We start from the raw sequence: 72,089 nt of genomic DNA, 5'->3' as shown, positions 1-72,089 counted from the left end.
GTGGAGATAAGAAAAGAACTCTGCCCCCAACCTATATGTTTTTCTTACCATCAGTATGATCATCATCCTTGTGTATGAATTGTTATTTTTCTTTTCTGAGGGGCTTCTCCTCTTCAAACCAAACCTTTATTAATTTTGACGGTATCCACAATTTTTCCTCTCCTGTGGAGACGAGCAAAACCCCTTCCCCAACGCAGCACATCTCCTGGCTTCCATTGCAAGGTCAGCACATCCTTGAAATAAACTGGTTGACTTAATTCAGCAGACTTTTCCATTATCCAATGTCTTTCTGCAGCCATTGTCCCCTTCTCATTAGCGTTGAGAAAATTCAAGGTTAATAAAGCATTATGTAACCTATTTCTGGGGGTATTTTCCACCCCTTTCTGTTTGTTTAACATATCCTTTATAGTTCGATTTGATCTTTCTATGACTGCTTGACCTGTAGGATGGTATGGTATACCTATAACATGCTTAATATTGTAATAAGCAAAAAACCATTTCATGGGGCTGGAGAGATGGCTCAGAGGTTAAGAGCATTGCCTGCTCTTCCAAAGGTCCTGAGTTCGATTCCCAGCAACCACATGGTGGCTCACAACCATCTCTAATGGGGTCTGGTGCCCTCTTCTGGCATGCAGGCATACACACAGACAGAATATTGTATACATAATAAATAAATAAATAAATAAATATTAAAAAAAACCATTTCATTTTCCTAGAGACATAAGCTGGACCATTATCTGTCTTTATTTGTGTAGGTATACCCATGATGGCCATAACTTCTAATAAATGAGTGATTACTGAATTAGCTTTTTCTGAGCTTAAAGCAGTTGCCCATTGAAAATTTGAATAAGTGTCAATGGTGTGGTGTACATATTTTAATTTGCCAAATTCTGCAAAGTGGAACACATCCATCTGCCAGATTTCATTTCTTTGAGTGCCCTTTGGATTAGCCTCTGCAGACAGTGGTGTTTGGTTATAGAAAGAGCAAGTAGGGCATTTCTTTTCAATCTCCTTAGCTTGTTGCCATGTAATAGAAAACTCTTTCTTCAAGCCTTTGCTATTGACATGATGTTCCTGCAGCACACTACCAATCAATAATTGATCAATATCTGCATTACCTTGTGCTAGAGGACCTGGCAGACCCGTATGGGATCGGATGTGTGTTATATACATAGGGCAAAACCTGTTCCTGATTATGTCTTGTACCTGGATAAAGACTGAGGTTAGTTCTGTATCATCAGGTATAAATTCAGCAGTTTCAATATGTAAGATAACTCTTTCTGCATATTGTGAGTCAGTAACTATATTAAGAGGTTCTTTAAAATCCCTTAGCACCATAAGAATGGCATATAATTCTGCCTTCTGGACAGAATCATAAGGACTTTGTTCCACCTTACTCAAGTCTTCTGATTTGTAACCTGCCTTCCCTGATTTATTAGCATCAGTATAAAATGTACAGGCTCCAGTTATTGGAGCATCACAGATGATTTAAGGAAGAATCCAAGAAGTTCTCTTTATAAAGTTAAGCCTCCTGCTTTTTGGATAGTTGTTATTAATTTCTCCCAAAAAGTTAGCACAAGCTCTTTGCCATGGTTCATTGTCTTCCCATAATTTTTTTAGTTCATCAGCAGTGAAAGGCATTATAATTTCTGCTGGGTCTATGCCTGCTAGTTGACGAAGTCTCAATTTGCCTTTTATAATTAATTCAGAGACTTTTTCCATATAAGTTTTTAATTTCTTACTTGGTTTATGTGGTAAAAAGATCCATTCTAAGATAATATCATCTCTCTGCATTAAAATTCTTGTAGGAGAAATTTTGGAAGGCAATATGATGAGGATACAACTGAGCTTTGGATTCACCCTATCCACCTGTGCCTCCTGTAATTTTTCTTCAACCATTGTCAGTTCTTTTTCTGCTTCAGCTGTTAATTCTCTGGGACTGTTTAAGTCTTTTTCACCATCCAAGGTTTTATTTAAATGAATTATTATATCAGGTGTTATCCCAACAGCCGGTTGTAGGCTGGAAATGTCTCCTAACAACCTTTGAAAGTCATTAAGAGTCTGCAATCAGTCTCTCCTAATTTGTGTCTTTTGTGTCTTAATTTTTTGTAAACCTATTTTATAACCTAGATAATTAACAGAATCTCCTCTCTGTATTTTTTCAGGAACAATCTGCAATCCCCATTTAGGTAAAACTATCTTTACTTCTTCAAACAGCCTTTCCAAGGTTTCCATGTTTGAATCAGACAACAGAATATCATCCATGTAATGATAAATTATAGACTTGGAAAATTGCTTGCGTATTATTTGCAATGGTTGATTTACAAAATATTGGCACAGGGTGGGAGAGTTCAACATGCCCTGTGGGAGGATGGTCCACTGGTATCTCCTTGTAGGTTGAGAGTTATTATAAGTAGGCACTGTGAAGGCAAACTTTTCTTTTTCTTGTAAAGGTATAGTGAAAAAACAATCCTTTAAATCAATAACTATGAAAGACCATCCTTTTGGTAATAAAGAGGGCAGAGGAATTCCAGATTGCAGAGAGCCCATAGGTTGAATAACCTTATTGATAGCCCTGAGATCTGTCATCATTCTCCATTTACCAGATTTTTTCTTAACAACAAATACAGGAGAATTCCAAGGGCTGGTAGATTCTTCTATATGTTGAGCATCTAATTGCTTTCGTACCAGCTGTTCTAAATCCTGCAACTTTTCCTCAGCTAAAGGCCATTGCTTTGTCCATATTGGTTTCTCAGTCGATCATTTTAGAGGCAGGGATGTTGGTATCTCTGAAGGGCCATCAGTTGCTTTGCATTCTTGTACAGCCTGAACAACCGGTTTCCGCTGTCTGTAATATCTTTTAATATTTTCCTCGGAAATATAGGCTCTAGAAGCAGCAGGAATGTTAATTTGGGTATTCGATTGCTGCAGTAGGTTATAGCCCCATAAATTCACTGCAATATTGGTTACATATGGCCTTAATTTTCCTATTTTTCCTTCTGTCCCTATGCATTCAACCCATCTCGTGCTCTGCCTTACTTGAGATAGGGTTCAAATCCCCAGGAACTGAACATTTACATCCTGAAGAGGCCAATACGGATGTCAAGATTCTGGAGTAATGATACTTACATCCGCACCTCTGTCCAGTAGGCCAGTAATAAAAATGCCATTTACACAATTCTTAACTTTGGTCTTTGTTCATTTATAGAAGTCTGCCAAAATACACGTAACTCATCCTTCAGGCCATTTTTGCTTTTAACAGCAGGCATGGGGCTTTCTAATTTTCCTGATGAGGCATGTTCTCTACAGTAACTGGAAATGACTGGACCACATTTGCCATGGGGGCCTGAGAGAGCCCCCCCCATTGCATTTCTTGATGGTAATGGGTTGCCTTGTCTATCTCTTGTTGACCTACACTAATTCGTCTAATGCCTGCCTTTTCCACATCTCTTACATAAACCTGAAGGCTGAGTCCTCTTCTGTTATTCCTAGAAGAGGCATTATTATTATTATTTCTGGAAATCCATTGTCTACAATTCCTTTTCATATGTCCCATTTTGCCACAATTAAAACATTTGGTATCTTGATGCCTTCTTTTAGCATTAGAAATTGCTTCTTCTACCCATGCTTCAGTGCCATAGTCAAATGTATCAACATTTATTGTATGCAAGACCCATTTGTCCAAGGGCGCTGATCTGATCTTTAAAGGCCCAGGATCCTTTTGTACTCCACATTGGCATTCTCATAAGCCAAAGACTCAATTATTATACGTCTTGCTTCTGGGTCAGATATCCCTATTTGTACGGCTTTAGTTAGTCTTTGTAAAAAGTCACTAAAGGGTTCTCTCTGACCCTGTTTAACTCTGATATATGATTCCATTCTCTGTCCTGGGTCTTGAGCCCTGTCCCAAGCCTTTAAGGCTGCTGTAGTACATATGGATAAGGTGTGTTCATAATAATTAGCTTGTTCTAGAGGCTCAGAGAAAAGTCCTTCACCTAGAATTTGATCTAGGGAAATCTCAATTCCCTTCGCTCTTTCCTGCTGTTCTAAAAGTCTAGCCTCTTGTCTGAACACGCATTTCCAATTCAATTGCGATCTGCTCTCTAGAACAGTTGATACCAATTGTACCCAATTGTGGGGTGTGGTCTTGTTACTTATAGACCAAGTTTTGAACATCTCTCTAACAAAGGATGAATGTAGCCCAAAATTCATAACAGCTTGTTTAATTTCTTTCAGATCATTCATATGGATGGGTTCCCATGTATGTTCCTTGATGACCCTAGGGTTTTTGGAACCAGTTACCTTCTCTGATGTTATTACTGGAAAGGCAGGTAGAACTTTATGGAAATTATCCTGGAGAGTTTTACTCATTGATGGAGTTAAATTTCGCCTTTCTATCGTTTGCTCCTGTTCATCAGAGTCTATAATTTCCTCAATCTTTTCAAATCTGCTTACCATTGCCTTCTGTAAGGCCTGGATCTCCTGTCCAGAATTATGCTCCAAGGCCTTCATGGAGGATTCTAAGGTATGAAGTTTGTCCAGTATAAATAATATCTCATCCTTGGATAGAATTTTCATGGCATGAATTGTGCCTTCTTATATTGAAATTCTGTCAGACAATCTGTCATATCCTTTTGACAAAGTCTGATTGACACATTCAGGAGTTTTATTCTCTCAGATAATGTCTCAGCACCTACAGACAGGAACTGAAATTTACGATCCAAATCAGCTGTTCCCTCCTCCACAGCAGTGAATCTCTCCTTAATATCAGACCGTACCTTTTCTAAATTTTGCTCAGTTAACAGAGTCATATTAGACAAAGATCTATTCCCTTCCTTGAGAACTTTAAACTCTTTCTTGAGGAGGTTGGTGTCAGTCTGAATTGTTTTTGAAATTACCTCAACCGTCTGAAAGTTGTCACTCAAAACAATTGTGCCCTTTCTTAATTTTTCAACTTCTTTCCTAAGAATCCTGGATTCAGTCTGTAAAGACTGTATTATTTTTCTGTTGTCAAGCCATATTATGAAGAAAGAACCAAAAACGAGAACCATGGTGAATCCTATAAATATCCAAGTGAGGGAAGCCTCATATGTGTCTTGCAACATCTCAGCCATAGTGCAGTTAAAGAGGCCGTAGAAGCCTTGCATGGTGATATTGTCAGACATTTTCAATCAAATCTGTATTTTATTTATTTATTTATTTATTTATTTATTTAATCGAAAGAAATTTACCTGTAATGACCGTTGCCTGCCAGTAGGTGTCAGGGTGCATCTGGATCCACGTGGCCAGGAAAATCAGAACCGGAAAAAAAATCTGAAATAAATACTCAAAACCGGAGGTTAAACCACAGACTGTGTGCTGTGTGAATTGGGGTATGACTGTAGAATGCAGGCACCAGGTAAAAGGTGGTGACAGGCTGATAGGCAGCCAGGAAACCAGGCGGGGCCAAGGTCGGACTCAGCTGCCCACTGTGAGGGGACGCAGAGCAGTCGCATGCATGGAGTGGCGTTGTGCACTGGCCATGCTGCTGTTGCTGCTAGGCGCTCAGAGAGGGGCCCTGGGAACAACAGTGCTGTATGTGTGGGCTGCGTTGCTGTTGCTGCTAGGCGCAGGCAAGTCTGGCAGTTGGTCGTGCCTATGGCGGGCTGGGTGGGGAGCTTGAGCTCTGTTTGCTCTCTCACTTGCTTTTTCCACAGCAGCAGCAGCGGTGGCGCTGGCAGCTGCTGCTCCCTGAGAGTGGCTCTGGGCTACACAGAGAGGGGAAGAAGGTCCTGGCAGAGAGGTTGCCGGCTTCTGGCAGCCGCCAGTGACCTGGGTAGCCAAAAAGCCCCACATTGGGCACCAAACTGTTGGTGGGTGGTCTATAGAATTAACCAGGCTAGCTCAAATATAAAATATTCTTTAATAAAGGAAAGAAGGAGAACTTACAAAAGCCAAGGTTCCAGCAAAGAGCGCAGGAGAAACAAAGAGGAAGCGGGAAGCACACCTGCAAGTTTTATAAATAAATCTTAGCCTAAGGGGAACACACTCCACAAACAAGGTGATTGGCTGAGGTTCCCCTTCACTCAAGGTCACCCACCTTCAGTGGTCCCTTCCTGCATCCTCATACCCATCTGTATTGCATCCTTCTGATGATTCTTCCACAGTCATTTCCTCTCTCTCATCTAAGAAAGGTCCCCTACTTCTCAAGATCCATAAAATCATGGTGGTCAGCCTTATACCTATAGTCAAAGACAATGCCCCCCAAATGGCCCTAGCTTAATTATGTGTGTAGAATGTCTTAGTTATTAAGATTATAGATTCCAAGGACAAGGAGGAACTCAGGGAGGTCACCACAGTCTACCCCATTGTTACACACAATAACAATAATAATTCTAGCACTAAATAACTTATCAGCAACACCAAAGGCACACAAACTCTCATCCGTTTCCTTACATCTCTTCCCCTTGGATTTCTCTACAGTAGTGTTGTTCCCAGTTTCCATGGTATCTAGAAAACAATAAATGGCAATGAGGGAAGAAATAATGAAGAGAAATTGCAAATCTTAAGACACTGCAAAGGCCTTGCTTCCATCCGTGTTCGAACTGTCATTCCTTTCCTCCTTCTAGAAGAACCCAAGGCTGCTGAACTGAGAACTAAGAATCCAGAGAGTGCGCTGGCCATTTTGACCCCCTCCCCAATGGAACAATTTATATATATTTGCACAGCTAAAATACTAATTTTGTGGGGAAATTTCTGGACAAGCCCTGATTAGTTCTTTGACACACTTGAGGACTCTGGTTGGAAATGCACACTGGGTTGAGAAGAGTTGGCTTGAACTCTTTCCTCCTCACCAGCAGCGGGCTCATACTAGATCAGGTCCTTCCTAAGGCCCTGACAGAGCAACTGCATTATCTAGATGCAGATATTTAACTGCTGTCTTGATAGAGCTGGTCACAGGGCACACAGTATTGGGAACAGCGAGTAGTTAATGCAGGCAGGCTTGCTCAACTCACTCCCCCTTTCTCAGTTCGGGGCTCAGCCTATAAAATAGTGCTACTCAGGGTTTATCATTCTATCTCAACCCAGTTAAGAAAATCAGTAATACCCAGAAGCCAGAAGGAATTGACCTACGTAATTCCTCATTGATACTCTCCATCAGATTATATATGATGTCAAATTGACAATTAAACCAAGTATCACACCTTTTCTGTGTTTTTCCTCTCTTGTTCCTTTGTTAGAACTTTATCTGTTTTGATTATTTTAGAGTATAGTCATATGAGTCCTCTCTGTCATAGAATAGGAGGATAGAAGCAAGCTCTCCTGACCTCTTTCTTTATGCTTGGTGATCTAGCATCTTGAGTACTAATCTTAACCAAGAAATTTGCTGTCCATGGATCCTAAGACAGAGTCAGAAAGGAACCCCTACTGTGAACTAAGACAAAATGTTTTCTGGGGAAAAAAACAAACTAAAATAAATCAAAACCCAAAATCAAAACACACCAAAACGAAAAACCATATAACCCCTTCAAAACCATGCCTTTCAATAATCCCATTTCAGATCCAACAAAGCCATTCTCTTCCCGCTTTTCACAGTCTTTTCTTTTTATCTACATGAAGTTCTAAGAAAAAAAAAGAGAAAGAAATTTTATTTGAAAATTATGGGGCGAGGGCCTGGGGAGATGACTCAGCTGCTAAGAGCACTGACTGCTCCCATAGAGAACCTGGGGACACATGACCGCTCACACCTGTCTGTAACTTTAGTACTAAGGGATTCAAATCTCTCTTCTGGCCTCTGTGGACACTGGGTATACATAGACAACATTCAGACACGCAGACAGTCATATATATAAAAATAAATCTTAAAAAAGAAAAATATGGGGTAAAGACAGCTAAAACTAAAGGCCATTTGAGGGGTAGTATGGAATCCCTAATACAATAGAAGCTTACGTGTGTGTGTGTGTGTGTGTGTGTGTGTGCGTGTGTGTATGAAGGTGATCTAAATGAAATCACCAAATAATGTGAGAGACAGAGCCCCAGCTGGCCATCTCTTGTTATCAAATAAAACTTCCAGTGCCAGAACTAATAACTCTAATTAAGCTCTTGGCCAATGGGGTCCCATGGGAATTCCCAAAGAAACCAGGCTGTTACTAAGACTATGGGTTGCTCTCCACTCACCAACAGCAAGGTCTCATTGTTAAAGACACCTATGCGACTTATTGAATGTGGAGATGTCAAGCTGGTGCCTACGTAAAACCTTCATTCCTATGTGCTATCATCTTGATAAAGAAGCTGCTTTGGTTCCGGGACAGGCACCAAACCTACAGAGAAAACTTGTCTCAAAAAAACAACAACAAAAAAAAAAGAAGCTGATTTGGGTCCTTTGGCAGGGTAGAATAAAGCCAGGAGGGAAATCCAAACAGACATATAAAGAGAAAGTAGGGGAATGGAAAGTCTGGGGAGTCCAGGAGATGCCATATAGCTGCTGGAGGAGAAAGACAGCAGCCGCCAGTCAGAACCTTACCAGTAGGCCACAACCTCATGGCAATATACAGATTAATAGAAATGGGTTAATTTAAGATGTAAGAGTTAATTAATAAGAAGCCTGAGCTAATAGGCTGAGCAGTGTTTTAGTTAATATAGTTAATATAGTGATTTCAGGTCTGGGTGACTGAGAAATGAACTACTGGCCTCCATCTACATAGGGATGGTACCTTTTACTGTGGGTTAGGGTCTCCTGCATCAAATAATCAAGGCAACCCCCTACAGACATGTCCATAAAACCTTCTATTATAAGAAATTCTTCCAACAAGGCTTTTCTCAGATGACTTTAGTCTGTGTCAAGCTGACAATTAAAGCTATCCAGGACAACTACATAAGTCATTAACCATATTTTGAAATTCAGTCAACTGAAGCCGGGCGGTGGTGGCGCACACCTTTAATTCCAGCACTCGGGAGGCAGAGGCAGGCAGATCTCTGAGTTCGAGGCCAGCCTGGTCTACAAGAGCTAGATCCAGGACAGGCTCTAGAAACTACAGGGAAACCCTGTCTCAAAAAACCAAAAAAAAAAAAAAAAAAAAAAAAAAAAAAAAAAAAAAATCAGTCAACTGAAGGCAGTCCTCCAATTTTGAAAAAAAAAAAAAAAAACCAGCAACAGCAACCCTCCAAAAATCCCGTCTGTTGGCTCCACAGCAGCCTGTGCATAAGCACTTCTGTCTGAAAAGTCTGCAGTCCCTGGGATCTGTTTCTCAAAACTCTAGGTGAGATGAGTTGTGGCCTTTTTTAGGAGCCACATGCTTTAAGTGCAATGTCTCCTCCCACCAGGGCCTCCTCTCTCAACTTCAGACATGGGATTGATAACCTCTAGCTTCTAAGGATGGTGTGTCCACCAAGATCACCTGAAGGCTTGCTGGGAATGTCCTGTGGATGTGAATTTCAGACCACTTGGGTTCAGAGAGGATTCCTCATACACTGCCAAGTGACTCAGTCCACCTCAGACTTGTTTCACTGGACTTTTATTTCTGAGTTTATTTTATTTAAAGATATATGTGAAATTAGATGTCAAGTAATTGCAACTCTGATTTGTAAGTACAGTATTAAGCCAACATTCTCTTCTTGTGCTCACTCTACCACTGATTTCTCCTTTTTTTTTCTGAACATTAGAAAATAATGACCCAAAACAAATAGATGGAAAACAGAGGTCTAACAAGTCCCCCAAGCCAGCCTCAAAAGCTAATGAATGTGGATCCACCAGTCAGGGGCCAAACTGTGCAAAGATTCTTGGTTCTACTCTATCTTGGGACATTCACAGACACATGGGGCTTGTCAGTCTGTGAAATAAGTCATCTTTCTCACTGTGTATGCAATCTTGAGTCAACTACTGTCATGGAATCAATCACGTTTCCCTTTTTTTAAGCCTTGGCTTCTCTTAAGAACCCCAGTAGTGTTATGCACATGTACATTACACCATCCACACTTAGAACCAAACTGAATAAAGCATCTGTTCCTATTTGTTATGGGGTTGCGTTCTCAAAGCCACATTTCTAACAGCAGAACTTGCATTTCCTCCTGTGCTCTCACAGTGATTTTAACTCTTACATTTAATAAAGGGCAGGATTGCAAGCCTGGCATAGTGGTGCATGCCTTTATTCTCAGCAGTTCAGAGATGGAGGCAGGTGGATTTCTGTGAGTTCGAAACCAGTCTGGTGTCCATAGAGAGTTACAGGACAGCCAGAGCTACGTAGTGAGACCCTGTCTCAAATTCCCTTGCCCCCCCCCCCCCAAATAAAATAATGACAGGATTTCACTAATGATGATTCCAGTTTGCAGTGGGGGAATGTCATACACTTGTCAAATAGCTCTATAAAATAAGAGAGAAAGTTTCTAATGTTCCCATGTCCATACCAGTAGCTGTCATTTCAGATCATTCTCTGAAGGACATTGTATTCTTTGGGAAATCCCCTTAACCTTGACATTGAGATCTTTCTGCAAAAGGAACTTCTAGGTTAAGTGAACAGAGACATCTTTCAGAGGTCCTGAAAAATTTGCCTGTGCATGTATCTGTATAATCTGTCTGAGACACTAGGCCCTGACTGGGTATAACGCAGGCCCTCATCCCTTCCCAAAGTGCCTAATCACGGTAGTCTCTCTCAGTCTCCCAAAGGCCATTCTTATCTTAGCACATTCATGGTTTACTTTTGTTGGCTGACCACCATCATGTCACTTGCTTGAGAAGATCAGTGGCTCATCCAGACATTTATTTTCTATGAGGTGTCTCGAGCTCTCTGGTGATAAGAAGTCTCCACTCATGACCTCAGTATATAACCAAGGGGTAGTCATAGTGAAGGAAGCAACAGTGGAGGCAGGAGAAACTCAAAACATGCTGTGGGGGACTGTCCCCTCCCCAGGCCCTGCTGATCTGTTCTTCAAGTACATCCTGGGAGGCACTGAGTTGGCTTCCCTTTGTAATTTCTCCCCTTTTTGGAGAAGAAAGTTGAGGCAGGACTCTACTGAATGCTGACATTTTTAATACAAGGAAAAATTTTTAAAATCATTGCACATGTCTTCTAGTATCTGAGAAAGTCCTCCTTCCTAAGGAGACTCATTACCCATATTTTCTTCCCATCCCAGCAAACAAAGTAAAGAGTAAAGCCTTATGTTTTACAGCATAAAAATCAGGTCCTGATTGGGAAATTATTTCTGAGTTACTTGGCTTGTGTGTAAGTTCCTGGTCACGTGGGCCATGTATGATTTCTTTATCTAGTAATCTTTATGTGCTTAGTATGTCATAGTTCTGCAGTAAAGTATATGTCAACTATCAATGAAAAATCAATTAATGCATGAAGGGATTCATGAATGAAATTCATCTTGAATTCCTGAAACATGTGAGAGATATAGTTACCATCTAGGAAGCGTCTTACAGTCTCCTTCAAGTCTGGGTAGGCCTTCAGATGCATTGTGCTGAATATTAATTCCAGAAGTGAGAGTCTAAATGTCTTCTGCAGGTCACTGAGGATGTCATACACCACATTTTTTACTGCACCCAGGTTTAGAACTCTTAAAAATATTGAATGGAACTATGTAATGATGGTCTTATGGCTAATAAGAGAAGCTTAGAGTGGTTCAAATGCCATTCGATTTCTTGTGAAGTGCCTGAGTTCTGCATTGATCAGGTGACAACTTACATATCCTCTCTGTAATGACAGTCCTGTGCTTTCTGAGAGCAGCTCTGGTGCTGACACACAGTTGACAGGAAGGAGTAGCTCTGAAGAATAATCAAAGGATATGTCTGTATGAGCCAGGCCAAGAAGCTCCACTGTGAACCTAACAGGCCATGAGAGGCTGGGACCAGACAGGAACTCCCCAGAGACTGACCTGGTCTGCAGGGCTCAAGGCAACCATGTGAGCATCCTGGCTATAGGGCAAAGGCTTGTTGTCATTGTCTCCAGGGGACACCATCACCAACCTTTACTACATTCTAGGGCCTCAGTAGTGCCTGAACAACAAGGAAGCAATTTGGAGAGAGAGAAGCAAGTATGACATCTGGTTCTATTCTCACGTGACCCAACTGCCTCTGATTTTCAAAACCTCAGATTCTAGGATTAGGAATAAGTAGACTTTGTTTTGTTTTGCTTCTTTCTTTCTTTCTTTCTTTCTTTCTTTCTTTCTTTCTTTCTTTCTTTCCTTTCTATTAAAAAAGATTTATTTATTTCTTATGTATATTGGTGTTATGCCTGTATGTGTTTTTGTGTGAGGAGGCCAGATCCACTGGAACTAGAGTTACAGACAGCTGTGAACTGCCATGTGGGTGCTGGGAATTGAACCCAGGTCCTTTGCAAGAGTGGTCAGGGTACTTAACCACTGAGCCATTATATAAGTAGGCTTTATAAGGAAGCCCTGCTTGGACATGTCCACTTGCGTTCTAGTTTCTGTTGTTACACTGCATAAGTAAACCTGGGGTCCTCTGCCCTTTAGGGGATTTCCACACCCCATCCATCCCCTGTCACCTTATGCCTCAGCCCCAGTTAGTGCAGAGACTGATAGGAATGTTTCCTGTGATGCCCGCTTCTCCTGTCAGCTCTGACTTCCAAGAAGTGGAGGTCCCTACTCCCTGGAGGCCCTTCAGTCTGTTGGCAGAATCCCGAGGTTCAGAGGAATACAGAACAGGGCAGGCTGACTGTCAGGGCTTCAGTTCCTTCTCCTCATTCACCCAGAACTTCTGCTCAGAGATGTAGCCACCATCTCTCCAGTCCCTACACATGAACTTTGTCCTCCCAGTCATATGTGCTTTATTAGTTGGACCGGATCACCTCCAACAAAAGACAGAAGCTTCTTGGGACCTCTAGGGACAGGTACATGAAGTAGGTATGCTAATTGTCTTAGGCTGCCACACATCCATGTAGGGCTCACATAATTTCAGGACCCTGCCCCAGCATCACTGACTGCCAGATTGGAATAAATGTTTTCACCTCTCATCTAGGATGACAATTCAGATTATGACTGTCTGATGAAATGCAGAATTGAGAAGACCCTTCTGGGGGTAGAGGTGGGGTAAGGAACCACTCTTGATGGTCTAGCTAAGCAATGTTAGTAAGAGCCTTAAGTCTAGCTGGAATGAAAGGAGCCTGCATCAGGGGCCATATACTTCCTGTGGAAAGTGTTTCTATGCAAGACTTAAAAAGGAGAGAGATGGTTGATGCTGCTCTGTGGTGATATTTTGTTTGGGTTCTAACCAATAAAGCTTGCCTGAAGATCAGAGGGTGGAGCTAGCCACAAGTTAACCATAGAGGCCAGGCATTGGTAGCACACACCTTTGATCCCAGGCCTTGGATTCTCATGTCTTTGAGCCCAGTACTTGGGAGGCACACATCTTTAAACCCAGCACTATGGTGGTGGAGACAGTAATATAAGGCAGGTAGAGACAGGATCTTAGCCCACTCAGTCTGAGAATTTATAGAGACATGAGCTCAGCCCCTTCACTCTGGGGATTGGGTAGAGGTAAGACGTCTCTCTAGTGGCTGGATATTTTACTTCTCTGATCTTTCAACATTTACCCTGATATCTGACTCCCAGTTTTTATTAAGACCAACTAGGACTCTTGCTACACTGCTCTTTTACCACAGCAGATCTCAGATTATATTGAGAAAGTGTTTCTTTCCAGATGACTGCTTTACTTTTGTGAAACCCCTCTGGAATGGATCTGACTTCTGAGACAGAGAGTGAGCCAGAGTTAATATATGAAGGAAGTCATCCTGTGGTTCTCCAGACTGGATCTGTCACACCAAGGGTAAAGAGAACCTACTGTCCTCTGATCTTCGTGTAGCTGGGGCTGCCAGATCTTGGGCCACAGAAGCTAAGACATCTGGTTTTCCATTCCTTATCAAAGCATCGTTTGAAGACAGGTTAACAGAATGTGAACACCTGGAATTTGTAACTGAAATTGCCCAACCAAACTACTCAAAAAGCTCTTCTGTACATGTCTGGTGTATTGGTCAGGGTTCTGTAAAGAACTTATAGAATGAATTATGGAATGAATTTCTCTATATACAGAAAGAGTGTTTTTTAGAATGACTTAGAGGCTGTGGTCCAGCTAATTCAACATTGACTGGCTATGATGGCAAAGTCCAAGTATCTCAGTCCATGGACCTGGATGGTTCAAGCCCATCTTTCTTATAATCTGGAATCCCAACATAGTTAGCTCCAATACCTGTGAAGGAATGGATTTGCTAGCAAGGTGAGAGCAATCAGCTGCAGAGGAAAAGCTCCCTTCTTCCATTTCTTTATACATGCTTCCAGCAGAAGGCATGACTGAGATTACAGGTGGTGTTTTTCAGCTCAAAACATCCAGGTTAAAGTTGTGTCTTTCCCCATAAAGATCCAGGTTAAAAGTTGTCTCCCTACCTCAAAGATCTGGAATGCACGTGGATCTTCTACTTCAAATTAAACAGAAATTCCTCACAGGTGTGCCCCTCCATTGTTGGGTTTTAGTTAACTTCAGATATAATAAAGTTGACATCCAAATATAGCTATCACAACTGCACCCCGTGTCAACTGAAAACGCAATTGTATCTTCTTATGTCATGATTAATTTCTAAATGTAAAACAATAACCAGGTTGTAACCATTCCTAAACATGATATAACTATTCCAAGAAGAAGGCAAAAACATTATGTATTAAATCAGATCAAAACTATGCCTAATTTAACTATTCCTATACAACTGCAAACACATTATAAAATTACAATAAGTGCCAATATCGCAGGGCCATTCTTTTAATACCTCAAATTTAAGTATGATAACCATCGATATTCTCCTTTTGGGGCATGAGTTTATTTTTATTATTTATTTTTTTATTTTTATATCCCAACCAATATTTCCCCTCCCTCTTCTCTCAGTAACTCCCTCCTACCTCCACTGCTCCCACTCCCCATCCATTCCTCCTCCTCTGTTTTCTCTTCAGAAAAAGGTGGGTTTCATATGGATACCTGCCAGAAATATTCTATCAAGTAGTGGCAAGATTAAGCATGTCCTCTTCTATTAAGGATGGATGCACAATCCAATAGGAGGAATGGTTCCCAAAAGCAAGCAACAGAGACAGGCCCTGCACCCACTGTTAGGAGTCCCACAAAAACACCAAGTTACACCAGTGTAACATATATATGGAGGGCCTAGGTCAGTCCCATGCATGCTCTTGATGGTGCTTCAGTCTCTATGATTCCAGGTTAGTTCTGTGGGATTTCTTGTGGTACTCCTGCCCCCACTGGCTCCTATAAAAATTTAATTATTTTTTATTATTTTATATGTATTGGTGTTTTGCCTTCACGTATGCCTCTGTGAGAGCATCAGGTCCTCTGGAATTGGAATTACAGTTTTGAGCTGTCTATATTTTTTCATTATCATAAACATTACTTCTCTATTCTGATATTTTAAAATAAACTTTCATACAGTGAATGTATGAAGAGCTACTAATAGGTATTTGAAATAATATCTATTTAATTATTTAGAGAGAACAGAAATATATATAATACATATTCACTAATATATTGATTATATAATATCTTTATAAAGGTATGTTTGCATACACACGTTTGAGAGAGATAGAATGAACATGCAATACATGCCATACCATTCTGTCATTCTCTTCATATGGAGGCAAAGGGACGAATTAAAAGGAGTAAATTGTCCTTCCACCCACCTAGCCATCTCTGACCCTTTCCTGGTTCTCTTTGTGATTACCTTGTAGCTTTCCCTTAGAGGGTTTTCTTGTGGTTCTAAAATTTAGAGAACATCAAACATTAAAGTGCCTCGTGAAAGATTTGTGCAGACTTTCGCCTCAAATGACTGATTATCTTAATCCAAGCTCATCCCGGTGGTAAGAATTCTTGATGGAAGGATTGTTGTCTGTCTAGCTTGAAGAAACTGCTTGTCCAAGATTATGTGTGGGGAAAATGGAAAAGGAAATTACAATGCTGTGTAGGTAAGTAATGCACAATAGAAATCACCAATGAATATAAACATGCACCAAGGTGCCTATGACCAGCCTCAGTTGAGAAGTGGGTCTCGAATGTGGGATGTCTGGAAGGCAAACTGAGTCTACAAACTCATGATTCTGATGCAAGCTGACAGGCTATTAGCTGCAAGGCAAGTTCTTCTTCTAACCTTAGTCTCTTAAATGTTTTTTTTTTTTTTTTTTTTTTTTGGTTTTTCGAGACAGGGTTTCTCTGTAGCTTTGGAGCCAGTCCTGGACTAGCTCTTGTAGACCAGGCTGGCCTCAAACCCATAAAGATCTGCCTCCCTCTGCCTCCTGAGTGCTGGGATTAAAGGCATGTGTCACTGCCACCCGGCTTTTATTGTAAATTTTACACACACACACAAATGATTCTTTATTCTTGTCACAGGTTAACCATTACATGGGCAAAGCAGTTCACAAGAAGTACAAAGAGTCTTTGAAATCAGAACATCCTGCATCATGGTATTTTCCCAGCTCCCAAGCCCCATGTCGACCACTATATTCTTAATTCTTGGCTGATTTAATCATAAAACAACTTCTGAGGCTTTCACCTCAGAGGCTAACTAACTGCAAATAACAGAAGCATAGTTCAGTGGGTTTTACTCCATTGTCGTACCTTACTTAATGTTGTTCCTTGCGATTCTAACTTTGATTTATAAGGCCATAGGCAGTCAGCCCTTAAGCCCTAGGTTCCTCAGAAACTTTACTTATCATAGCCAAGTTCCTTTGTTTCAGTGTATATTTTGCCAAGTTTTATAATCAGTCAAAGAACAATTTCTGCAAGTTTTCTCAATTTTTTCATCAATCAGGTTTTTCCCCATAACCTGCTTTACAACTTTAATGCCTGCCCACTCTATCAGATCCGGAGGACTTATATTACCATACAGCACATCCATATTTTCAGAAGCCACTGGTGTGAAAGGAGAAAAAGAACATGAAGGACAAGTACAACAGTAGAATTACTATAACCACAGTATCTGTAACATTGCCAAATCCCTGTCCCTCAAGTAACATGCTCATTTCGCTGCCACTGGATTGCCTGGAGGGAACTGCTTCCTGCATCTCAGGAACCACACATGGAGGGGGCTATGCTCTGTCGTCTCAGGCACCAAGTTCCAGGGTGAGTTATTGAAATGGCATGTGCCTTCTTAACATTGTGCCTCTGAGAGGCTGCCCTATGTGCCCCATGAGCTTATCTGCTCTAAAGCCATTGATCATTATTGCTAGGCATGTCCCTGTGGAATGTCTAGGATTTTTTTCTATTTAACCAGCTACAGCCCACTACACATACTTACCCAAATATAACATTCTTACACGTGTCAAAATTTTCAAGGTACTTCAGAAGTTAAATAATCTTCATGATTACTGCACTTTTTGGAATATGAAAGTCTCAAGGACTTAGTGAAAAACAGTCTAATTAGACAAATTGCCTTGTATATATCTCAGTCTTTAGATATTTTCCAAGCAAGAAATACTGAAAAAAAATGATGCAAAATGTGCACAGAACATGGAATACTGAAGTTATGGTTTAAATCTGTAATTGTTCTCAATGCCATATTTTAGGATCAAATATGAACAGTCATCAATTACACCCATATCTTTGCCTTTACGTCATAAGTGATGGAGTTCAGATTGTGTTATTTGAAATCATGGTGACTACACATATGGAGTATTTTGAGCAGAAAACTGAATGTGAGGATGACTGTTCTTCCCATGAAGGTAGTCATAAAACCTAGAAAGGGTTTCCTGATCACTTCCTGTAGCAGGTCAGGAGCACCGCATGTCCCTCCATGGAGAAAGATCAGCCTCGTATCTGAAGACTGATGAAGGCACACACAGAGGACATGATCTTTAGTCACATACTCCACAGTGTTCCACTTTCCATCAACTCGAGCAGAAAATCTCAGGTCTCGGCACTTGTTGGGGGCTTCCCTTCTTTAGAAAGGCTCTGGTGCTATGAAAGTTTGTACTAGTATGTCTTCATACCGCTATCTTGTTAGTTTAGTTTTTGAAGTCCCCATCAAGGAACCTAAGATGGGTAGAAGGAAAAGGTATTTTCCCTCCTCTAATTTTCTTGTAAAACTCTTATTTGGGAACTCTTTCTACAAGTTCTCTGCTCTTCAAAAATGTCTATTAGAGCACCATAAAACTGTTTTATTCTACTGTCTAAGGACTTGGAGTGGTAATTTGAATGTAATTGGCCCCCATAAGCTCATAGGGAGTGACATGGGGGTTCACTGAGGCACTCAAGAGTGAGGCATTGAAGCAGTGTAGGGGGCACTATAGCAACATTGACGGACAGGTGTGGGGGACCCCAACAAAGGTCAGTATACCCATGAACCCTGAGGGGACAATTAGGCAGGAGGGGGTTGGGTGAGGACACCCATGTAGACTCGGGGAACTGACGCAGCTGGGGTGTGCTGAGGCAAGGGTGTGGGTGGGGAGCACTGAGGTAGCCAGGGGAAGGAAACAGACAGTCTGGAGGACATTTACATGGCTGTGGGGCAGGAGCATTGTAGGGTCAAGCAGAGTCACTTTATCAGGGTAAACAACAGAACAGTTTTGTAAAAAGAACTGTAACCTCAAGGAAAATCTTGTTAGAAATCAGTGATTTTCTGTTTAGAGTTGTTTTTCTGAAGCATCTTTACAGTCTTTGCATGCCTGTGACCACAGATGCTTCTGATGTACCTGTGAAAGACCCCCACTCAATAATAGCAGCTAGCAGCAGTAACGCCATTTCGCAAGGCATGAAATTTTACCAGCGCAGAGGACAGGGAAGCTCAGTTAAAGTTCAGCTCAGAAAAACAAGGGCGGTGGGGGCCAAGCAGGATATCTATGGTCAGACACCTGGCCATGAGCAGGGGAACAGAAACAGCTTATACCCTAGATAAACGAAGTTAACTTGCATATCTGATTTCTTGGAAACCCCCTGGAAGTACCCAGCTGTCCCTAGTTTAAACCCGAGCCTTGTTTAAATTGTCCAATCAGAACCCTGTAACTACGCTTCTCGCTTCTGTACCCGCGCTTTTGCTCCCCGACCCTATAAAAACCCACTGCTCCAGCCTAAAGGCGCGCTAGTCCTCCGAGAGACTAAGTCGCCCCAGGTACCTGTGTATCTGAATAAAGCCTCTTGCTTTTTGCATCCGAAGAGTGGTCTCGCTGTTCCTTGGGAGGGTCTTCCCAGACTGGAAGGCACCCCATTTCGGGGGTCTTTCATTTGGGGGCTCGTCCGGGATTTGAAGACCCCCTGCCCAGGGACCACCGACTCACCACCGGGAGGTAAGCTGGCCAGCGATCGCTTTATGTGACTGTCTGTATTGTGTTTTTATGTCTGCGCCTGCGCCAGTGTCTGCACTAGTTAGCTGACTAGATCTGTATTTGGCGGACCCGTGGAGGAACTGACGAGTTCGTACTCCCGACCGCAGCCCTGGGAGACGTCCCGAGGGCGTCTGGGGTCCCATTCGAGACCCGTCCGTATTCAGTGAACCCCACCCGGATTGGGCTGTTTGGAGCTCCTCCGCAGTCAGAAGGGCACGTGGTTCTTCTGGGAGTAGGGAGATCCGGACTCTCGCTATCTCCAACTCAGACTTTGCTCTCGGTTCTACGCCGAAGCCGCGCTGCGCGATTTTGTTGTTTTGTTATTGGTTTTCTGTTCTTTTGTTTGGTTTTGTCTGTGTCCGTGTTTGAAAATATGGGACAGTCCTTAATTACCCCTTTGAGTCTAACTTTACAGCACTGGAGGGACGTCCAGGACATTGCGAACAACCAGTCCGTGGAAGTCCGAAAAAGGCGTTGGGTAACTTTCTGTTCGTCTGAATGGCCCACGTTCAACGTGGGCTGGCCGCGGGATGGTACATTCGACCTTACTATTATCTCACAGGTCAAAGCCAAAGTGATGGACCCCGGCCCTCATGGGCACCCAGACCAAGTTGCCTACATCGTGACTTGGGAGGCAATGGCATATGATCCACCACCATGGGTTAAGCCTTTTGTCCCTCCCAAACCCCCACTTCCTCCGTCTGCTCCCTCCTTACCCCCTCCACTCCTCCCCACTCCAACAGGACCCCCATCCCGCTCATCTCTATATCCGACCCTTACTGACCCCTCAAAAATCAAACCTCCTCCTCCGCAGGTTCTGCCCGCGGGGGATGACCTATTGGTAGAACTCCTCACGGAGGACCCCCCCCCCTACCGAGAACAGGCCCTCCCGCCTCAGGTGGCCGACTCGACCGATGAAAACGAGGGGCCTGCCGCGCCATCTCCCGCTGCCCCGTCCCCCATGGCAGCCCGCTTAAGGGGACGGCGAGACCAGCAGCTGACCGCGGATTCTACTTCCTCTCAGGCATTCCCTCTCCGGACCGGAGGAAATGGCCAACTACAATACTGGCCGTTCTCCTCCTCCGACCTATATAACTGGAAAAATAACAATCCCTCTTTTTCTGAAGACCCAGTTAGGCTGACTGCTCTAATTGAGTCGGTCCTGATTACTCATCAGCCCACCTGGGATGATTGCCAACAATTACTGCAGACTTTGCTGACTTCGGAGGAGAAGCAGAGAGTCCTCCTGGAGGCTCGAAAGGCGGTTCGGGGAACAGACGGACGTCCCACCCAGCTGCCTAATGAAATAGATGCCGCTTTTCCCCTCGAACGTCCCAACTGGGACTTCACCACCCAGGAAGGTAGGAATCACCTAATTCTCTATCGCCAGTTGCTCATAGCGGGTCTCCATGGGGCAGGCCGACACCCCACCAACCTGGCTAAAGTTAAACAGGTATTGCAGGGACCAGGAGAAACTCCCTCAGCGTTCTTAGAGCGACTCAAAGAAGCCTATCGTAGATACACCCCTTATGACCCAGAAGATCCAGGGCAAGAAACTAGCGTAGCTATGTCTTTCATTTGGCAATCTGCTCCGGATATCAAACGCAGACTCGAGCGCCTAGAAAACTTAAGGGAGAGTTCGCTCAGGGACCTACTAAAGGAGGCAGAAAGAATTTACAATAAGAGAGAGACTCCAGAAGAAAGGGAGGACCGTCTTAGAAAGGAGGCAGAGGAAAGAGAGGACCGTCGCAGAAAAAAAGCTGAGGAAAAGGAAAAAGAAAGGGACCGTAAGAGACATAAAGAGATGAGCAAACTCTTGGCCACCGTAGTTTCCAGCCAAAGACAGGGTAGACAGGAGGGAGACCGGAGGGGGCCCCAGGTGGAGAAGGACCAATGCGCGTACTGTAAGGAAAAAGGACACTGGGTTAGAGACTGCCCCAAAAGACCGAAGGGGCCCCGAAAGCCACGACCCCAGACCTCCCTCCTAACCTTGGAAGACTAGGGGGGGTCAGGGTCAGGAGCCCCCCCCCCTGAGCCCAGGATAACTCTTGACGTCGGGGGGCAGCCAGTCACCTTCCTGGTGGACACTGGGGCTCAACACTCTGTGTTGACCCAAAACCCCGGACCCTTGAGCGATAAATCCGCTTGGGTCCAGGGGGCTACCGGGGGAAGAAGATATCGATGGACAACCGACCGCAAGGTACATCTGGCTACCGGTAAGGTGACTCATTCTTTTCTCCATGTCCCGGATTGCCCATACCCATTACTGGGAAGAGACCTGCTGACCAAATTAAAGGCCCAGATATACTTTGAGAATTCGGGGGTGCGAATTGTGGGGCCACAAGGACAGCCCTTGCATGTGTTAACCCTAAATTTGGAAGATGAATATCGGCTCCATGAGCCACCTAGAGACCCCGAAACCGCACTAGAGACTTTTTGGCTGTCTAAATTTCCCCAAGCATGGGCAGAGACTGGGGGTATGGGATTGGCCACTCAACAAGCCCCCTTGATTATATCGCTAAAAGCGACTGCTACCCCTGTCTCAATCAAACAATATCCCATGTCGCTTGAAGCTAAGATGGGAATCAGACCCCACATACGGAGACTCCTGGACCAAGGGATACTAACACCCTGTCAGTCCCCCTGGAATACTCCCCTATTACCTGTCAAAAAGCCGGGAACTGGGGACTATCGGCCAGTCCAGGACCTCAGAGAAGTTAACAAACGGGTAGAAGACATACATCCCACCGTGCCTAACCCCTACAATTTGTTAAGTGGGCTTTCCCCGTCTTATAATTGGTACTCAGTATTGGACTTAAAAGATGCATTCTTTTGCCTGAGACTTCACCCAGAAAGCCAACCTATATTCGCCTTCGAATGGAAGGACCCAGAATTGGGGATTTCAGGACAACTGACCTGGACCAGGCTCCCACAAGGGTTCAAAAACAGCCCCACCCTGTTCGATGAGGCGCTACATAGGGATCTGGCCGATTTCAGGATTCAGCATCCTACCCTGATATTGCTCCAATATGTGGATGACCTCCTACTGGCGGCTACCTCAGAACAGGAATGTAAGAAAGGCACAAAGGCCTTACTGCTGACCCTAGGGAACCTGGGCTATAGAGCCTCCGCCAAAAAGGCTCAAATTTGCCAAAAGCAGGTCACTTATCTGGGGTACCAAATCAAAGAAGGGCAAAGATGGCTGACTGAGGCCAGAAAAGCGACAGTTATGAACATGCCTGTACCTGGGACCCCTCGGCAGCTGAGGGAGTTCCTGGGGACAGCAGGGTTCTGTCGCCTATGGATTCCAGGATTTGCTGAAATAGCAGCCCCTTTATACCCACTCACCAAATCAGGGACTCTGTTCAGGTGGGGCGAGGACCAACAAAAGGCATATCAGGAAATAAAGCGGGCCTTACTCACCGCTCCCGCATTAGGACTCCCAGACCTAACTAAGCCATTTGAACTGTTTGTGGACGAAAAACAGGGTTACGCAAAAGGGGTCCTAACTCAAAAACTGGGTCCTTGGAGACGTCCTGTAGCTTATCTCTCGAAGAAGCTCGACCCAGTGGCTTCAGGATGGCCGCCCTGCCTGCGAATGGTAGCGGCGATTGCAGTCCTTACCAAGGACGCGGGTAAACTAACTCTGGGCCAGCCATTGACCATCCTGGCACCTCATGCGGTGGAAGCCTTGGTTAAGCAGCCTCCGGACCGTTGGCTCTCTAATGCCCGCATGACCCATTACCAAGCCATGCTCCTGGATACGGACCGAGTGCACTTCGGACCTGTGGTAACCCTAAACCCTGCAACCCTGCTCCCTTTGCCGGAGGGAGGGGCGGAACACGATTGCCTCGAGATCCTTGCGGAAATGCACGGGACCAGACCGGACCTGACGGATCAACCCCTCCAGAACGCTGATTTTACCTGGTATACAGACGGGAGCAGCTTTCTAAAAGATGGTCAACGAAGAGCCGGGGCTGCAGTGACCACCGAAACCGAGGTAATCTGGGCAGAAGCCCTTCCAGCCGGAACCTCTGCCCAGCGGGCTGAACTCGTGGCGCTCACCCAGGCTCTCAAGCTGGCAGAAGGTAAGAAGCTTAATGTCTATACTGATAGCCGGTACGCCTTTGCCACTGCCCACATTCACGGGGAGATTTATCGGAGGCGGGGACTGCTAACATCCGAGGGCAAGGAAATTAAAAACAAAAACGAGATCTTGGCCTTACTAAAAGCCCTGTTTTTACCCCAAAAACTAAGTATAATCCATTGCCCAGGACACCAAAAAGGGGACAGCCCCGAGGCCCGAGGCAACCGAATGGCTGACGGGGCCGCACGAGAGGCCGCTATAGGCATGACGCCAGGCGCCTCACAAGTCCTCACGATTGCCCCAGAAGATACCAACGCCCCTCCTTTACATTGTCCCTTCCACTATACCAGAGAGGACACGGAGATACTAAAAAGAATGGGGGCTTCTCATGATTCGGCCAGAGGGCATTGGGTCTTCCAAGGCAGATCCGTGGTGCCCACAAAACAGACTTTCGAACTGATAGATTATTTACACAAGCTGACTCACCTTAGTCCTCGGAAAATGAAAACTCTCCTAGACAGAGAAGAAAGCTTCCATTATTTGCTAGGCAGAGACAAAATCCTACAACAAGTAGCTGATGCCTGCAGGGCATGCGCTCAGGTCAATGCTGGAAAATCCAAATTCGGGACAGGAATCCGGGTACAAGGACACCGACCGGGTACCCATTGGGAAATTGATTTCACTGAAATTAAGCCTGGACAATATGGATACAAATATCTGTTGGTATTTGTTGACACCTTCTCCGGATGGGTGGAAGCCTACCCGACCAAACATGAAACAGCCAAGATAGTGACCAAGAAGCTGTTGGAAGAGATTTTCCCCAGGTACGGCATGCCCCAGGTACTGGGAACCGACAATGGGCCCGCCTTTGTCTCCCAGGTAAGTCAGTTGGTGGCCAAGCTCTTGGGGATTGATTGGAAATTACATTGTGCTTACCGACCCCAAAGTTCAGGACAGGTAGAGAGGATGAATAGAACAATCAAGGAGACTCTAACTAAATTAACGCTTGCAACTGGCACTAGAGATTGGGTACTCCTACTACTCCTAGCCCTTTATCGTGCCCGCAACACTCCAGGACCTCATGGACTTACTCCCTTTGAGATATTATATGGGGCGCCCCCGCCCCTCATTAATTTTTTTGACCCCGATATTTCAGACTTTGCTAACAGTCCCTCTTTGCAAGCTCACTTACAGGCACTCCAGGCCGTGCAGAGGGAAGTCTGGAAGCCACTTGCTGCCGCTTACAAAGACCAGCTGGACAGACCAGTGATACCCCACAACTACCAAATTGGTGACGCGGTTTGGGTCCGCAGACATCGGACTAAGAATTTGGAACCCCGTTGGAAGGGACCCTACGCTGTGCTGCTGACTACTCCGACCGCTCTCAAGGTCGACGGCATTGCGGCCTGGGTCCACGCCTCCCACGTAAAAGCGGCCCGACCGGACGAGAAAACATCAGAATCATCATGGAAGGTTCAACGTTCTCAAAACCCTCTAAAGATAAGACTTACTCGGGAGCCCCCCTAATCATTCTATGGGCCCTGATAGGACTGGGAGAGGGGGGGGGAAGCCAAGAGCCCTCATACGGTTTATAATATAACTTGGAGAGTCACTAACCTTATGACAGGACAGGTTGCCAATTCCACCTCCATGCTGGGAACCACGAAAGATGTCTTTCCAACCCTATACTTTGACCTCTGTGACCTAGTGGGGGATTCATGGAATCCATCAGACCAGGAGCCATTCTCCGGGTATGGCTGCCACCACCCTGGGGGACGGCATGGAACAAGAGCCAGGGATTTCTATGTGTGCCCAGGTCAAAACTTTAGAAAAGAATGCGGGGGGCCCGCAGATGGGTACTGTGCCCAATGGGGTTGCGAAACCACCGGAGACGCCTACTGGAAGCCATCCTCTTCCTGGGACCTAATCACCCTTAAGCGAGGAACCACCCCTGGTTACACGGGTGCAGGACCTTGGGTATGCAGCAAGGACTGGTGTGGCCCCTGTTATGACTCTTTGACTAAAAATGTTACGGGGGCCACCTTGGGAGGCAGATGCAATCCTCTGATCCTCGACTTTACCGCCCAAGGCAAAACAGCAGTCTGGGATGGTCCCAAGTCCTGGGGACTGCGTCTCTATCGCGCAGGATATGACCCTGTCACTATGTTCTCCTTAACGAGGCAAATAGCTTCTGTCTCATCAACAGTAGCTGTCGGGCCAAATGCGGTCTTGTCAGAACAGAAGCCCCCTTCTCAGCCAGCACCCCCTCCCAGACCCAGACCAGTTCCCGCCCAAAATCTCTCCACCACCTTGGCCCCATCCTCGCACAATAATACTCCAACTCCTCTGCAGGGTACAGGGGACAGACTCCTCAATCTAATCCAGGGGGCATACTCGACCCTCAACTATACCAGTCCAAACTTGACCGAGGAATGCTGGCTATGTCTGGTTTCGAGGCCCCCATACTATGAGGGAGTAGCTATAATTGGCAATTATACCAACCAAACTGAGGCCACGGCCTATTGTGCATCCCCCTCCCAACATAAACTTACCCTGTCAGAGGTATCGGGTCGAGGGACCTGTGTGGGAGGAGTCCCTAAAACCCACGAGTCACTGTGCAACAGTATCCATCCACTTCAGACTTCCTCCACTGGATATCTGGTGGCACCCAATGGAACCTACTGGGCATGCAGTACGGGTCTCACTCCCTGTGTTTCCCTTACGGTCCTTAACACAACCTCTGACTATTGTGTGTTAATAGAGCTGTGGCCCAGAGTAACCTATCATACCTCTTCATATATTTATGAACAATTTGAAGAGAGGCCACGAATTAGACGAGAACCAGTGTCCCTCACACTGGCCCTTATGCTGGGAGGACTGACAGTAGGGGGAATAGCTGCGGGAGTGGGAACAGGGACCGCTGCGCTAGTTGAGACCCAACAGTTCCAACAATTACAAGCAGTCATGCACACAGATATCAAGGCCTTGGAAGAATCAGTCAGTGCCTTAGAAAAGTCCTTGACTTCCTTATCCGAAGTGGTCCTGCAGAACAGACGGGGGTTGGATGTTCTATTCCTACAGCAAGGGGGGCTTTGCGCAGCCCTAAAAGAGGAATGTTGCTTCTATGCTGATCACACAGGTGTAGTCAGGGACAATATGGCAAAACTCAGGGAACGACTCAAGCAGAGACAGCAGTTATTTGAGTCACAACAAGGTTGGTTCGAGGGTTGGTTCAACAGATCTCCATGGTTTACCACCCTAATCTCCTCCATAATGGGCCCCCTCATAATCATACTGTTAATCTTGCTGTTCGGGCCTTGTATCCTCAACCGTCTGGTTCAGTTCATGAAAGACAGGCTGTCAGTTATACAGGCCTTGGTCTTGACCCAATAATACCACCAACTTAAACAGTTTGACCCTGAAGGTGTAGAAAACCAAGTCAGCTGAATAAAGGATTTTATTCAGTTTAAAGAAAAAGGGGGGAATGAAAGACCCCCACTCAATAATAGCAGCTAGCAGCAGTAACGCCATTTCGCAAGGCATGAAATTTTACCAGCGCAGAGGACAGGGAAGCTCAGTTAAAGTTCAGCTCAGAAAAACAAGGGCGGTGGGGGCCAAGCAGGATATCTATGGTCAGACACCTGGCCATGAGCAGGGGAACAGAAACAGCTTATACCCTAGATAAACGAAGTTAACTTGCATATCTGATTTCTCGGAAACCCCCTGGAAGTACCCAGCTGTCCCTAGTTTAAACCCGAGCCTTGTTTAAATTGTCCAATCAGAACCCTGTAACTACGCTTCTCGCTTCTGTACCCGCGCTTTTGCTCCCCGACCCTATAAAAACCCACTGCTCCAGCCTAAAGGCGCGCTAGTCCTCCGAGAGACTAAGTCGCCCCAGGTACCTGTGTATCTGAATAAAGCCTCTTGCTTTTTGCATCCGAAGAGTGGTCTCGCTGTTCCTTGGGAGGGTCTTCCCAGACTGGAAGGCACCCCATTTCGGGGGTCTTTCACCTGAAGGTCTTGGATTATTGGGTACTGTCAATGGTACACAATAAGGAATAAAGTAGAAGGGGCATGGTGCTATAGACAAGCACGTAGATTAGATTAGGGGCTTTGGTATGACGAACTTGTTTGCCTAAAAAACAACTTTGTGTAACATTTGGTAAATATGCCTTTGTACTGCTGCTTGAGGTTCAGTCTATCAGAGGCTGAACATTTCCTGCTACCAAGGCTACAAGCCAAAGATTTTGGAATGACCTCTTCCTTATCCAATTCACGCAACACAGAACACAGTGGAACTCCAAGGCAGCTGGGGGGTGTTTCTGTGGTAGCAATATAGGAAAGGAATACACACCAAGGCAACCAGGGACACACTGAAGTAGTTATGGTCACACATTAACACAGCTGTGTGGACACGAAAGCAGCATATGGTGGCACTGAGACCGCCTGGGTGATATCCATGCGGCCATGGTTACACCAAGTCAGCCACTGAGATACTGAGGCAGTTGGGGTGAGAGGGCACGGAGGCAGCCTGAGGGGCCCCAAACAATCCAGGAGGGGGGAGACAATGAGGCAAGATGGGAGCCCCTGACACAGCTGGGTGACACCCAAACATGCCTTGGGACTATGAGGTAAAGGCCGTGGGGGTGACGAGGACAGACACTGAGGATTCATGGGACACACAGGTTGTGATCTGAGCTCACTCACTCCCCCTGAGCTATGGCTAAGCTTCCTTGTAATAAACATGGATGTTTGTGTTCCTTCTGGCCTTCTGCCCTGATCCTGACCTCCGGCTGCTCAGCAGGTCTCTGGCCAGCCTAAAGGTATAAAAGGGCTCTAGCTTGGGGCAAAATAAAGGTTGTTCTTCCTTCAGCATTGCAGCCTCCATATGTCTCAATCCTGGCAAACACCCCTCCTTCCCCGAGGGTACAGATGGTGTACCCAGACCCTTTATATTTTACAAATAATCGTAAAATAATATTTGCATCTTAATTATAAGCACATATATGTGTAATTAAATTTAACTATATAAAAGCTTGATTTAAGTCATATGTGTATGCATTTTAAATCGGAGTTGAACCATATATATATATACCCATGTATGGAAATTTTAGTATAAGTCTTTATTTGCTTCAAGCCAAAATTTTGTTATAATTTTACAGATTTTAACTCATATCTCAGGAATAATCTGTAAGCCCTGAGATTTAAACTATTTAAAGATACTATTATGATTACTACATGAAAAATTTTATAAGCACAAACGTCACACAGCCTTACAAATTTAAATATTTTAAAAACTATTCTTTAAAAATCGAGTATGATTAAAAATCTGTAACAAAAGTTATCTTAAAACTGGTAACTCCAGCAGGGAATTGTCTCCTTCTGAGACTAAACCTCAGCCCCAGATCCAGGATATTATGGGCCAAGAGCACGTGTTTTCATAGCTGACTTCAGTTGGTCTTAGTCTTACAGGCATCCATGAGAAGAGGATATAGACTGAGAATGGAGAGTGCTTAACTGTCAGAGAATTTGAAATTTAAGGATATGAAAGATCCCAAAAATGGAAAACAAGCATACGTTGCCATGGATGTTCACGTCAAGATCTGATAAAGGTGTTCTGGTGGTAGGTAGCTTCCATGTTTATTGGGCAAGATGGTGAATTAAAAGCTTCTATGTGATAGCAGCTTCAGTTATTCTGGGGCGAGACAACAGGTTAGAAGCTCTTGATATGACTGGTAGCTTCAATCAAGGATTTCACGGTCATAATTCACTTGTCCCAGATGTTAGCAGAATGTCTCCATACACGATGACATTATGATGCTTCATAGACAGGTTCCATTACACGGGTGTTGCCATATGATAAAATCCATTTCTATTATCACTGAATTTAACATGCCAGAGATGAACAATATGCAGATGAGGGCCTCAGACAGCATGGCAGAAGGTCATGGGGCAGTTAAGTTCTTTGTTCACTCTGCGTTGGTTGGGTTTTCCCTCTGAAAACAGAAGAGATCATTTGATGGCTCCCAGTGTTTGGTCCCACCTGTATCTCAAGTATTTTTTTTTAATAAAAAAAATTGTATTTACTTAGAAGCATTCAGAATGTCAAAACAGCTGCAATTTTTTTTTTTTTGCAATTACAGAGTGGTATTCAGTTAACAGAACAATTAAAAGTTGTCTCTCAAGTATTTTGATGCTCAAAGCAGCCCTGGCCTCTTATGCTTGTGAAATCACAACTATATAATCACAACTATATAAGCACCACAGAATAAATCAAATTTGATCAAATGCAAATTTGTCCATTTTAAAACTTACAAGCGCACAGAGATGGAAAACAATTAGTAGACAACAGTCTGAGACATCAGAGCAGGAGATCTTGGGATAATTACCTGTCCCCTTGTCCTAGGTGTGTCTGGTAGAATTCCTTCCTGAAAGAGAGTTAATGATGGGAGGGTTTTTGCTTTTAGTTTGTGAGTGAGCTATTTCTAACCACCTTCTATTTATTTCTGTCTGTACATACCCTTGTTAAATACAAGCTGTCTTCATTGAAACTACTCCCCATGTGCCCCACGGTGAGTCAAGGATATGTTTACATCCCCCTTTTCTGTCCTGGTGATTTTCACAGTAAGCTCAAACAAGGGATGCCACTTGATCAGCCACAGCTTCCAGATACACTGAGGCTGGTTTCTCACACTCCCTGTGTAGATAGCTGCATTGTACACTTTGTCAGAACTGTCCTCCATGACCCAGCTCAGGCAAGACTGTTCCATGACAAGGTTTTTAGTCCTAAGGCCAGAAGTAGCCAACCCACCCCTTAGCTGCAGCACCATTTCCTGCAGACGCCTCTCCCCACAGTATTAACTGCAGGGAGGGTATGGAGGTGCAGCCTTGCCCTGGCCAGGGGCTCACACCTGTACTCCCCATGCTCTAGATGCAGCTCAGCCAATACTCAAGGAGAACACTTTTGTCCTTTATTGTGAGGATGACACTGGGATAGGCAATCTGAGATACGTGCCAGAAGGATCTGTGTACCCTACGTCATAAGAAATAGATTCAGCTACCAAGGAAACCTCCTGGGTTTCCCAATTTACAGGGTTGATAAAAATGAAGAACTAAAAGCTTATTTCAAAATTCTTTCTTTTACTTTTATTTTTGTGTAGGTGGAGTTGAGGCAGGCCTCACTCTGTAACCTCGCCTGGAACTCACTACGAAGTCTAAGCCGTCCTTGATCTCTGAGCAATCCCCCTGTCTCAGCATCCCCAAGTGCTAGGATTACGTATCTGACCCATGATACTCAGCTGTTGAAGAACAAGTGGGAGGCAACGACCTGGGAGAACTGTGGGACAACCTTGTAATGCAGGCATTCAGTTAATTCACCATCTTACCCAGAAAACATGAGCTATCTACCACCAGCATGCCTTTATCAGCTCTTGCAGGAACATCCATTGCAACGTATGCTTCTTTTCCATTTTTTGGATTTTTCATATTTCCTGATTTCAAACTCCCGAGAGTGAACCACTCTCCATTCTCAGTCTTTATACTCTTCTCATGGGTGCCTGTAAGACCAAGACCAACTGAAGAGTCAGCTATGACAACACGTGCTCTGGATCTGGGGCTGAGGTTTAGTCTCAGGAGGATGTGCATTTCCTTCTCAGTCATCAGGGGCCACACACCTATCCAGATAGGCAAGGGCAGAGAATGACTACCACTGATGTTATCCTTTATGCTTTTCCTAAAAAGAATTCGTCTGTTTTATGTGTGTTGGTGTTTTGTCTGTAAGGGTGTCTGGGTACACCATCTGTTCTTATTGTCCACACAAGCCAGAAAAATGGCACTGAATCTCCTCGAACTGTAGTAATAGATGGTTGGGAGCCAAGTGTAGTTACTGGGAATTGAACCTGGGTCCTGTGGAAGAACAGTCAGTGTGCTTAACCGCAAAGTGCTCTCTCCAGCCCTTGACATTACCTTTAAAAGCATTCTACTGTAATGTTAAAAGATCAAAAGGAATGACTCTAAAATGTGATCAGGAGTCTTACTCTTTTACTGTGACCCAGTGTAGAACCAACTTGCATTTCAGAAAGGTGAGTGAGGGCAGAAAATTCCCTGCTGGACTCTTGTGAATCCAGCCACGAGGAAGCTCTCACCACAGCTACTTCTAGAACATATTCCAGGACACGACAGTTGGTTATTCCTAATATTTTAGAATTATAACTAGTTGATGTTAAAAGTGATTTAGGAAATGTCTATGTGGAACAGCTAAATTACATGTAGGCAGTGGAATCACAGGGAAAACACCTACTTGTTGCTAACAAAACTACTTTGGCGCTAGGGAAACGGTTCAGTGGTGAAGGGCACTGCTGCTCTTGCAGACCCAGGTTCAGTTCTCAGAACCCACATGTGGTTCACATCCATGACTCTAGATCTGATGTCCTCTTCTGGGCTCCATGGCCACCAGGCTCACTCAGTGCACAGACACATGCAGCCAAAAATTCGTAGTCAGAAAGTAAATCTCAAAGAACTGTACTATCGAAAGGAAGGCCAACCGTGATAGAGGACCAGTGGCAATGTACTCTAACAATTTCCACACATTTTATGTCTATTATTTTATCATAGTGTGGTAAGTTTTATTCTCATTTCAAAATAGAGGAGGTTTAGTATTAGGGAGCCTGATGCAGATGACAGAAACTGACTTGTGGTTGAGCTATGGTTTGAAAGTCCCCTCCCCCCCAGGGTCATATATTGAAAACCTGGTCCTTGACAAGGTGGAATGGGAGGGGGCACTAGATCATGGAGGGTGCTGCCTTGGGGAGGGATTAAGACAGTTCTCATGGGACCCCAGTCACTGTCTGGCTTCCTGTCTTATGGTGAGATCTCTTCCTCCTCCATGTCATACCCCTGCCATAATGCCACCTGCCCTCAGTCCCTCTCCAAAGGCCCATATATGAGGCTGCCTGATCTTGGCCTTTTAGCCTCTAAATCTGTAAGTTAAACAGAGAAGCCTGACTGAATATTTCAGTAGAGCAAAGAACACTGGACTAATACACCAAGAGTGTTTAGGTTTGAGTGTATCTAAATCCTGTTTTTTCTTAGCTTAAAGTTTGACAGAGGTTACAGCTAATGGACCCACATGAAGGCTGATGCTGACTCTCAGACACATTTCTCACCCAGGTGTGTTAGGGATTACTCTGGTCTGAGATGCTAGACAGGTTTCCTGTTGGCCTTTTGCACTGTGGTCAAGGGAGGTAGCCTGATAGGCTACAGTTGTTTGATACAGATGTTTGATATTTAAACAGAACTGATTTGGGGTACAAGTCAGTGACAGCATTTGCCTCACATGCAGAAGTCCCCGAGATTAATCTCAGGACTACAAGAAGGAGAAAAAAATATATGTCCCCATTCCTGCTCCTCTCTTGGGTTTGGTGCAGAAAAGAATGAACACAGCAGCCTGTGACTCTCCTGAGAAATGCTGCCTGGCACAGTGGAACTTTGGGTGGAGTCTGCGAATGAGGCTTTGTAGAGCGCTTCTGCCACTCATGGACACACAGAATGAATCTCTATGCCCCATTTACAAACAGTTCACTTCACACGTGAGACCTGCTATACTTGTCGGTATCTGCATTTGGTGTGTGCTATGCAGATAGGTACCTACATAACTCATAACCGTGGCCCTGGGCTCGGGCAGCTCCTTGGAAGAAAGCCTTTTACATTCATTGCTGGGATGGATGATTGCACCCTGTGTGTCCCCACTAGGAGAGCAATGTCAAGAGCTTCTGGCTCCTCTGACATCCTCAGGCCCTCTCCTCATCAGTAACTTGGGCCCAAACCCTCACTTCAGTAAGGGGTGTGACTTTGCCAACATCCTGAGTCCTGAAAACTGGTTCTGGGATGAGACACCCCCAACACAGATGCCCTCCCCCTACACGGTGCCATTGTCCAGATGAAGAGCACAGAAGATCTGAAACTCACCTCGCGCAAATTTCTCCTTATACAGAGTCCCCTTAGCATTAACCACAAGTCAGCGGAAGTTCAGAATGGCTAAAATCCATATTGTTCCATATGTGAGTTCTCGGATCTGCAAGGACACATTTCACTTCATTCTAGAACTGTGCATGGCTTTTCCTCCACCCACTTTGGTATCTTGTTTCTGCAACTAAAATGCTCTGGGTTTTCCCATAAATTAGTTACACTCAAAGATATTTCTTTTATGAATGATTAGATTCTTAGAGCTAACAAGCTGCTCTGTCCCCAACCTCTGAACTGCATAGTGGCTGCCGCCTTGTGTGTCAGAATCCCAGCTCTCAGACTTGTTGGTCACAGCAGCCCCTGTGTTGTGGGAACTCCTTCAGCCAATAGCCTTTAGGATACTGGTCCACTCTGGGCGTGGTCTCACGTACTTTAGCTGCCTGAAAGCTGAGCAAGGTTTGGGTTGGCAGATCCACAGTAGGGACTTGGTAATCTCTAGCCCTCCTACCCCTGTGTGGCTCAGTCCTGCCAGCTAAGTGGCTGAGTGACTGATGCCTACATATTCCTGCAGCAACTTCTCTGTGGCTTCTCTGACCCATGTGGCTCACTGCTGCTGCCCAAGTTAGGGTCTGCTTCTGAGGTCCAGCTGCTGTCTGGCCTGCTCTGATCAGGCTGAGCTCTGTGCCTGCACCTAGAACACAGGCTGGCATTCCAAGATTGGATCCATGAGAACCACTGGCCCAAAATCCAATAACATCACAGCTGGCAGTTGCCTGCAAGCTCTGAGTCCTTTGAGCTTCTGCCAGACTCAATTGTCTCCATGTGAAGGTGTGCTGCTTTTAAAATTTTTTGCTGCATCTCATAGGTGATTCAGGCCCTGATCTAGGTAGGACCTGCCTTACTACCACAACTGTGCCACCTGCTGGACAATACACAGTATTACACCCACAATAATTTCTCAAAATTGTAAGGGAGGTAAGTTAACTTGATACCTAAGTATCAGATTGGTTAATTTTAAGACTGTAAACCAATCAAGATAATTGTAGACAATGTCATCACCCAGGAATATAATAATATTTTTGTTTCTGCCATGAATGAATTGCTGCAAGAACTAAGCTGTATGACCTACCTGGTACATATATTTTTGTGGCCATGGTGGCTATTAGTTTTTTTCTTCATATTATATCGTTAAAGAAATGGTTTCGTAACACTCAAAAATGAGATACTTTTAGAAATGATACAGTCTTTACAGACTGGTAATGAGAAGTTATCTGAAAAGTTTCATACTTTTGAAATTGACAATCAAAATCTGTTCTCAAGTTATAAGGCAGGAGATAGAACGTCCAACCAGGAAGGCAGTCTACATGCCATCCAAATAATATCTATGGATAAGAAGATATGATAAGTGAAAAAAATTAAAACATTGGAACATGTGCAGAATGAGAACCAGAAATTGATTTGAGGAACTCATTAGAAATATTCAGAGGTCAAGAGGTTTAGATTTTACAAAAGACAGTGATAAAAAGATTTGAAGCAATCAAGGACCTTGTCAGATCTGATAAGCAAGGAGAGGAGGTACAGGCAAAAGACAATAGTAAAGATTTAGCATTGCCAATAGCTCTGAGTCAGACATGACTTACCAAGAGTTTTAGCTACTGATCCTGTTACTAACTCTGAAAAGCCAGCAAGTTCTCAATATCTAAAAGGGATATACAGAATGTAAATTGAAACCTATACATTTGAAAGATCTAAAGATATTAATCAAGCAGTAGCATCTTATGGCATGCAATCCCCATATGTGAGGGAGTTGGTAAAATCATAGGCTTCCAGAAATAAGGTTACTCAAAATGATTGGCTTCAATCAGTCTCAGCCATGCTAGAAGATGGACTGTAGCTACAGTGGAAGTGCTATTGGAGAGAGGAGGCTAAAGCCCTGGAACATCAAGGTAGAGCCAGAGGAATTGAGGCCTCCCAAGATGAAATTCTTGGTGAGGGCTGTTACACTGACAGATAGTCAAGCTATAGACAATGAATACATCTTGTTCCTGTGCCATACAGCAGCCCTGAATGCTCGGGACACAGATTCAAGAACTAGAAAGAAGAATTGAATCATATGCTAAGGTCATGCAAGGCTCAAGAGAATCATTTTAGTGACTTTTTACAAAGATTACTTAAGCTCTACAAATAGGGGAAACAGATCCAGAAGCTAGACAAGTACTTACTGAATCTCTGGATTTTGAAAATGCCAACTTAGAATGCAAAATGATACTTGGACCATTAGAGGTCAGATCAGCACCAATGGATGAATAGATCCTGCACCCAGTCAATGTTGAGCCATTTGACTATAAAACAAATCTTGACTGAGGCTTGGGAAGGAGAAGCAATTTCCAAAGGTATGAAAAGTCATCAAGATATCAAATGTTTTTATTGAGGTAGAATGGGCCATCTGAGAAGGGATTGTAGACAGGGCATTCATACAAATAATGTCTCTTCTGGAAATAAAAATAAAAAGTCTCAATCTTCTGGATTATATAGAAGATGAGGCAAAAGCCAACATTGGACCAATAAATGCAGACAAATAAGAAACAAGGTAAGCTGTCACCACTGGGAAACTCCTTAGGGGTTTTTTCCCCACAGACCCCAGTTCAAACATCTCAGTCACTGTGGGGCACATGCCTCCCCAGGACAATGAAAAATCCAGTGCCTGCTGTAAAAAATATTGCTGTTGACAGTAGAAAAATCACGGAGGATGAGTCGAAAGTTTCAGTAGAACATCCGCAATGTGTATTTTGGCAGACTTCTATAAATGATATCTAAGACCAAAGCCGAGAGTATGCATAAGTAACACTAATTGAAGGATTATTGGAACTTCTGGTTCTACAGCCAGAAAACCATAACATCCCGACTCAGGTGAAGTAGAAGAAAATGACACTAAAAATAACCTTATGGAGATATTGAGGCACTGAAAGAGGAAGTGAAAAAAATCCCTTACAGAAGTGGAAGAAATGAAAGAAATCAATAAATCCCTTAAAGTAAACCCAAAAAGCAGTCAAACAGGTGAAGGCAACAGTTAAAGACTTAAAAATTGAAAAGGGGCAATAAAGAAAGCCCAAGAGAACTTTGGAAATGAAAAATCTGGGTAAATTATAAGGAACTACAGATGTATTCTGTTGTTTATGCATGCAAGAGATGGAAGAGAGAACCTTAGGAGTTTAAGAAGTCAGAGCAAATAGATTCATCAGTCAAAGAAAAATGTAAGATCCAATTCTTAACACAAATTATCCAGGAAATCTGTGACATCTCGAAAAGACCAAACCTAAGAATAGGGATAGAGAAAGAGATGAAGTCCAGTTCAAAAACACAGTAAATCAATTAAAATTAAAGAAAGCTTTCCCAAGATAAAGGTACTTACCTATAAAAACATACATGAAGCTTATAGAACAACCAAATAGACTGAACCCAAGAAAAGCTCCCTCAAAACATAATTAAAACATTAAACATACAGAAGAAAGAATATTAAGAGCTGCAAAGGAAAACGCAAAGTAACATAAAGGCAGACTTATTAAAATTTAGCTCTCAACTTCTCAGTGGAAACAGTGAAAGCCAGAAAGTCATGGTCAGCTGTTGTGCAGACACTAAGAGACCACAGATGCCAGCAAAGACTAATTCCAGCAAAGCTTTCAATCACCACAGTCAGAGAAAAACAAGACATTCCATGACTAAACCATATTTAAGCAATATCTATTCTCAAATCCAGCCCTACAGAAAGTACTAGGAGAAAAACTCTAACCCAAGGAAGTTAGATACATCAATAAAAACACAGGCAATAGATAACCCGGCACAAGCATATTCATAAGAGAAACACACACACACAATATCACCATCACCAACAAAAACAGGAACTAGCAATCACAGGTCATTATCATCCCTTAATATCATCCCTTAATATCAATGGACTCAATTTGCCTACAGAAAGACACAGGCTAAAAGATTGGATACAAAAACAGAATCCATTCTGCAGCTGCATACAAGAAGCAAAGCACAACTTCAAAGACATACATTACCTCAAAGTAACAAGTTGGGAAAAGATTTTCCAATCAAATGGTCTGGGAAAAAAGCTGGTGTAGTTATCCTCATATCAAAATAGACTTCAAAAAGTAATTAAGAGATGAAGGTCATTTTCAAAGGAGGCTTCATCTTGATGGATTTTTCAATTCTGAACATCTATGCCCTAAATACAAGGGTGCACTCATTTGTAAAAACCATTGCTAAAGCTTAAATCACATATCAGGTCCCACACACTCATAGTGGAGCCTTCAGTATCCCCACTCTCACCATGGGACAGGTCTGCCAGACAGAAAGTTAACAGAGAAATAAGAACATGTGAGGACTCAAATGGCCCTAACACACATCCATAGAACATTCAATCCAAACAAAAGCACATACCTTCTCAGCACCTGATGGAACCTTCTCCGTTGACAGTGATTTCTGTCCCACCTGGTCCCGCAGCCATTCTGTCCTAAATAAACAGAGGTCTATACATTTGTTGACAGATTTCCGTCCTGTCGATCCCACAGCCAATCAGCTCCCCCAAAACAGGTCTACATTAATTATAAACTGGTTGGTCTATTAGCTCAGGTTTCTTAGTAACTAATTTTTTTTTTTTTTTGGTTTTTCGAGACAGGGTTTCCCTGTAGTTTCTAGAGCCTGTCCTGGAACTAGCTCTTGTAGACCAGGCTGGCCTCGAACTCAGAGATCTGCCTGCCTCTGCCTCCCGAGTGCTGGGATTAAAGGCGTGCGCCACCACCGCCCGGCTTAGTAACTAATTCTTACATCATACAGTAACCCATAATTCTTGTCTATGTTAGCCACGTGGCTTGGTACCGTTATTAGTGAGGCATTCTCATTTTGCTTCCTCTATGTCTGATTCTCTGTGACAATGCAGCTGTTTCTCTTCCCACAATTCTCCTGTTCTTGTTGCCCTGCTTCTACTTCCTGCCTGGTTGCCCCACTAACGGAGGTAATAAATTAAATGGACTTAACAGGCATCTATAGAACATTCAACCCAAATAGGAAAGAATATATCTTCTCAGCATCTCATGGAAACTACTCAAAAATTGATCACATACTCAGTAACAAAGCAAAATTACACAGGTGGTTACTAAACTTTTTTGTATCTGTGGCTTATCACCATGGAATAAAGTTAGAATTTAACAGCAATTGTACCCCCCAGAAAACCTAAAATCTCATGGAAACTGAACAGTCAGCTACTGAACCGCCCCTGGGTCAGGGAAGAAATAAATTAAAGTCTTCCTTAAGTTCAATGAAAATAAAGACAACATACCCAAGCCTATGGAACACAATAAAAGCGTTAAGTGCCCACATTAAAAAAAAGGAGAAAGCTCACATTAGAGACTAACAGCACAGCTGAAAGCTCTAGAAAAAAAAAGAAGCAGACTCACCCAGGAGGAGTAGAAGACTGGAAATAATTAAACTGAGGGCTGAAAACCAAAATAGAAACAAAATCCAAAGAATCAAAGAAACAAAGAGCTGGTTCTTTGAGAAAAAAAAAGTTGACAAACCCCTTTCCAAACTAATCAAAAGGCAGAGAGAGAACACACAAATTAACAAGATCAGAAAAGGGGGACATAACATACACTGAGGAAATTCAGAGAATCGTTAGGTCTTACTACAAAAGCCTATATGCCACAAAGTTGGAAGATAAAAAGAAATGGACTTGTTTTTAGATAAATACAATACCAAAATTAAATCAAGGCCAGGTGTGCAGCGCACAACACCTGTCTGAGCTCCATGCGCTACCATACAGTTAGCGACAGGTATCGACAATCTGGTGTGCTAATTGTAACATTCCAAGGGCTATTCAAGTAACCACTGAGCTGTTTCACCACGTAAGAGGCATTAGCAATACTAACAGATGTCACACAAATGGAACGATCAAAGTGTGAACAAGACATTTGTTGTACAAGCCATAAGTCCACTTGCTCCTACAATGGGGCAGTCTGTTGGCTTAAATTCAAAAGTCCTAATTTAATGTGGACGTTCAGGGTATTCCGAGTCTGGAGAGCAGCACTGACTTGTCTTGCCAGTTTATCCATGGTGTTCAACACCAACTATGTTTGTGCCATTGCCAGTCCTTCAACCATGGCTGCAGCAGCAGACACCACGATGACAGCAACCACTGCAGCTATCTCTCCAGAATCTCGTTTCTCTAGATACAGGGTCATCTCAGTCTGCTTAGTCTTTTTGGTAATTGGCAGTGGTATGATGGCTGGTACCTGAACCAACAAGGCAACACTGGAGTGGTCATCCCAGCAGTGGCTCAGGACACAGTTTCTTTAAAAGCAACCAAGAATCTTTCCCTGCCCAACACCGCACCCCCGTGTCTGTGCTCTGTGCGCTAGAACCCAGTTCACGAGCTTCAGGCAAGGGGCTGGAGGTTGAGAACACACATGCAGAGACAGACCGACACACAGACCTAACACTGATACCAAAGCCCCACCTTTATTAACACCATGTAGGCTTAAATACACTGCAGCCAATGGCCAACAGGTGAAAATCCCATCCTCTGATCCTCTAAACACAGCTTCTAGTAACTTTAGTTAGAAGGTTCCAGGAGGGAAGAACAGCTGAAAGCCAGGACTCATTAGTCCCAACATTTCCCCCCCAAAGGTGCTATTCCATACTACAAAAGAAAAAAAGAACTAGCTGCTTGAGCAGAGACATTGCCAACAGGTGTTTGGAATACTAACCTTGAGAAACTACCACAGCATTTCCTTTACGGGCACCATCTGTAAAAACTGAGCTCCCACCAGAGGCCTAGGTTTTACTATCCGTGGAAAGAGAACAGGATGATTTTTAAAGAAACTGAACAAGGAATGTTGGGGATAAAGGCTATCAATCATTTCATCAGTTGATAAATATAGAGTCCAATCATCATTCTATTGCTGTAAATGTAACAATTGATCTTTATCAGAGAAGTATAATTTTGTCTGGAAATTTGTCAAAGGTTTTTATACCCATTTTTCTACTTTGCAAAGCAATTGCAGAACTCATAATTTGGCGTAACACGAGGAGAAACAGGCCTATGTACTCACAAAATAGGTCCAGATTGCAAAAAAAAAAAAAAAAAAAAAAAAAAAAACAGTTTGTGCAAAATGAGATGTTAACGCTCATAATTGTATAGGCTTATAATCCACCCTTTGTAAATGCACCTGATCTATACTCTAAGCAATTTTAGAGCTCCTTCCACAAATCCTACCAGCCTGCGCCACCACAACCGGCCCAGGCAGCACACAGGCTCAGAGACCTTTCACAGCTACTAAGCAGGTTTCTCGGTGCTGCAGGGAAAACCTACTGCTTGCACCACAGACCCTTGGGTGTGCAGAGCCTGGAACCGCCACCACCTTTGCTTTGCTCCCCTGCTGCCTTCTCGGGAAGCTCAGCAGGGTCTGTGCTCCAGCTTATCTCCACTCCCAGGCAGGGCACCAACTGGGCCAGGGCAATATGCTTTCCACCACAGCCGCCTAGCTAAGCTCTGCACCAGCTGCCTTCTAGCCCCAGCTGCATTCGTTCTGGGTCCAAACTGGTGCATGGAGTGGAGTCGAACTCAGGAAAGCAGGCTTGCTGCTCCAGAACCACTGAAGGGGCCCCACTTAAATAATCTTTTAGGCTGGTGACACCCAAATTCCCTATCTGGCTACTTCCTGCTGAGTGGGGCTCTGCATTCTGGGGGTATTTTACTGCAACTTTTCAGGAGGTCTCAGTGAATCAAGCCACATGAATCTTGACTAAATCCTCAGGTTCTCATCCTCTGTGGAGATGAAAGCAGAACCTCTTTTCCAAAGCATGAAATCCTTAGGCCCGTACTTTGAAGTCAAAATACCTTTTTTAGCAGTTCCCAGAGTCAAATATCTTTCTCCATTCCAGAATACCAAAGCCAACACAATCAACATACCATACATCTGTACACATTTATGAGCTTTATACATTCTATCTTTTGGAAGCCTTCAATTCACCCTCCCACCTCCTCTTTCAGAGGGTGTCCTGTCTTAATTCCTCAATACGTGGCCCCCAGCCGGGGACTACCCTGTCTGCTTACCTCTCTTCCTCCGTTGGACTTCAACTTGCCACGCCAGCATGGCCTGGAACCAAAACCCGAGCGAAGGACTTCAGGATTGACACGTACCTCAATCCAACCTCACCTTCCGAGGACGACCAGTTCACGAGCTTCGGGCAAGGGACTGAAGGTTAAAATACACAAACACACAGTCAGAGAGACAGGGTCTTCTAATCATGAGTAAGAAGCCCTTTATTCAATAGCACCCTGGAGGCTTATATACCCAACAGTCAAGTGGGCCAACAGATGAAATCCTTATCCTCTGATCCTCAAGGCCAAGGCAACACGTGCTTGTGAAGCAGAGCTGGTAAACAATTTTGACACAGCCTTTAGTAACTCAAATCAGAAGGAAAGGAAAGATCTCTAGCAAGGAAGAGCAGCTGCAGGCCAGGATGCCAAATGGTCCCAACCACAGGTGAACAAAAAAAAAAACCTCCCAAGCAAAAAAGCCCAGGACCAGATGGTTTTAATGCAGAATTTTACCAGACCTTCCAAGAACAGCTGATACCTATACTCCTCAATGTGCTTCACACAATAGGAACAGAAGAGTCACTGCCAAACTCTTTATGAAGCTGCAGTGATACTGATTCCAAAACCACACAAAGACTCAACCCAGAAAGAGAATCACAGGCCAATCTCACTCATGAACATCCATGCGAAAATTCTCAAGAAAATACCGCAAACCGAATCCAGGAAAACATCAAAACATTATCCATTTCGATCAAGTAGGCTTCCTCCCAGAGATGCAGGGCTGGCTCAACATACGAAAATCTATCAATGTAATCCATCATATAAATAAACTGAAAGGAAAAAACCATATGATCATTCCATTGGATGCTGAAAAAGCATTTGACAAAATTCAACACCCCTTTATGATAAAGGTCTTGGAGAGGTTAGGGGTACAAGGATCATGTTGCAATATAATAAAAGCAATATACAGCAAGCCAACAGCTAATATCAAATTAAATGGAGAAAAACTCAAAGCCATTCCACTAAAATCAGGAACAAGACAAGGCTGTCCATTCTCATCATATCTCTTCAACATAGTGCTTGAAGTTCTAGCAATAGCAACAAGACAACATAAGGAGACCAAGGGGATTCGAATGGGAAAGGAAGAAGTCAAACTTTCGTTATTTGCAGATGATATGATAGTGTACATCAGTGACCCCAGAAACTCTACCAAAGAACTCCTACAGCTGATAAATACCTTCAGTGTTGTGGCAGGATACAAGATCAACTCAAAACAATCAATAATCCTATACAAAAGGATAGAGAAGCAAAGAGGAATATCAGAGAAACTGTTTATAATCTGTCATGAAATTTATACTGCAGAAATGGCAGTATACTTGTACCATGTATGAATCTGGTTGAAAGCATTAACATTTTTTCTTTATCCAGAAATCTGGGACATGTGTTTTCTGTGCAATACACAGCACCTTTGCGGTCTGTAGTTAGGAAACAAGCAAAGGGAAGTTGAAATCTTGAGCTGGTGGCTATGGTGACTGTGGTAGGATTCTGCCAGAGCTAGATTAATAGCTTATCAGATTTTGTCAATTCATGCTAAGAGTATGAAATTGTGGAGTCTTAATATAACAGTAGCGTAATGAGAGAGAAATCTGGAACACATTTTATTCTTTTAAGCATCTCAAGTCTTTTTTGCTTATTCAGCACTTAAGCCTTTTTGTCCTCAGACCTTTGTAACTCGCGTTTATGCGCCTTAAGTCACTTTTTTATACCCTGAAATCTTCTTGTCCTCAGACCTTCATAACTTGCATTACATGTCTTAAAACACTTTCTTAGACCCTCAAACATTCTTAGGCCCTCGCATCTTAAGTTTTGCATTTTAAAACAACTTTTATCTAATTTGCCATTAATTCCAAGTAGCTGGCCAGCACAGTCACTGTAAAGTAAGCTCCTGTAAACAAAGGAATGGTAAGAAGTTATACTGAAATCTCTTTTGTGAGTTTATTTATTTATTTATTTTGAGTCTTGTAACGAGGTGACCTGTGTCTGGACTTAGTATTGGATCTAAGACAGTGAGGTCTGTTACCTGAATTTTATAGAGAACTGAGAAGGCGGCTGAAGCCCTGGTTGCTGCTTTTAAGCTGGCAAAGGTATTAGTTGTCAAACTGTGTCAGAGTTATTAAGGGAGTAAACTTTACCTGAATTATTGATTAAAAATTGACAGAGAATTACTTGCTGGCTGTCCAGACAGCTACCCCAAGGTCCTCCTTGGTCGTTAAGGGCAGGTCATAGGGCAACATCTGTCTTCCAGCTGGCAGAGGTCGGCTTGCAAGTTCCCTGAAGATCCCACAAGCTTCCCTGGCGTGAGGACTCATTAGAGGACCAGCCTACCTTTTGCCTTAGGCAACTCTAGGTATTAAATTCCCCAGTGTCCTGATTTATCCACCATCTAAAGAGGGTCTTTGCAGCTTGAGGTGAAAGGCAGGTTCATTCAGTGGCTACTTCTGCCAATTTTGAGGCCAGTTTTGGGTAGAGATTCTTCTGCTTCCATCAGTCTTCCTTGGAAGAAATAGGGGAGATGTCTGGAACTGGTTTGCCTCGCTATTACAAAAAGCTTTTAAATAAAACATTTAGTTGCTGTTTTCTGCAGATCTCTGAGCATGTGAGGACTGTCTGTCCATTAGGAAGATCTCAGCAGATAACCCTTGCCACCAGTTATTTGCCCTAAGCACACAGAGCACTAGGTAAGACTTCTCCCTGCAATAACCACACCAGTGCTTAGCATGACTATAACCAAAGAGCTTGGTAATTTATAAGATGACTCTTAACTTGTATTTCTTAACAGTCTACAATGTGTTAGCAGCTTTCATAACTAGGACTTTATATAACACTCCTGCCAGATTTAGTCTTAAAATAATGGTTTTAATTGAAGCTCTTTTAGTATCAAACTAAAATCCTTTAATAGTAGATGATGAGTTCAATAAAGAAACTAAGATAGCCATTCTATTGGTAAGAGCAGAACAGGTTTGTGCCAAACTAAGACTGTCTCGTGAGAAGGAAGGAAAAGTGATGAGGGAAAGATCCCAAGGCCTAATGGGAAGGGGAGAAAAGCTGTTTGTGAGGTGGGGTGTGGGCCCTGAGCAGGGACTGAGGAACACAGAGGCCCACATTGCCATGAGTCCCCTGCCTAAATATATAATCCTAAAAAACAAACCTCTATGAGGGGCAGGTATTTTATCACAGAATATATATCTTGTTTATCAAATACCTTACTTATCAAACATATGTTGTTATTTCTTTAACGTTTCTGAAGTCTTGATGTTAGATAATGGCAAAGACATAAGTTCTTATGTGTAAATCTCTAAATTAGTTTTTGTTACTCTGAATAGTTCTTTATAATCTTAAATTTTTATCATCATATAAAAGTCCAAATCAATTTAAAACACTTGAAATTTGTTGCTTCCTTAGGCTGGAAGGAGATACGATGTACGGAGATGCAATGTAGAGAGAGCTCATTAAGACTAAAAAGTGTTATATGACATGTAATCGTAAAAATAATATTTGCATCTTAATTATAAGCACATACATGTGTAATTAAATCAAGCTCTTATATAGTTAAATTTAAGTCATATATGTGTATATGCATTTTAAATAGGAGTTGAGCCATTTATATATATACATACATACATACATACATACATACATACATATATATATGTACCCATGTATGGAAATTTTAGTATAAGTCTTTATTCATTTGTTGAAAGTCAAATTTTGTTATAAATTATATAGATTTTAACCCATATCTCATGAACAATCTGTAAGTCCTAAGATAAGAATTTAAAGTATTATTTAAAGATGTTATTATTATTATTTTTACTATTTTAATCCTTATTATATCAGACACAATAACCAGAACATCCAGAAGTAAATTTTAAGGTTGGGCAGTCAGTAAGGGTTGCAGACAGGACACATCATACCAAGTCAATTTATACATTTAGATACATTTAGAAATAAATACTTACTGGCTATGTTTATTAGCCTCAAATTCACAGAGATTTGCCTCCCTACTTTTATAGCCTTAAAAACTATGGAGAACCTCAAAGAGCTAGTTTGGGGGGTTTTACTTATTAATATTTCCCATTAGTTAGACATTACAACAAAATTAGTTCTATTTTCAAAGTTTTAGTTTTGTTTTACTATTATGTTCTGGTCTTTTGTTTTTGTCTTTTTGTTGTTTTTGTTTGGTTGGTTGGGTCTCTCCATATCAGCCTGACTGTCCTGGAACTCGCTATGTAGACCAGGCTGACTTCGAACTTACAGAGATCCATATGCCTCTGCCTCCTGAGTGCACCACCACGACTGTCTTATTTTCAGTTTTGTTGAGAACCTCCACACTGATTTCTACAGTGGCTGCACAGTTTATTGTTCTACCCGCAGCAGATAATGGTTCCTCTTCCTCCATTTTCTCATTCCTACCACTTACTTTTTATTTAATAGCAGCCATTTTTGACTGGGGAAAGTCAGACTCTCAAAGCAGGTGTTTCATTTTTATTAATAATGGCTAAGGATGTTGAATACTTTTTAAAGCAATCACTGACCATTTGTATTTCTTTTTTATTTTCTTTATTGTATGCATATGTATGTGTGTCTGCATGAGTGTTGGCCATATGTCTGTGGATGCCTGCTGCAGACAGAGGAGGCCATCGGATGCCCTGAGATAGAGTTACAGGTGGCTGTGTGTCACCTGATTTGGGTGTACAGGAAATAGAACTTTGGTCCTCTGGTAGAGCAGCAAGGGTTCTTATCTTATGTGGCATCCCTCTGGTTTTTTAGCTCATTTATTAACTGGATGATTTGGGGGTTTTATATTTAGTTTTTACAATTTTTTATTTATCTTAGATATCAATCCCTGATCTGATGTAGAGCTGACAAAATTTTTCCTGATTACTCCACTCTGAGGTTTATTTTCTTGTCTGTGTAGAAGCTTTTCAATGCCATGTGATCTCATCTGTCAATCCATTGGATGATTTCTTTGGAATTATTGGAGCCCTTCTCAGACAGTCTATTTCTTTCTAAACTCTATTAAATTATTCATCCTTTCCCCATTTCATGAATGCATGAAATGCATTTTGATCATATCAACCCCCAATCCCCCTCTAATTCTTCTAAGGCCCCTCTGCCATGTGTCTCTCCCAACTTCGTCTTCTCTCATGTGCTGGAGAGTTTTATGTAACAGTGTTTCATTGGTGTAATAGAAACCCTAACCGGTACCAGGAGTGGGTATTGCAGTGACAGACCTGACCATGTTGTCTTGAGGATGGACTTTAAAACTTTGGACTAGAAAATTCATTGAGTGTTGAAAGCACAGTGACCTGTTCTGTGGGAGCTTGAAAGATAAGAATGTTGAGAGCAGTACAGACGCTGGAGGCCTGGATTGTGAAGTTTCAGAGGGAAGCAAAGACTCTTCCGGGGCCATGTGTTGTTTGAACTAAGTTTCTGTGGTCCTGATTATCTGCGACTGGAGAGTCAGCTGTGATGAACAAGGCAGCAGAACTGCTAGAGGGAAGCCTTTGCTTTGCTGGGATGGAGACATCAGCAGTGCTAAGAAGGGACCAGTGCCAGGTGGTGGTGGCGGCGCACGCCTTCAATCCCAGAAATCAGAAGGAAGAGACAGGCAGATCTCTGTGAGTTCAAGACCTGCCTGGTCTAGAGAGCTAGTTCCACAACAGGCTCCAAAGGTACAAAGAAACCCTGTCTCAAAAAACAACAAACACACACACACACACAGAGGCAGACAGAGAGAGAGAGAGACAGACAGACAGAGAGAGAGAGAGAGAGAGAGAGAGAGAGAGAGAGAGAGAGAGAGAGAGAGAGAGAGAGAGAAACATTGTTGAGGTGAAATCTGGAAATCCTCAGGGTCAACACACAGAAGCTGTGTTCTAGAAGCAACCCATGGTATATCTCTAGTTGGCAGCAGAACTTGGTAGTGTAAGGGTCATCCAGGTGGTACTGGTTTTGAAGGCCTGAAGGGGTCATGAACAGCAGTTGAAGCCTGGTACTGTGAGAACCAGGAAAGGCCATTGGTAAAGCTGCAGCGTCAGTGGCAACTGAAGGCCCAGGATCGAAGAGGTCATGCAAAGAAGTAGGGGCTTGACACCGCAAAGATACCCGAGCCCCTTAGAGGAAAGATCCCAGAAGACTGTGAGTGAACCCCAGATATTGGACATCAAGTTATTCACACTGTTGGAATGTGGTTTTACTTTGTTCAGATTGTGACCGTTGCCTGGCTCTTCCCTCTTGAAGTAAGGACGTATTTAACATATTTTTGATTTTACAAAATACCATAATTGAAAGCCTGAATTCTACATAGATTTTAGGTTTGAAAAGAGACTCAATTTTTTTTTTACAAAGATTCAACTTTAAAGTGTTTGATTTGTAAAGACTAGGGGCTTTCTTGTTTGTTTTTGTTTGTTTGCTTTTTCGAGACTCACTTTGAAAACTCACTTTGTAGACCAAACTGGCCTCAAACTCACAGAGATCTGACTGCCTCTGACTCCTGAGTGCTGGGATTAAAAATGTGTGCCACCACCGCCCTGTAAGACTAGGGATTTTTAAGAGTTTGTGAAGTATTTTGTATTGTTGTGTTATTAGTGTTATTAACGTGTGGCCTTGGGAATGAAGAAAGGAAAAGTTGTAGTTATATTTGTGTATCATGTTGACAAAAGGCCAATTGTGCTGTGTAGTTTGATGCCAACTGGACACAAATTAGAGTTATCTGAAAGGAGGGAACCTTAACTGAGGGAATGCCTCTTTAAGATCCAGCTGTAGGGCATTTTCTTAATTTGTTAATGATGGGAGGAGAGCCCGGCACATGATGGGTGGTGCCATCCCTGGGCTGGTGGTTCTGGGTTCTATAAGAAAGCAGACTGAACAAGCCATGGAGAACAAGCCAGTAAACAGCAGCCTTCCATGGCCTCTGTATCAGCTCCTGCCTCCAGGTTCCTGCTCTGAGTTCTTGTCCTGACCCCCTTTGATGATGAACAGTGAAACGGAAGTGGTTTTAATCCATGGTGTTTCATTGAAGCAATAAAAACCCTAACTAAGAAATTCCATGTCTTAGTTAGAATTTGTATTGCTGGGAAGAGACACCATGACCACATCAACCCTTACAAAGGAAAGAATTTAATTTGGGTCAGCTTGTGGTTCATTATCATTATATTAGGGAGCATGGCAGCACAGACAGACATGGAACCGGAGAGGTAGCTAAGAGGTCTACATCTGGATCAACGGATCAACAGCAGACAAAGAGAGTGACGCTGGGCCTGGCTTGAGCATGTGAAGCCTCAAAACCCACTCCTAGTGACGTACTTCCTCCAACGAGGCCCCATGTCCCAATTGTTTCAAATAATGCCCCTCCCTATGAGCCTGTGGGGCCCATTTTCATACCACACCTCGACACGGCCCACTGTGTTCAGTCAGTGCAATCTGTATGTGCCCGAGTGTAGGGTGAGCTACTGAAGCATGAGAAACCTACCAGGGGCCACTTCCCTGCAGAAAACTCATGCACCCTGCTTACCCAACGCCATCAACTACCAAAGTTTCCCATCTGTGCTTTCTGTTTACTTGATCTTGTGTGGGGGGCATGGAGTTGTTTTCTGAAACAAAATCTCACTGTGTAGCTCTGGCTGTCCTGGAACTCTCTGTATACACAAGGCTGGCCTTAAACTCACAGGGATCCTCCTGCCTCCCAAGTACTGGAAACAGAGGTATGTGCCACTGTACCCCATCTTTGTGGAGATCTTGTGGAAAAAAAAAACCACAGCTGATAAAGTTCATGAATGCAATTGTCCTATTGTATTCAAAGACATTATTTCACAGTGTCACGTGACCAGGGAGAGTCGATACTCTATTCACCCCAGAGAGGAAACCAATGACAGACCAAAGTACAGAGGCCACCAAAGTCCAACTTGGTGAACCCTGAGTTTTCTTGGGGTTACTGTCTTAGTGATGGTTTCGATTGCTCTGAAGAGATACTGTGACCATGGCAACTCTTACAAAATAAAATGTTTAATTAGGCCTGGCTTACAGGTTCAGAGGTTTCATCCAAGCATGGCAGCATGTAGCCAGCGTGGTGCTGGAGAAGGAGCCAAGAGTTCTACATCTGGATCCGCGGGCAGCAGGAAGAGAATGAACTACTGGGCCTGACTTGGGTTTCTGAAACCCCAAAGCCTATCCCGAGTGGCATGCTTCCTCCAGCAAGGCCAGACACACTCCAACAAGGCCACACCTCCTAATGTCACTCCCTAAGCATTAAAATATGGGTCTATGGGGACCATTCTTATTCAAACCGCCACAGTGACTTACAGGAGTATGGGTCAAAGGTTACTTACATGAGCGGAAATGACTCAAACAACTATATCACCAAAGCCCACCCGACCATGGGTGGCAGCTCACAAAGCCGGGAAAAATAAGACCACAGCAATGCCTATGGAATTTTATATGTATATGTTTTCAAAGTTTACTCAGTACCTGTAACAATATGTTTTATAGTATCAGTGGAATTTAGTAGCAACCTCACACTAAGCATCCTTTCTTTAAAAAGATTTTTATTTATTATGTATACAGGGTTCTTTCTGCATGTATCCTGCAGTACAGAAGAGGACACCAGATCTTATTACAGATGGTTGTGAGCCACCATGTCCTTGCTGGGAATGAACGCAGGACATCTGGAAGAGCAGCCAGTGCTCTTTACCTCTGAGCCGTCTCTCCAGCCCCCACCCTAAGCATTGGTAATCCCAGTGTCTTTAAATCAGCATGGAGAAGGATGGTTTCTTTTAAAAGTGGCACTGGGAGACCTTTGCTTTAAACTTTGAATGAAATTAGCCAAGGGTCAGGTCAGTCTCCTGGGCAAGAAGGAGACATAGCATTGCCTCTGGAACTTCTCATCTGAAAGGAGCTCGCAGATGACCCCAACTTGAAGAACTCTAACCTGGATACAGTTGGTGCAGCTGACAGGTGATTGATTACTATTTGCCCTGGACTGGTAGGGAGGCACTGCAGACAAAGCTCATTTGGAGCGCCGCACTTGACACGGGTGCTACAAGCAATCAGTGTAGCATTGAGCATATTTGCTGCTTGCACTAAAGCCTTCTCTTTCTGGCACCTTTAGTTTGTATTCATCCTAGTAGCAACATCATTTTCTAAGGCACACAGACACCAGCAGCTTTGTCTATAATTTCCAAGATGCATGTACTTTTCCATTGCAAATCAACTGTGAACAAGGGCATTATGAGCCAGTACCCCAGTGCTGGACCAGTTGTGATGGGTTGCCTTGCCCAAACAATAAGGGCCTCAGAGCAGGAACATGACAGAGATTGGAGGCAATGGTCAGACACCTCGACCTGTGATATAGCAGCTGAGCATGTGTCAGGAGTTCATCTGCTAGTCACCCTCTTCTTGAGGTTCCTGTTGGAGGTTCAGAGAAATCTGTTCTGAAAGAGAAGAGGTTGATGAGAGAGACTATCAGGGAAGCTACTCTTTTATGGGTACTGAATCTCCCCCCTTTTAGAAAACACCCGCACCTAGCTCTCAGACTAGGTATGAAACCCACAGGGTGGGGACAGAAATGAGCTTCTTCTCCTAAGGGTTAGGGCACAACTGCTTCCCCTTAGTGATAAAATAATTTTCTCCTTTACTTAAACTCAAGACCCAAGCTCTCCTGACTCGTTCCTCTCCCCAATCTCTCTTCCATTCTCCTCCTTCAGGTAAAATCCTTACACATCCATCCCTGTAATGTCTGAAGCTTATTTAGCACAAGAAGCTCTATTGTGGTGTGAACATGTGGCACACTGCACACCTGGAGGTCAGAGGACAACTCTGTGCATTCCGTTCTCTCCTGCCACACTTATGTGGGTGCTGGGGATTGAACTCAGGTTGCAAGGCTTGCACAGAATGGGCCTTTACCCAGTGTTCTCGCTCGCGCCCCCATCTGTGATAACAGTTTGAGTATTATCGGGAGGCTCTGTCCAGGAATCGCAGCAACTCATGCCTTCTGCAGGTGTTACAAGTTAGAAAGAGCGTGCCCAGGGGTGCGTGTGGTGGGGGCACTGCCACAGCTGAGGTGGCTGAAAATGTCTCACAGGGGCCTCATGATCTGTGCCTTCTGTAAAGGCTTAATAGACTGAGGACACAGGGAATTCTTTGTCTGCAGTTAATGTAAGGTAAAACGCCCAAACTGTGTTTCTTTGACGGACTCTGGGTTCAGGGCAGGGTGGGTTTCTTTGGCTAGCTCTGGTTTCAACCTAACTTCCTAACCAAACCCACTAGGCCAAGTTTTTAAACTTTTGCCACCTCATATTTTTTTTTAAGTTGTTTTCATTGAGCTATATATTTTTCTTTGCTCCTTTCCCTTGCTCCCCGTCTCCTTCTGCCCTCTCCCATGGTCCCATGCTCCCAAATTTACTCAGAAGATCTTGTCTTTTTCGACTTCCCATGTAGATTAGGTCTTCATTGTTGTTTAGGTTCTCTGGTGTTGTGAACTGCAGTCTGGTTTTTCTTGGTTTCATGTCTAAAAACCACTTATGAATGAGTGAATATTTTATTTGTCTTTCTGGGTCTGGGTTACCTCACTCAATATAATGCTTTCTAGATCTATCCATTTGCCTAGGCTAAGATTCTTAAACTTCGGAGCACAAGAAAACATTGCCTGCTTTAAAATTCTCGGTCCATTTGCTTATGTGTAAAGTCTTCACGGGCACCTGTGTCTCTGACTTTGTCACTGAACAACGTTTTCTGTTTGAACACCCAGCTCCTTGTAAGCCAAGCTGCTGAGTCCACATTTTTTGCTACTGGATTTCCACTCCTTCCAGGACTGGAATCCACCAACCTTGGCCATTAGCAAACCTGCTCCAGGAATCTCAGTGTCTTCTGCTTGCACCGAATATCCCTCTTCCAGTCTTTTGACTTGGACCTTTGCCCTTCCATTAAAAATTCTTTTGGAGTGAGCCAATCCCCTGCCTCGTTCTGAATGCATTTTCCTGAGGCTCCTGTAAGAAAAAGACAGGCCATTACAGGACTTATCTGGCTCCTCTGTGAATTTACCACAAGCCTCTGAGCCTCCCCATTATGGCTCTCGTCCTTCCCAGGTCAAGAGTGGATTTTTCAGGGGTAGAATCAGAGGTGGAAAATCTGGGTTCCTCTTTCAGATTCAGGAATCCATAAACCCTCCAAGATATTGGAGGGGCGGGGCATAATCACAGGGGCCAGAGATGACTCATGTAGTTTCTAGCTACACCTATGGAAAAGTCTGGAAACGCCTTCCAGGGAGGCCTTTTTGTTTTTGCTTCCTGATGAGCTGTGCACAGGGCACTCTCTTCCCATGTAGACCCCTCCAGGGACCAGAGGATCAGAACAGCGGACACTACTTGCCTTGCTTCATTTTGTGCTTGAACAAAATTCCTTTGGCCTTCCCACAGGTCACAGGAAGTGTAGGAGAGAGAAAATCTGAAGTGTCATCCTTGGACATTCCTGGAAGTGAGAAAACAGACGGACCTGGGTAAGTGAGGATGCCAGCACTGAAAGACAAAGTCCACTGTCATTACCTGCTATCTCTTTACACGTTATAGGGCTCCTGTCTCCTCCTCTGCACACTGAAATAAACAAAAAACGAAACAAAGAGCAAAAAATTCTGGATTCTAGACGAACCTGCAAATTGCACCTGGAGAGATCTGGCAGCTCAGAATCTCAGAACAGGGTTCTCAGGTTCAGGTTCAAAGGAAACAGTTGTGAAAGATTAAAGTAGCTGCTGACAGTTGTGCTTCCTTTCCCACCCAGCCTTACTGGGGGAAGAGTTCATGCAGGGCTTTCTCCTGGGGACAGAGAGAAGTACTGTCACTGCTCATGCTGAGTGAGAGGCTAACAGTAAGGTAACAACATTGGGCCCGACTCTCTCTGGCCTCTAACACGTGCTAAAAGAGTAAAAGAAAAATGTCTGTTTCCTTTTCCCATTATTGGGAAACAGAAAGAAGAGCGCTGAAGTGGAGATGCTAATTATCATTAATTATTTCAGAAACATGGAGACCGGAGAGTCACACTGTGGGAGGGGGGGCTCCTGGAACTGAGGGCTCGGATTATCCCAAAGAGCCCCAAAAGATGTTTAGTTTAAAAGGAGCCTGGCTGGCAAGTGGATAAGGGTGTGGAGTGGCCTGTCCTACCTCCGTCTGTCTCCAGGCTCCGCTCAAATATGGTAGAGTAGATGAGAATCTTGAGCCAGAGGCAGACCTGGACAAAGGCAGAATTTTGGCTTTGCAGTTTCCAAAAAGCCCACTGAAATTGCAATGGTGTTTGTTATCCAGTTTGAGTGGGGGATTTGCATCTGTCAGATCCTAATGTGAGAAGCAGAGCTGCAGGTAACCCTGAATTACTGTTATAAACCCTGGGGGAGGCACGTTGCATATCATCCCAGTATGGGAATCTTTCAAGGTTCTCTGTCTCCATGGAAACATCTTCGCTAATTCCCTGTGGTAAGTATAGCTCTAAAGAAGACAGTTGTCCTGAATATGCTTGCAACAGATGAAGGAGCAGGATGGGGGTTTAGGGTGCTGCAAGGAGCAAGCTAACATGCAGGGTCAGTTCACAAACATTTCTCTCTCTCTCTCTCTCTCTCTCTCTCTCTCTCTCTCTCTCTCTCTCTCTCTCTCTCTCCCTCCCTCCCTCCCCTGTGGCAGGTACCCCTTGTACCTCGAATGTGATCGGCCTTTAGTTCCAAGGACGTCTAAGGCCATGTACTCTACCCCTAAGGGTAGTTTCCTGGTGAATTCTCAGTGGTGCTGAGTTTGGCTTAGCCACATTTGCCCATTTCAGCAAAAGGCCTTTAATGATGAAACCTGAGGGAAGGCCTTTCTGGGGCTCTTCAGCATCTGCCAGCCCCATTCTAAAGGAGCTGCAGCAGCTGGTTAAGACCCTCATTAGTGTCAGCTAACAACCAGGAGCCTGCAAGTAAGCGATTAAAGATAAAAACCATTTCCTGAAGTAAAGAATTTCTATGAAGGTAGCCTGACAGGGAAGGGGAGCAGTGGAAAAACAATTAGTGACCCCAAGATTAGCTTCTGAATACTTCCAGAACACAGGGATAAATCCAAGGTAATGGTTACACCTGAAAAGATGACATACCCAGAGAAGATATGCATACTTTCTGACCTGTGGTCCAAGGTGAGTGTTTGGTCGGTAGTATCACCTCAGCTCCCTAATACCCCTTTGTTATAAAAAGTCTGGATTGTTTGCCTGGGGGCTTCACCCCAGCTCCTGGCATAAAATCCCTCCCCTGGGAATTGCCTCAGTCCAAACTCCACCTCTGAGAAAGCCTGCCAAGTGTTGACACCTCCCCAGGGAAGGTCAAGACCCCTCCCACAGGTTATTTAAACTGTCCCCCAGAGAATGAACACATGGTCTTGGGGTTTTGTGTGGTCTCCCCTTTGCTCTCTTCCCCTCTCCATGCTTTCCAGGGGCCACCCGGGAGCATTCCATTAAACCAGGGTATTTTTTAATTTGCTTTGATTTGGTCTGATTGAAATTATTTGAGTCAGCAGAGAGGTTCATCTAAGAGAAAATACTTAACATTCGGGGGTCTCACGGGTGGGGAGAGGGCCTATCCTCTTTCCTCTCTTCCCCTCTCCATGCTTTCCCAGGGCCACCCGGGAACATGCCATTAAACATGGGCATCTTTAATTTGGTCTGATTGGAATTATTTTTTTGCCGGCGGAGAGGTTCTTCTAAGAGAAAGTGCCTAAGAGTGAGGGCGAGGGATGGGAGGTGGGGTGGCTGCAGTAGTCACAGGCAGAGCGAGAAGATCAGGAATCGCATCCTTCATCTTCCCAATGCAAAGGCAAGGATAGCCCATTTAACAGATGGGGCGGAGGCTCAGAGGTAAGAAGTCTGCACAGCACTGACAGTGTGTGAGGTCTGACCGTGGGATATAGATGTATTATCCAGCATGCCTCAGCAGGAGCAGCTGGCAGGTGATGGGGTGCGTGTGGCTACCAGTAGGTTGCCCATGCTCCAGTGACTGGCCCTGTATCCAGCCCTAACTGAACTCTGTATAGGAAGATGGGAGAGGGATGTATGGGACTGAAAGTGGGGAAAGCTGCAGGGGGGAATAGGAGATGGGCAAGATCAAATCACAGTCTATACAGGATGACATTTTAAAAGAGTAAATAAAAATATTATTTTTAAAAAGCCAAAATGACTCAGTAGTACTCCTAATAGCACAAGCACCCAGGCCAACTCAGAAATTGCAGTCTAGGGCGGAAGCTAAGCTGAAGGACAGTGGTCAGCACGGGTCTGGGTTCCTGCTTCCTCAAGTGTTTCATAAAAAAGATTAAGAGGCGTTTGGGGTTGTTCACTGTGCCTTTTCATTGTAAAGAACAAAGCCTTCAGAAGCACCTCGGTGGATTTTTAGTTCATTTAAGTGTTTTACTTTTTAACTGAGTCCAATCATGACGATCAAAAGACAACATGAAGGGCAAGTACTTTGTCTAATCCTGGCCTCTGCATAAGGTCTCAGAGGAATAACCCACTGAGTGCCCAGTACAAGAATATTCCAGCAGAGGGCAGCATAGTCGCAGATATAAGCTTTTTGTTTTTCCAGACAAGGTTTCTGTCCTCAAACTAGTTCTATAGACCATGCTGGCCTCGAACTCAGAGATTCCTCCGCCTCTGCTTCCCCAAGTGTGAGGATTAAAGGTAAACGCCACCACTACCTGGCTCAGAAATACATTTTTATATAAGTTATATGACCAAACAACTTATTTCACTTTAAGTTAAGTTTTTAAAATTATTGGTTTTAGCTGCAAATATTGTGCAAGTAGGTAGACATAAACATAGACACAGACCTTTGGACATTCTTAGTTATTATCTTTAAGGTTGTAAAATCTAAAGGGTGGAGGCCCTCTCTCTGCCTTAGGTCTCAGCTGAGGTGACATGTGGCTATGACCTTATGACCTCTGGCTATGTTCCTTTAACAAAAACTCCTCAGCCACAGTAGACCATTGTCTGTCCTTGGCCCTCTCAGCTGTATCCTCATTCTTTCTCTCTCTTAATATTGAATCCATGAATCTCCCCACCCCTGTGCCAGCTCTAAGGGACCCTGCCATCCTGAGCCTTTCCAATGGCAGGTCCCATTATAGCCTTACCGTGTGCTCTGGATATCTGAGCATGTCCAGTTTTTGCCTTCTGAGACCTGGTCACCACCTTCAAGTTCCTGGTTGAGTCATTCTTCCTCTGAGTCCTCTGATCCACCACTTTGAGCTTCTTCTGGACTCCTTGACCAGGTGAGGCCACCCCTGGGCCAAGAGAGACACATTAGTGGATGTCCCCAGTGGAACTTCCCTTCTTTCAGAGACTTCTTTCCCCTTCCACCCTCCCTTCCAGATCTCCATGCCCCACTTTCCTTTTGCTGTGTTTTTTTTTCTGATGTGCACAATGCTTTCTCCCCCCAAATATGTTCTCCATATGATCTCACCCCAGGGTTATTGGGGCGTTGGGGCATTGCTTTCTGTTTCATGTTTGTAAGACTCCTGAAACATGAGGTGGTACCGTCAGAGCCAAATGGCAAAGCCCTGGGATTCTTCAGGTGGGGAGGGAGACCCTTCCATGTAGCACACATGTGCAGAACAGACAACATCCAAAGACGGCAAGCCACCTCTCATGGGTAAAGCATTCAGAGGTACAGGAGGGACGGCATAGTGCCTGCCATGAGGCAGCTCCTAGGAGTGCCACTGGAGGGTGTGGCTGAAACCCAGGGGCTCTGCTGGGGGACCAGTGGGCTTCACTGAGGAGAGGGAGAGCACGGTGCTTTTCATTGCTAGGACTTAGGAAGTGTAAATCACAGGACAGCCACAGCCCACTGGCACAAGAACTCCTCTCCAGAGCTCTTCTGGCACTTGTCCCATGAGCTACCTGTGGTGGTTTCACAGAAAATGGCCCATAAAAGGAGTGGCATTATTAGGAGGTGTGGCTTTGTTGGAGTAAGAGTGGCTTTGTTGGAGAAAGTCTGTCATTTCAGGGGTGGGCTTTGAGGTCTCATATATGCTCAAGTCATGTACAGTGTCTCAGATCACTTCCTGCTGCCTGCAGGTCAAAATATAGGACTCCCAGCTACTTCTCCAGCACCATGTCTGCCTGCAAACCACCATATGGCATCATGATGACAATGGGTTAAACCTCTGAAAATGTAAGCCACCCAACTAAATGTATTTCCTTTATTAGAGGTGCTGTGGTCATGGTGTCTCTTCACAGCCAAGAATCTCTAAGACATGGCCCCTCAGGGCCAGGACCCAGGCTTTTACATTTTATGTCATAGATGAAGTTGTTAATTCTCCCTTTAGTTTGGAAGGATGGTGCCATCATGAACATAAAAAGGAAACCAGTCACTCTCCATCCTTCACCTTGGACCACTGCCACCACCATCATAACAGAGTTCACTGGTTACTCAGTGACAAATCTGGTCGGGTGAAATTTAAAACCAGATCGCCACACTATCCAGAGCTTCCTGTGTGCCTTCTCATTTAATTGAGACCAAACTCCATTCCTTCTCCACCAGATCTTTGGCCCCTTAGGAGCCTCCTTCAGCCTCCCCTTGCCTCTTCATCTCACCTTGTGTGGGTCCCTTTTTCTGACGTTTTCTTTTGAGTGTTGACCAGATGGCGCCTTTCCTTTTTTTTATGCTAAGAAGAAAGAATACAAAGTCTTTAGAGTCACAAATATAGACATGTCAATCTTTTTTATTTAAAAAAATGAAATAATATATTGTTCATTGTGTGTGTGTACATGAGTATGTGCATGTGTATGTGTATGTATGTGTGCTTGTGTGTGCATATGTATGTATGCTTGCATGTATGTGTGTGTACATGTTTATGTGTGTATATGTGTATCTGCATGTGTGTGTATGTGTGTGCCTTAACCTTGAGACAGCTCCCCAAGCTCACCCCTAACCTTTTAAAGGATCAGGTGGAAAGGAGAGATCACAGGTTGAACATGAAGGAATAAACATCAAGGACTGCTGTGGGACAATAGTCTTTTATCCTGTCACTTCTATTATCTTTAATAAAATGCTGATGGCCAGTTAATAATGAATGTAGGCTTCGGTGTATTTCTTTGGGACTGAATGGCTGAGAACTGGGCGGGACAGAAATCTCAGTCCACAAATGGTGCCCAACGTGTGTACAACTGCATCCACATAAAGCCTGAGATAGCTTGGGAATTAATTCTAGACAGAAGAGAATAGAGTTAAGCATGGCTTATTGATAGTAATACTTTCTCAGGTGGGCTCTGTTTGCTGGATGCATATGTGTCTCATTTAAGAGAGGCTTCCTGACTCAGCTTTAGCTGCAAAATCTTTGCAGCCCTTTTAAGAGGCTCTGCCACAAAACACTTAAATAGTAATTATGAATAGCTTACACCATGCTTCTTGGCAGCAGCACGGACCTTAAAACACCATAGAGCTGTGGCAATAAACATGGCTCTGGCCAGTGCCTCTGTCATGAGTCTAGAATCTCAGAAAGCTAGGGAATGGGCTGGATTCAGCCATCAAAGCCAAGGCTTTAATCCTAGTCATATCACTTAGCAAATTAAAGACTCACATGACAGAAAAAGAGAAATACAATAAAGACAGTTTCAGGCAAAATAGCCTCTAAATAGTTTACAGTGTGTTTAAAAATACCTGTAGGATAAAGTTTTTAAGAGGAAAAAAGAGAGTAGTTGGGTGTGGTGGCATACACCTTTAATCCCAGCACTTGGGAGGCAGAGGGGCATGGATTCCTGTGAGTTCAAGGACAGCCTGATCTACAGAGTGAGTTTCAGGACAAGATAAGCAGAGAAACCCTGCCTCAAAAAGCCAAATATTCAAAATAAAAATAAAAGAAATAAGAGTTTAAAATAAAGCCACGTGAAGATGGAAAACACACAGAGAATCTGGATACTGTATGTTATTATGCTCTCTTTGAATTGTCTGAATCATGAGGAAGAACAGCTGCTAAAAGATATTTGCTTGCAAATGCTGATGAATTAATCCAAGATATGTATTTTAAAAATACCTTGACTTCAAAATTGAAGTCAAAAGGTATGTTACTTTGGAGAAGAGATTTTGCTTTTGTTGCCACAGGAAATGAGAGGTTCTGGATTCATTCTGGGTTAAGTAAAATCAGGTTTGACCACAAAAAGATACCCTGAGAAATCTCTGATAGGAGTGGATGGCCCAGATGTCTGAGTTCTACATCCAGAACAGATTCAAGACTGCTGCCTGAGATAATCAAGCCTCACAGGATACTCTAGTCAGGACTTGATCATAATTCTCAATTTTCCTTAGGTCCCCATAAGATTATTAGCACCCCCAATAAGCAGGAAGTAGCCTTGAAAACTATGCCCACATTCCCCCCAATAGGACTATGGAGATTTTCCTTTGTTTAGAATGTTGGTTACAAGTTGTTATGGCTAATGGTCAGGAGAAAAGCTAAACAAAGAATATTAGATTCGGAGTTCTTGCTCCTTCCTTCCTTCCTTCCTTCCTTCCTTCCTTCCTTCCTTCCTTCCTTCCTTTTTTTTAAAGAGGGAAGTGCTGTGGGACAATGGTCTTTTATATTGTCACTTGTATTATTTTTAATAAAATGCTGATTCACCTAGTAGCTCAGGCTTCTTATTAATTAATTCTTACATCTTACATTAACCCATTATTCTTGTCTGTGCTAGTTACGTGGCTTGGTTCCTTTTTTGGCAAGATAGTCACATCTTGTGTCCTCTGGTCTGGGTAGGACTGCAGACTGAAACATTCCTCTTCCCATAATTCTCGTTATCATGCCTATACTTCCTGCCTTGTACTGGCAAATCAGCATTTATTTAAAATACAAGTGACAAGGGGTACAGACCATTGTCCCACAGCAGTACTCCCCCCTTTTTAAACGCGTTTTAAAATGAAAATTGTTGCATTAGTTATTGGGAATTAAGCCAGGTTTGAATAACCGTAGGGCCTATGGATGGCTTTTGGACACGAGAAGCCAAGAATTTGTGAAGGAAAAAGTAGCCAGATGTGTGGAGGTAAAGACTGGGGCAGCTGGAGTACTGGGTGGGTGGCCTGCTACCTGTGATTCCCTGAAAGCATCCAGGACCAGCCTGCTACCCACAATGCCTTGAAGGCATCCAGAACCATAGCAGAAACTGAAGTGGGAGAAAATTAGGCTTTTGAAGCTCCAGGAAGCAATGGGGAAACCATTGGAGGACAGTACCAGAGCAGTTACCGAGTTTACTACTATCATTACTGCTATTATTACTGTTATTATATTTTTTGGTTGTGGGGGTGTTGAACACATGTGCCATGGTACTCATGTGGCAGGCAGTAGACAACTTGAATAAGTTGGTTCTGTTCCTCTGCCTTATGGATTTCAGGGATCAAATTCAGATCACTAGACCTGGTGGCAGCTACCTCTAACCAATGAGCCATCTTGCTGGGCCAGTAACAACACATATTATAATTGAACGGTGACTCCTCAAAAAAGAAGTGGGAAATCAAAGAGTGAGATAGGCAGTAGGTAGCCAGCTGGCCATCCAAGCTTCTTGCTACCATGAGGTATAAGTGAAGGATGGCAGAAGCTGCCTGAACGTGACTTACAAGGAAGAAGTGTTCTGACCAACTGTTAATGAGGTTAGTGGAACAAACACACTCAGCAGTTGTGAGAAAGGAGTCTGGTGACTCTGAGGGGCGCTTGGTTCAATATGTCTAAGTGCCTGCTTGTTACCTATCATTTTCACAAGGCCTTTGGGGAAGGTGGAAGGAAAAAAGAGGCTACAGAAATGCTGTGATTGCAGAACTGGTGGCATTGTAGATGCTGGGATGTGACAGAGATGGAGAAGTAGGGAGCATCCTGAGGGAAAGAATGGCTATACCTTCCTGCTTTGCAGGAGCGCTGGGTGCTTCCTGCGCCATTTCCAGGTTATTCGGAGCTGGAGAATCCTTTTTCTGCTTTGCAGGAGCGCTGGGTACTTCCTGGGCCATTTCCAAGGCATTCGGTGCTGGAGAATCATTTTTTGCCGCTAGCCAAAGAAAACAGAATCCATCTCAGAGCTCAGCATGGACTGAAGAGAGTGCGTGAAGAAAGGCAGTAGAAGAACATGAATGGAAGGGAGTGAAGCCAGGGATCGGCCAGGCCGCAGGGTTCTGCCTTCATCTGACCTTGTTACTTTTTTTTTTTTTTTTTTTTTTTTTTTTGGTTTTTTGAGACAGGGTTTCATCTGTAGTTGTTACTCTTTTAAAAACCTTTTGTGCATGGGTGTTTTGCCTGCATGTGTGTATGGGTACCACATGTGTGCTTGCTGTCCACACAGGCCAGGAAAGGGCGTCATATCCTTTGGGGCTGGAGTTACAGATGGTTATGAGCTACCATGTAGGTGTTGGGAATTGAACTCAGATCCTCTGGAAGAGCGGCCCGTGATCTTTGCCACTGAGCCACTTTTCCAGCTCTGAACACCTTGTTGTTGTTACCTATGCATCTGTTAGCAGCAAATATATTTTGAAATTCTGCTAACTTCGACGTAATAAGAAAAACCAAAGGGGCTTGAAGCCGTAACAGATGAAGGTCCACCTCCTTAAGGCTGTCTGCTGCTTACACAACACTATGAAAATTGTCTTAACTTCTGGCCAGATACCTGAGGCACATTGTAAGCCATTTACAGTTTACTGTAGAATTACTACTTTCAAAGTAATTTTTCTTGTCATATCATTTTAATAACAAGCATTCCTAGCACTCTATACGACATAGATTGACCAGCACCTAGGGACTGCTCCCACAGTCAGGGTGACGTCAAGGTTATCCATACCAATTGCATCACCCGTCACTGGGGACCCACAGGCTTTCTGTCTGTCTGTCTGGCCTTTTGTTGGGGCCATTTCGAGTCTTACTTATTGCTGTGACTTCATCACAGAAGCAAGGTCACACAGTCCAGCCCTGCTTTGTCCTCTTCTCTTCTGGAGTCCACCACAGTCCTTTGTGGCCGAGGAATCCTCTGTTTGCCAATACCTTAAAATATTTTAACACCAAATTCTCCAACAAAATCTTAGAGTCTGGCAGGTGTGAATGGGTTTTCTGACTTTTGTGATTGGTTCTTACAAGTCTACCTTCCCAGTTATTCTTCCTGGCCTTCCCAACAATTCTCTCTTCCTACAGGAACTCAGGGTTCCTGACTCCTTAAGCAGCCAAGCAGAGGTAAGTTTAAGCTATCCCAATCAAGACAAGTAAGAGTTAAATCAGCCTTAACCAGCATTACCTTGCAAGTGCCAGGGGAACTGGGAGGGTGCCCTCCTGAATCCTCCAGGTCAGGCCATGATGCTGAGGAATAGTTGGCTAGCACAAGATGGACTCTGGTTTTTTCTTTTTTCAGTTTTATTGGTGTCTATATGTGCTTTTTGTCTGTTTACTCTGATTTCAGTTTGAGGTTTTTATTGGGTGGGTTTGTTTGTTTGTTTTTTGTTTTCTTCTAACATAGGGTTTCCTCTATGTAACAGTCCTAGCTGCCCTGGAACTCACTCAGTAGACCAAACTGGTTTCAAACCCGTAGAGATCCACCAGCCTCTGTTTGCCAAGTGCTGGGCTTAAAGGCCTGTACTGGGCTTGAGTTTTCTAAGAGAGAGAGAGAGAGAGACTATGAAGTGGGGTAGAGTGGGAGGAGCTGAGAGGAGTTGAGGAAGGGGAGAGGATGTGACCAAATGTATTTAAAAATGACAGCAAAAGTAAATAAATAAATAGGAGAAAGTGAAGCAAAAATGGGTTTTGAAACATAAAATTGGATATTTTGTGCCCAGGGATTTAATTTCCTATAATTTTAGTTTTATCAAACTTATTCAGTTGTGTGAAATTTTAACATACAATTGTGCAATTTTAACAAAAGTCCCTATTTGAATAGATAAATACATCTCCCTGGAGCAGTAAATGAAACAAAGTCTCCTTAGCAGAGTGTATAGAGACCTTGATCTTCCGGTTTCTGTCCATTCCTGCAGGTCCTATTGTACCCTACGACCTGGCCACTTCAGTGGGACTGACCTATGACCTTCCTTTCCATCCCAACACCAGGCCCTGGCTTTGCACACTGTTCCCTTTAATAGATTGGGGCTGGTTTCTGTTAAGACTGCTCTTCATCATTTATTTCAGAAATAAAGATGTCTCGATCGACAAATGGGAAAAGTCATGGACACAAACAAGGTTCAGGAGAAAACCAGAGCTGCACAGGCAGGGAGATGAGCCCTGTCAGGTCTCGGAGGAGCTCAGCGTATACTGGAAGCTCGTGTTCTCCTGGCCTTGCTGGGGCCAAATGCCTGGGCAGCTGCTCTGGTTTCAAGGTGAAGCCTACCCTCCACTGTTCTCTTAGCTTACGGAACCACCTCTCCTCTAGGGAGGGGCCTTTAGATGGTGAAGTGTCATCAATAGTGACCCCCAGCGACGACAATGCAGTGTGACAGTGTTTGGACTCTGTTGGGTATGTTCTCTCCAGTCTCCAGTGGTTTTATTGCCTGGTGGTCCTCTTACTTCCACCTCAACTTGCCAGACCTGTTTTCTGCCCCTCTCTCTGTTCCTTTATTTATCCAGCTGCTATAGTTTGGATGTCCAATGTCCCCTCAAAACTTAGGTGTTAAGGGTCTGGATCCCAGGGAGATACCACAGACATGGGTCTCAACCCCTTTGGGGCTCAAATGACCTTTCATAAGGATTGAATATCAGATATTCTGCTTATCAGATATTTACATTATGGTTCATAACAGTAGCCCAATTACGGTTATGAAGTAGTAATGAAAATAACTTTATGGCTGGGGGGGGGTGTCTCCACAACATAAGGAGCTGTATTGAAGGATGGCAGCTTTAGGAAGTCAGGCTGAGACTCACTGCACTACAGGGAAAGGGTGATACTGAAGAGGAGGGGCTGAATGGCTCTGTGTGGTCCCTGAAGCATCCCTTGAAGGAGATTATGGAATCCAAGTCTCTCTTCATTTTCAGAACACACAGTGAACAGTTTTACTTTGTCACACATTCCTGCTCTGACACACTGCCTTGCTACAGGCTTGCTACACACCTCTGAGAGGCCTGAGCCCTCCCCAACCCTTTTTCTCATTGTGAGCGAAATTATCTTGGGCATTGTGTGCCAACCATAGGGCTCTGATGAACGTCCCAGCTCTTCCTGTTCCATCACACCTCATGCTCCATTCTTTCTCCTACCTTCTCTTTCCATGTCTGTGTCTGTCTCCCTCACCTTTGTGAGCTCTCTCTCTCCTCCAGCCTTACAAGCTGCTCTCCTGCTGCCTTTGTTGTCATACTGGCTACCATCTTGGCCTCTGTACTGGGAAATGCGTATAGGCCTTCCCAGTCTTATTTCTAAAACAAACGACTGTGGGAGTTCCCCCCGAACTTTCCTTGTCTGTCAAGTTAACAATGATGTCACAGGTTGTTTTAAGGACACATGAGATGAACATACAAATTGTGCTGCACAACTGCGCTGTCTCAGAGAGATGCACATTGAACCCGTTTCCATTCTCTCCATCTCTAGAGCTCCCTGTCTTTCTTCCACATCTGACCTCTGGCATTTCTGTCATCTCAGGTGCTCCCTGGAGATGGCCCAGTACCTGACATTTTCAAGGCTGGTGTGGCAGGCTCACACCAGTAACACCAGCCCTTGGAAAGAAGGCCGAGGCAGAAGGACTACATCATGAGACCCTGTCACAAATAAAGTTATACCTGAACAAAAATTCACTGAGTAGCTGTAACAAAAACATCTGTGTCCTATAAAAATTCACCTTGGGGCAACCGAGATCAAGGCAGCAAAGGCTACCCCCTCCAGCTGCTTTTGTGAGTGAGTGTGGTTTACTTTTTCATAAGAGGATCAGGCATTGGGATGCATATTCCACACTGGAAACAAAGCCCGAATTTTAGTATTGTAACTCTGCACATGGAAAAGATATTGGAGAAACCACCTTACCATTTTCGAAGCTTCTGAAAATTGCCCCCAGGCTGGGGTATTCGCGTAGGTTGATTTGGCTGAACAATGTCTGTAGCAGTGATGGGTGGAAAGTCCGCTCAAGACTGGTGAGAACACTGAGCACCACTCTGGATAAAGGGACCAGATCCTGACAGGCATCCAGAGAATCCTTCAATGAGTGGAGTAAGGATGAATTAGTTTGAATGGTTCTTCATTGAACTGAGAACTCTATATATTTGTGGTTTTCTATATTGTAAGAAAGCTACTTTGGGCTGCTGAGGCTGGCTAAGTGGGTGACGGTGTTGGCCATCGAGCCTGAGGACAGGAGTTTGATCCCCAGGATCCATATTGTGGAAGGAAAGAACAGAGTCTACAAATTCTCCTTCAACCCCCACACCATGCATGTCCCCACCTCCACCCCCAAACAAATACATGAGTGTAATTAAAAAAAAAAGCCAGGCTTGCTGACACTTGCCTTTAATCCTAGGAGACTAAGAGTTATATCTCGAATGTTTTATATTGAGGCCACCCTGGTCTACAAAGTGAGGTCTAGGACAGCTAGGGCTACACAGAGAAGCCCTGGTGGGTTATAGGCCTAGATCTCAATAGTGGAGCATACTTAGTGGGGATTGGACTGCCTTGTGGAGGGTCCACAGGCCTCACCTTGTACATTTTTTCAGTGATGAAGCGGTGGTCTCGGAGGGCTTCGAAGAAGGGGAAAGGGTCATTGATGGCATCGGCGATGTCCTGCTTCGTCTGAATGAAGTGTCGGAGAAGAACCTCCTCAACAGTCTGTGTCACAGTGAACATCCTGGGGCTTAGGAGACAGAGGCAGAGGCTGTTCAGAGTACGGGGACTTGCTCTTGTTGGAATGGGTACGTGAAGGTAGCCATCCTAGTCCTCAAGCATCCCTTATTGGTCTCTAGACCCAAGTCTTAAGATTTGTGCATATAGAAAACAAAGGCAGTGCCCAGCGACCACAGAGGCTGTGAGCGACAGACAATAGCATGCCACTATCCTTAAAGGCATTTTCAAGCATGAAGTGACTTTTGAAAATATCTTCTATTCCCTATTCCCTGAGTGGTTGTTATGTCCAGCCTTTGTTCTTAGGGTTTCACTGGTAGTAAATTCCTGAGTTCACAAAGTATGCAAGATGCTCACTGTCATTGCAACTATGTAGCTCTGGGGAGCTCCAATGCAGACAAAGGTGGGGTAACTCTCATGCTAGATGATACAATGTGGACGGGGATGAGTAGGTACCAAACCCTGACTTTCTGGTTGCTGGTTTACAGTTGAAAGAGTTCTCGACACTGAGCAGGGTTAGAACAGATCACCACACTGCAGCCGAGCCCATCCCGTATGAATGTTCTCAGGAATAGGGACCACCAAATGTGGGCAGCTAGAAACCTGGCCATATTTGGACATTGAAAAGAACCACACATTTTGACACAAACAGGAGACCCCCCCCCCACAAAAAAATGGGAAGGGTGTGAAAATAGGATTAGTCAAAATGACGTCACCGTTTGGATCTATAAATCCGTTTCATTCTTCAGGACAGACCTGTGCCTGTTCCCATATCCATATGATAGACATAAAAACCCGACCACTTCCAGATCGTGAGGAAATAACCAGTCAGTTGTAACAGGACCAAAATGTCTTACATGACACAGCGTTGGCAAAGTGTTGTAAAAGCAGAAGCCCTAGTAAACGGTGCCACCACCTGGGGAGCTCTTGGTGTTCGGCAGTACTGAGGACTGAGCCCTCCTGCTTCTTTGGTAGGTGCCCTATCACTGAGCTATGTCCCCAGCGAACACTGAAGATTATTTTGTTTTATTTTTAAACACAAAGCAGTCAAGGATCCCCCTTTCATCTTTTGTTAAATAGAATATTAAACTATAATTAGTGAATATTTCCAGGGATTAAATTCCATTGGCAAATTAAGCAGTCCTGTTCATTTCTACTCATTTCCAAATTCCTTAACCTTGGCAGGAAAAAAAAATGAGAAAAAAAAAAAAAGGAAAGGAGGAAGAGGGGCAGCAACATCATCACCCGCTGCAGGACTGGAAGGCAGGACGATGGAAGTGCCATCAGCAGCCTTCAGTCCTGAGAAAATCCTGGCAGTTGAGGACAGGTGTGAGAGAAAGTTGTTGACAAAGCTCACGGGGGAGGGGAGTCCAGGACGGATATAGACTCTGGGCTCTGTTGAAGTTGACTTACTACATGGCAGCACTCAGACTAAGACAGTGACAGTGTTCTCATTTGTCACCTGCCACGGTTTTCCAAAGGATGAAAACCAGACCCCAGAGGGGTTAAGTAACAAAGCCCAAGGAAATCAATGGTACAGCAGAGTCTGCCTGGTGCTAATATTTTATTTTTCACAGTGCAAGATACTGTATCTCAAACCTGACAAAATGACTCATAATCTCTGGAGTTTGAGGCCAGCCTGGTCTACATAGTAAGTTCCAGGATAGCCAGAGCTACATAGTGACATTCTGTCTTGAAATAAAAACAGAAAAGAAAAAGAAAAAAAGATAGCTGGGCAGTGGTGGCACACGCCTTTAATCCCAGCACTCAGGAGGCAGAGGCAGGCAAATCTCTGTGAGTTCGAGACCAGCCTGGTAGTGTAGACCAGGCTGGCCTCGAACTCACAGAGATCTGTAGGACTCTGGAGCACTGGGAATAAAGTTGTCCACCGTCACTGTCTCTTACTCCTCTTTTGTTACCTTTCCACTTCAAACTAGTTTTGTAACTTACAGAAGGAGGCTTAGGTGTAAGTCATAAAGTTGAACAGAATAAATTTAATGCACCCATCTGTAGCATGAGGGCCTGCTTGTTGGGGTTTCTGTCCTCCCACCAGTTCCTACAGCTGCTTGGCCCTAAAGAAAATCACACAGAGAGTCTATGTTAATGATAAACTGGTTGGACCAATAGCTCAGGCTTTGTATTAGCTCTTATAACTTATATAGCCCATTATTCTTTTCTATGTTAGCCATATGGAATGGTAACTTTTTCTGTGGGGCAGGTCACATCTTGCTTCTTAGGTGGTTGAGACAGGACAGCAGAGGAATGGGCTTCCTGCTTCCCAAAATTCTCCTGTTCTTATTGCCCCACCTTTACTTCAGTAACAGTAACATACATTTTGACTTCAATTTTGAAGTCAAGGTATTTTCAAAATATCTCTCTTTGATTAATTCAGCAGCATCTATGAGCTAATATCTTTGAGCAGCTCCTTTCTCAGCATTCAAACAAAGAGAGCATAATAACATACAGTATCCAGATTCTCTGTGTATTTTCCATCTTTATGTGGCTTTATTTTAACCTCTATTTCTTTCATTTTTAACTTTTACTTTTTGAGACAGGTTTTCTGTACATCTTTGTCCTGGAAATCCCTCTGTAGACCAAGCTGTCCTTGAACTCACAGAGGTCCCCCTGTCTCTCCTCCCAAGCGCTGGGATTAAAGGTGTGCACCACCACACCTTGAATTCAAAGATATCTTTCTGTCTCTGCCCCCCAAGCTTTGGGATTAAAGATGTGTGCCACCACACCTTGAACTCACAGAGGTCTCTCTGCCCCTATCTACCAAGTGTTGGAATTAAAGGTGTGCACCACCACACTCAACTACTCTTTCTTTCTATTTTAAGGGCTTTAAGCTTTAGCCTGCATATATTATTAAACACAGTAAACCATTTAGAGGTTTTTTTCTTCATTGTTGAGTCTCTCTTTACTGTCTCTCTTTTTTCTGACCACATGAGTTTTTAATTTAGCAAGCAATATAGGTAGGATTAAAGCCGTGGCTTTGATGGCTGGATCCAGCCCATTTCTTATCTTTCTGTGGTTCCAGCCTCGTGGCAGAGGTACCAGCTGTAGCCACAACTCTATGGCTTTTCGAGGTCCCCTCCAGCAAGGAAGCTGCACCAGTGTCCTCACGAACCACAGTCTACTGACCTGTAATTGGACTGCCTGCCTGAAAGAGTCACAGTTTCCCTGGCAGGATGCCCAGCATTTTCAAGTGGCTATTTTCCTGCTATGGCTGAAAAATCAAAGAGCATGTGGTCAGCTTTTCATCAACACCATTTAAATGTTTTGTGGCAGGATCTCTTAAAGAGCTGCAGGGATTTCCAGCTAAAGCTGAGTCAGGAAGCCTCTCTTAGATGAGAGCGTTTGCTTCCCTCTAGCAAGCAGAGCAGACCCGAGAATTTGCTGCTGCCAAGAAAACATGCTTTACTCTATTTTTTCCCAAGTTTTCTCAGGCTTTCTGTGGATGCAGTTATCCACAAGGGCACCATTCTGTAGCATTGTTGGCGTTTCTGTCCTCCCACCAGGTCCCACAGCTGTTTGGCCCCAAAGAAAATCACACAGAGAGTCTATATTAATGATAAACTGATTGGCCCATTAGCTCAGGCTTTGTATTAGCTCTTATAACTTATATAGCCCAGTAACATGAGGGCCAGGCTTGCTGGGGTTTCTGTCCTGCCCAGTTCCCATAGCCAGCAAGTCCCAAAGAAAATCACACAGAGGTCTCCATATGTTATAAACTTATTGGTCCATTAGCTCGGGCTTCTTATTAGTTCTTGTAGCTTATATTAACCCATTATTCTTATATATGTTAGCCACATTGTTCAGTACCTTTTTCAGTGGGGCAGGTCACATCCAACTTCTTCCTTGTTCTGGGCAGGAATGCTGAGGTAGCTTCCTGCTTCCTAGAATACTCCTCATTGCCCCACCTGTCCCACCTATACTTCCTGCCTGGCCAATCAGCATTTATTTAAAACATGATTGACAAATACAGACAATTCTCCCACACTACCCATCCTTGAGATCTGTCCTGTCCTTGAGGGGCTATAGCCCTAGCTATGAACTCCTTCCACATCCTACAAGAAATCTCTTGTTTTCAAGAGCTAGGTGAAATTGCTGAAGCCCTTTGTTGCCCAGCTGTCAAGGGCATAATTGAACAACCTATTCTGCCTGGATTCTCTGAACTGCCCTTGGTTGGAGGAGGCAGGGGAGAGGGTTTTCTTGCTTCTGCCTACATTCGGAAGCTCCTAGAACTTTAGGAGGCCACACCTTCAGGCTTTTCCTAGTCTGAAGCTCAAAATCAGGTCCAACTCTACAGCTCTGGCTCACTAGGGTGCAAGGACAGCAACAGGTCTAAGTGATGTGGACAACCTACTCTTCCTTGTCCTTCCAGACACCACCCCAGCAAAGGACAAAGGAGCTACTTCCTTCCCAATTTCTGCATCCACCTCTCCTCAAACAGCTCTGAGCCCTGAGCTGACAGACACTCCTACCTTTCCTTGGAGTGAATCAGGGATCCCAGCTTTCTAGAAACTTGAGTTGTCTTTGCTCCTCCCCTCTGGCCAGAGGCAGGATGGGGAGAGTACAGAGTGAGGGGGAAGGGCGGAGGGGGGAAAACCTGTCAGACATAAGGGGACAAAACCAACTGTGAATGCAGCCAAGTATGTCACAGCTGAGCAGGTTTCACTTTCTTTTTCCTCCTCTTTGAAGGACCTGGGAAGAGTTCTTTCTGAATATCCGAGAGGCTCAGAGGTGGTACACTCCTTGGCTCAGGACACCTTCGTGGCTGTGTAGGGGATGGCAGGAGGGGACAATGGATCCAGTAGCAGGTAAGTCCTTTCCCTTCCCCCTGTCCCGTGTCTCTGCTAAGATCGATGTTTATTTGTGTTTAGGGCATCCCAGGCTGGGTCCATGGGTCCATGGGAACTTGAGACAATGAGATCACAAGGAGAGTAAGAACTGGGACAAGCCAGGTGACAGTAGTGCATGCCTTTAATACCAGCAAATGGGATGCAGAGGCAGGCAGATCTCTGTGAGTTTGAGACCAGCCTGGTCTACAAGAGCTAGTTCTAGGACAGGCTCCAAAGCTACAGAGAAACCCTATCTTGAAAAACCAAATATATGGGGGGGGGGGGGGGGGAAGACAAGCAGTTGTCACTGCTGTTGGCTAGCTATTGGAGAGTCCTATAGCCACCTCAATTCACCTCACTTCATTCCTTGCTCCTGTCACATAACTGGGGTGACACTGTGTGGACTTTTGGGAGCTCCTGTAGAAGTGGCAGGTTCATTGGAGCCCTGACCTCTCATCTCTCCCTAATTATCATTCTAAAAGATAACTTTGTCTAAAAATGATCATTAAGAAAAAGTGAAGACCCAATTCCTTCTGTTGCCAAGTTTTTCTCAGTCTGAGTTGGGGACAGTGGAGCCCTGAGTCCTCCTGTGTGGCTTAGGTCAGCTCATGGAGGAAGTGAAAGGTGATGAAGAACAATGAGTAATGGAAGCACGTGGGGAGTGGGTGCTGCCTTTAAGCCTTCAAAATTTTTTTTAACCTATGCTGGCTACATAGTGATTAGAAATGGATTGAAATTGTCTTACCTTACACACACACACATGGGAAGAGGGACTGGAGAGATGGCCCAGTGGCTAAGAGTTCATAATGGGTTGGGACCCCAACACCCATCCTGGGGCTTCCAATTGCCTCTGACTCCAGCTCCAGGAGACCAGACATCCCCTTGAGTCCTCCACAGGCACTGTGCTTACATGCAGGAGACACACATCGAGACAGACACACATACACATAATTGCAAAGGAAAATAGAAGAATTAAGAC

The 72,089-nt window shown here is 44.0% G+C and overlaps 2 protein-coding genes across 2 annotated transcripts; both read left to right on the top strand.

Moving 5' to 3' along the window:
- Positions 1-19,466: 19,466 nt before the first annotated feature.
- LOC119821953 lies at positions 19,467-24,919 on the top strand. Its single transcript, XM_038341039.1, is given in 1 exon segment — positions 19,467-24,919. A coding segment is annotated over 1 exon segment (5,241 nt). The 5' UTR covers positions 19,467-19,678.
- A 93-nt stretch (positions 24,920-25,012) lies between these two features.
- On the top strand, positions 25,013-33,333 carry LOC121677297 (MLV-related proviral Env polyprotein-like). The gene is made up of 2 exons (XM_042055625.1): positions 25,013-26,606; positions 33,143-33,333. Exons 1-2 carry the CDS (start codon positions 25,013-25,015, stop codon positions 33,331-33,333), a joined length of 1,785 nt encoding a protein of 594 aa, XP_041911559.1.
- The last annotated feature ends 38,756 nt before the right edge of the window (positions 33,334-72,089 follow it).

Source organism: Arvicola amphibius, chromosome 8, assembly GCF_903992535.2.
Source record: "Arvicola amphibius chromosome 8, mArvAmp1.2, whole genome shotgun sequence".
NCBI classification, from domain to species: domain Eukaryota; kingdom Metazoa; phylum Chordata; class Mammalia; order Rodentia; family Cricetidae; genus Arvicola; species Arvicola amphibius.
The sequence above is the reverse complement of the archived record's forward strand: the minus strand, read 5'-3'. Positions and strand labels throughout refer to the sequence as shown.

Excerpts from the sequence above, each read along its gene's own strand:
- LOC121677297 (XM_042055625.1), top strand. The coding sequence starts at position 25,013 with ATGACAGGACAGGTTGCCAATTCCACCTCCATGCTGGGAACCACGAAA. Across the intron at positions 26,607-33,142 it reads GTTATTTGAGTCACAACAAG|GAGAGCAATGTCAAGAGCTT; the intron begins GTTGGTTCGAGG and ends TGTCCCCACTAG.